The 60,948-nt window shown below is 46.4% G+C and overlaps 5 protein-coding genes across 7 annotated transcripts; all 5 read right to left on the bottom strand.

Annotated features, from left to right (window-relative positions):
- Window positions 1–3,359: 3,359 nt before the first annotated feature.
- LOC117194902 (methyltransferase-like protein 5) lies at window positions 3,360–4,102 on the bottom strand. The gene has a single exon (XM_033399368.1). It carries the CDS (start codon window positions 4,080–4,082, stop codon window positions 3,438–3,440), a length of 645 nt encoding a protein of 214 aa, XP_033255259.1. The 5' UTR covers window positions 4,083–4,102; the 3' UTR covers window positions 3,360–3,437.
- Window positions 4,092–4,504, bottom strand: LOC117194903 (SOSS complex subunit C homolog). Its single transcript, XM_033399369.1, has one exon. The coding sequence runs from the start codon at window positions 4,478–4,480 to the stop codon at window positions 4,103–4,105; it is 378 nt and encodes a 125-aa protein (XP_033255260.1). The 5' UTR covers window positions 4,481–4,504; the 3' UTR covers window positions 4,092–4,102.
- A 25,186-nt stretch (window positions 4,505–29,690) lies between these two features.
- On the bottom strand, window positions 29,691–31,001 carry LOC117194900. The gene is made up of 5 exons (XM_033399364.1): window positions 30,676–31,001; window positions 30,468–30,610; window positions 30,254–30,400; window positions 29,919–30,182; window positions 29,691–29,818 (listed from the first exon to the last, which is right to left on the bottom strand). The coding sequence occupies exons 1-5, from the start codon at window positions 30,781–30,783 to the stop codon at window positions 29,716–29,718; spliced, it is 765 nt and encodes a 254-aa protein (XP_033255255.1). The 5' UTR covers window positions 30,784–31,001; the 3' UTR covers window positions 29,691–29,715.
- A 7,771-nt stretch (window positions 31,002–38,772) lies between these two features.
- LOC117194901 lies at window positions 38,773–40,415 on the bottom strand. 3 transcript variants are annotated; one of them, XM_033399365.1, is made up of 5 exons: window positions 39,857–39,968; window positions 39,600–39,776; window positions 39,386–39,532; window positions 39,051–39,314; window positions 38,773–38,944 (listed from the first exon to the last, which is right to left on the bottom strand). In XM_033399365.1, the coding sequence occupies exons 1-5, from the start codon at window positions 39,898–39,900 to the stop codon at window positions 38,842–38,844; spliced, it is 735 nt and encodes a 244-aa protein (XP_033255256.1). In that variant the 5' UTR covers window positions 39,901–39,968; the 3' UTR covers window positions 38,773–38,841. The 3 variants fall into 3 exon arrangements, with proteins under 3 accessions (XP_033255256.1, XP_033255257.1, XP_033255258.1); XM_033399366.1 differs by lacking the exons at window positions 38,773–38,944; window positions 39,051–39,314; window positions 39,386–39,532 and adding an exon at window positions 40,078–40,415 and having other exon boundaries at window positions 39,681–39,776; window positions 39,857–40,024; XM_033399367.1 differs by lacking the exons at window positions 38,773–38,944; window positions 39,051–39,314; window positions 39,386–39,532 and adding an exon at window positions 40,078–40,415 and having other exon boundaries at window positions 39,681–39,776; window positions 39,857–40,012.
- A 13,128-nt stretch (window positions 40,416–53,543) lies between these two features.
- On the bottom strand, window positions 53,544–56,013 carry LOC117194924. The gene is made up of 7 exons (XM_033399388.1): window positions 55,798–56,013; window positions 54,841–55,218; window positions 54,618–54,787; window positions 54,361–54,537; window positions 54,146–54,292; window positions 53,811–54,074; window positions 53,544–53,715 (listed from the first exon to the last, which is right to left on the bottom strand). The coding sequence occupies exons 1-7, from the start codon at window positions 55,990–55,992 to the stop codon at window positions 53,613–53,615; spliced, it is 1,434 nt and encodes a 477-aa protein (XP_033255279.1). The 5' UTR covers window positions 55,993–56,013; the 3' UTR covers window positions 53,544–53,612.
- Between the last annotated feature and the right edge of the window lie 4,935 nt (window positions 56,014–60,948).

The following is a 60,948-nucleotide window of genomic DNA, read 5'->3' as shown; positions in this document are numbered from 1 at the left end:
CTTGAGAGGTTATTGGAAGGGTTGTGTTGTTGGTTTCAGTTTCTGTTAGTGAGCGATCTAACCTGGATCGTTGAGTTGCTCTCGTATTCATACCCCTTCTAATAAACTTTTGGCCCTTTTTAGGTCGATTAGACGTTCCGTCTATTGTGCTAAAAGATTCGTTAGCACTAGTTGGTCGTGTTCCTTCGGCGTTAAGCTCGGCTAACAACGGGTTGTTAGAGAATGTTAGTGCCAGAGCAGAACAATCTAATGAACAGGTGGGACATTTTGGGTTTGTCCTAATCTGTTCCAAAATACAAAGTTTATGGAATTTGTGTCTACACGGGGTGTTGGCTATAATCTCACTAGTTCCCAATACTTCGTTGCAAATTCCACAAAATGGTTCTGCTTCCTGCAACGCAGTTGTTATGTCATCTGTACTTCGCCTTACAGCCATTGTATATCAGACAATATTTAAGGAATTAAAGAAAAAAAAAAAATAATAAAAAAAATTATATAAGAAGGTATTAATTGTAATAATAATGTCTGTCTTTCCCACATGCCAGGATACTTACGAAATATCTATTTGGTTTCAGTAGGCTTTTCTATTTTCGTTAATATGGACTAATTATCAGTTAATGACCTCGTGCACTGAATCATTGGACAACTATCGCGATTTGGCAATATAAAATTGTAAATCCGAATAACTCAAGATGCCTAAAGTGAAAAAGCAGGTTTGCTTTGGTCGATCAATCCAAAATAAACTGAATTGGAACCGCTAAATCCTAAAACAATTCCTGTTTATTCTGATCACTGTATGATATTGCATAACTGTCTCTGATACTCACAATTCGATACTGTAGGTCTGTTTTGGTCAACCAATCCGAAATAAAATGAATTGCAGTTGCTAAATCCGAAAACCGAGTCAAAGTATAAATTTTGAAATCTTTAACCTTTGTGCAATATTTTGCAAAAGAAAATGTGTCGTTGAAATTTTGATGTATTACCGGTTGAGCTTGGAGAACCAAGGCAAGATTTGCTTGTCTTATTAAAATAAACGGCCTATATAGTAAGACACTATAAATCCAAATTTTAATATCGGCTCTGAATTGGTTTTAGATTCTAAGGCAAGTTGCCTGGCCCCACGTTGGGCGCCATAAATGTGTAGTGTACCAGAGTTTAAATATATATATATGTAAACAGATATATAGGCCCTCGGTATCAGCAGATGACCATGACTGACTTAAGGACGGCGTACAAATAGGGTTGGTCGTGTGCACTCTTGCTAGGCTCGGGTCTAGCTCGCCGGATGGTCGGGGTTCTTCCTCGCCTAATTGTACTATCGTACTCCACTACATTTAATTAGTGCACTTTACGGGAACTATAAGTGATTATATAAAACAAAGGAAACTGAAATACTGATAGCGCCGACACGCCAAAAAAAAAAGCCCTACTGAACCATTTCTATTTAGAGAGAACCTAGGTGTTGATTGTCCCTCTCTTCTGTACCCTCCCTACCATGACATTGCGTTCGAGTTCTTGCATTGTCCCTTGATCAATCCTTTACTAAGGTTTACCACATTTTATAAGATCCTGGCACGGATACTCGACAGGCCATTTTTATGATTTTAAAGATTCATTTCAATCCAAAAAGATTCATATTTTAATATAATGTGAGACTTCAATTTCAATATTCATTACGTTGCAGTTGTAGAAACACAACAATTGACTTAGCTTCTAATTTGTGGGTAATATTTCCTTAATCCTAATTATCATATAAGTTTAGTTATAAATTCATTATTTTAAAGCATGAAAAACATTAGGGTATAGATATATATATATATATAAACGAGAGAATAAGAATCGAAATCGTAAACAAAAGCTAGATCAGACTGGGGTGCATTATACACACTGAGCAGACGGGTTTGAATCATTATACACTGTATGCATATCTACACTTTCAAGTTAATAGGCTCTTTTGACCAAACTACTTTTTGCTGTACATAGTTACTCACTCCGGCGTTATTGTCTTACGCTGATCGTTGGGCCCAATGATGTCGTAGATGTTGACCGCAGCTGTTTAAAATATGGAAATCATAAATATATAATGCATACAATACAATTACGCTACAAACACCGTCGCATAGTCATCAGTCAGTTGTTTTGGTTTTCATAATACAGACAGAAATTTAATTGTTATGCTCTATCGCGAAAATTGAACCAAAAGGTAGCAAACGAAGACAATTTAGTGTGCATATGCACATATGTATGTAGGTATGTACGCGCGTAACATCAAAGAGGGGTGTTAATAAAGTTTCAGTTACATTACGTTAAACTGCTGATGTTTATGCGTTGGAACTTGATAATGAATTAAATGTAAATTGGACAAAACTCGATCCTGTGCTGCTGCTTTGTAGACTGTTGACCGCCTGAAGTTGGTTAGAGGTCAACAGGTGCGATGTATATGGTTCCGGGCCGTACTGACGAATCTTCCGCCAAGCTTGTATTTAGTTATTTATGTCTGAGCAGCACTAAATATTCTTGGCGATTAAGGCTGATCTGTTCCACTTGGATCTTTGGAGATTCCGACTTGGTGGCAATATAAGGTCCAGAAAAGATGAATTATGGATGGGGTTGGAGAAACCTCGACAACTGTTCGCCTAAGCCAGCTCCCAGGGTAGTCTTCTCGAGACTATACCGCGATGGGGCAGCTTAGGTACACCTCCCTGCAACATAGGTTATGTCAGCACGTGCACGGCACTAATATGAAAACATACCTCTTTTCCCAAATATATCTGCACTAAATTCTTGTCATTCACTGACCACTGAACTGTACGGCACTTGTAACTATATGCTTCCAGCATATATTTGTGGAAATATATATATTTTCCGGATAGCACTATATATATGTGTGTGCAATATGTATGTTGCTCGCACTCGGAAATTATCACGTCTTTACAGATCGATCAACTTTCTTATATTGTTCAAAGCAGTAATAGACGATGGACTGAGTAGCCAGTGCAGCAGAGCTTTTGAGCTTTTTACTAACTGTGCAATCGTATGATCCAGAACATTCGCAGCAGCATAAAACGATCGTCTAATGCACAGCATAGCTTAACTGTGCAATCGTACGATTGCCGTCTATGCTTCCCACTGTCCGTCGCTTGTATGTGTTCGTGGGCGTTCGGACTTAAGAGCGGCTAAGGCTTTGATCCAACCTTAAGAGCGGCTAAAGCTTGATCGTTCGAAATATCACTAGGGGGTCTCACGAGACGAAAGAAGATAACCAATTCCCTATATTTTGTGCTGGCTACTACACCTTTTTTTTTTTTTTTTTTTTTTTTTTTTTTTTTTTTTTTTTTTTTTTTTTTGAGTTTGAATTCATTCCTCTATTATTTAAAGTTTTTTAATAATATAAATAAATGTAATGTCCAAAGAAAATGCATACGGTCCGCAGGCTAATCCTTGCCGCTAATGTCAAACCGCCAGAAATCCACCTCGATGTCCTTTGACTGACGTTTGTGGAACTTGTAGCTGGCCTCGATGTTGTACCTTAGTTCGGCCACCACAGAGCCGCTGGCTCCCCACTCCTCGGACTTCTTCTGGATGTAAGCGCGTGTAGAGGTTTTGTGCAATGAATAGACTGCTCCTGTAGCCAATCGCAGACCTACCTCCAGAAATTTCATATCCATGCCGGCATTGTGCTTGGTCCCAAAGGGCGGATTCATAACGATTGTGTCGAAAGTTTTCTCCCACTTGCTCCCCGGCAGCTGCAGGACATCCGCCCGCACACAGTCTACATTGGGCAGCTCCATTTCCTGCACATTGTTCCTGTAGATGTCAACAGCATCTCCGTCCAGCTCAAAGCCAACAGTCAGCTGGGCACCCAGCAGAGTGGCTCCTATGCTCAACATGCCACAGCCGCAGCCCAGGTCTCCGACGAATTTGCCCTCGATATCATCATGCTGGGCCTGCATATGATGTACCATACATGCTGCTATGTGTGGAGGCGTTGGATACTGTTCCAGCATGATCTTCGGCTTCTCGAATCCATCGACACACTGCAAATACTCCTCCAGTTTCTTCAGCTTAAGGCGGGCCATGTTTAATTATAAGAGTTCGGTTATTTGGGTGCGATGTGGCTGGCCGTCGTCGTGGCCGGGGCTGTGGTCGTCGGTAAGGGCTCCAGGCGAGGAAGCACGGGAATGAAGCTGTTTCCAAAATACGAATCTTGGGGGATAAAGAAGCCCAAAGTGGTGGAACTGGTAGGGTTAAATGCGGATCGGGGCGGCGTGGCATTTGTGGGTAAGCCCACGCCCTGCGGTAGGAATTCAGGTGCTGCTGTCGGCTGGCCGAGCAACTGAGGAGAGGGCATCTGATTTGTGTTGCTCAGTCCCAGGTTAATTATCCCGCCAGCAAGCAGCTGCTTTTTGGTTTGGATGTCCTCGAGTATCTTTCGGTTTGTTTCGGCTTGCTGTGCACTTGTTGTCGGAAAAGCCATGAAATAAGTGAAAATTCTCTTGAGAAAATGAAGAAAGAAATGAAAACTATGTTCTTTGAACACCGCAGCCCTTGTGAACTCTATAAATGTGTAGTGTACCAGAGTTTAAATATATATATATGTAAACAGATATATAGGCCCTCGGTATCAGCAGATGACCATGACTGACTTAAGGACGGCGTACAAATAGGGTTGGTCGTGTGCACTCTTGCTAGGCTCGGGTCTAGCTCGCCGGATGGTCGGGGTTCTTCCTCGCCTAATTGTACTATCGTACTCCACTACATTTAATTAGTGCACTTTACGGGAACTATAAGTGATTATATAAAACAAAGGAAACTGAAATACTGATAGCGCCGACACGCCAAAAAAAAAAGCCCTACTGAACCATTTCTATTTAGAGAGAACCTAGGTGTTGATTGTCCCTCTCTTCTGTACCCTCCCTACCATGACATTGCGTTCGAGTTCTTGCATTGTCCCTTGATCAATCCTTTACTAAGGTTTACCACATTTTATAAGATCCTGGCACGGATACTCGACAGGCCATTTTTATGATTTTAAAGATTCATTTCAATCCAAAAAGATTCATATTTTAATATAATGTGAGACTTCAATTTCAATATTCATTACGTTGCAGTTGTAGAAACACAACAATTGACTTAGCTTCTAATTTGTGGGTAATATTTCCTTAATCCTAATTATCATATAAGTTTAGTTATAAATTCATTATTTTAAAGCATGAAAAACATTAGGGTATAGATATATATATATATATAAACGAGAGAATAAGAATCGAAATCGTAAACAAAAGCTAGATCAGACTGGGGTGCATTATACACACTGAGCAGACGGGTTTGAATCATTATACACTGTATGCATATCTACACTTTCAAGTTAATAGGCTCTTTTGACCAAACTACTTTTTGCTGTACATAGTTACTCACTCCGGCGTTATTGTCTTACGCTGATCGTTGGGCCCAATGATGTCGTAGATGTTGACCGCAGCTGTTTAAAATATGGAAATCATAAATATATAATGCATACAATACAATTACGCTACAAACACCGTCGCATAGTCATCAGTCAGTTGTTTTGGTTTTCATAATACAGACAGAAATTTAATTGTTATGCTCTATCGCGAAAATTGAACCAAAAGGTAGCAAACGAAGACAATTTAGTGTGCATATGCACATATGTATGTAGGTATGTACGCGCGTAACATCAAAGAGGGGTGTTAATAAAGTTTCAGTTACATTACGTTAAACTGCTGATGTTTATGCGTTGGAACTTGATAATGAATTAAATGTAAATTGGACAAAACTCGATCCTGTGCTGCTGCTTTGTAGACTGTTGACCGCCTGAAGTTGGTTAGAGGTCAACAGGTGCGATGTATATGGTTCCGGGCCGTACTGACGAATCTTCCGCCAAGCTTGTATTTAGTTATTTATGTCTGAGCAGCACTAAATATTCTTGGCGATTAAGGCTGATCTGTTCCACTTGGATCTTTGGAGATTCCGACTTGGTGGCAATATAAGGTCCAGAAAAGATGAATTATGGATGGGGTTGGAGAAACCTCGACAACTGTTCGCCTAAGCCAGCTCCCAGGGTAGTCTTCTCGAGACTATACCGCGATGGGGCAGCTTAGGTACACCTCCCTGCAACATAGGTTATGTCAGCACGTGCACGGCACTAATATGAAAACATACCTCTTTTCCCAAATATATCTGCACTAAATTCTTGTCATTCACTGACCACTGAACTGTACGGCACTTGTAACTATATGCTTCCAGCATATATTTGTGGAAATATATATATTTTCCGGATAGCACTATATATATGTGTGTGCAATATGTATGTTGCTCGCACTCGGAAATTATCACGTCTTTACAGATCGATCAACTTTCTTATATTGTTCAAAGCAGTAATAGACGATGGACTGAGTAGCCAGTGCAGCAGAGCTTTTGAGCTTTTTACTAACTGTGCAATCGTATGATCCAGAACATTCGCAGCAGCATAAAACGATCGTCTAATGCACAGCATAGCTTAACTGTGCAATCGTACGATTGCCGTCTATGCTTCCCACTGTCCGTCGCTTGTATGTGTTCGTGGGCGTTCGGACTTAAGAGCGGCTAAGGCTTTGATCCAACCTTAAGAGCGGCTAAAGCTTGATCGTTCGAAATATCACTAGGGGGTCTCACGAGACGAAAGAAGATAACCAATTCCCTATATTTTGTGCTGGCTACTACAACAGCCATTGGGACATGATTTTAATTGTGTGTCGGAAATTATGTTTCACTTTCAGCGTCCTCAACCTTTTTTTCCCCCCAGGAGGGCTCCTCAACTGAAGTACGCCCTCATTCTGGACATCCATGCAGACCCAGCCGAAAGCCAAAACTTTACCCCCAACGTTTGGCCTTTGACTTGTTTTCGACTTTCCTGTGTACTTTCGGCTCCCTCCTTGGGGACAAATTTAATGGACATTTGCTGCCAAAAGTTGTCGTTTTACAATCACATGGATTCTCCCAGTAAGGCGTAGGGTCATCCCTGGTCCGGGAATGAAATCTGACCCAATGCTGTGAGAGCAATAAAGACAGCTAGAAAATCTCTGGAATTTCAGAAACAGAAAAGCGTTCTTTTCCCCCTAAAAGTTTATAATATTGGAATACCATTTGGATGATATTTCAATTACCTTTTCCATCTAATCATCTTTCTAACCATCATTTACGTAGTTTTTATTCTTTTCCTCAACTATATTATTAATAAACATTAAATATGGTATATTAAATTTGTAGGAAATAAAAATTTAAATATACAGCCAGGCTCCGTTTTTCACATTCACAAGAGTTTTCCGATTTACCTTTGAATACACATAAATTGGGGATCCCGTTTTCACATTCTGCAAGATTTATTCGTTTTCAAAACGAAAACATTTTCGTTGACGAAATGAAAAGTAAACGGCTTTTTATACAACGAAACGAACCTTAATTGCAAAAGGAAAAAAAATAGATGACTTATTGGTGCATTAACATAACCTTGACACCTACAATATCAGGAAAACTTAACTTTAGCTTTCTTTATAAATAATTTTATTTTGACCCAACCTTAAATTTGGCTCGGACAAAATTGGCCAGGGCAACAACAATTTTCGTTTTAGTGCAAGCAGCAAAAATATGTGAAAGCTGGAGAACCTTAAAACGAAAGCGATACGTTTTGGTTCCGCTAAGTCACCAAGATTAAATACGAATTATAAAGTTTAACCCAAAATCTTTTTTCATTTTTGAAACACATATGTGCCAAAAAAGCTTGGCATCTCAAACATTGGTGACCCCGAAGTGATATAAAACCATTTCTTAATCGCGTTCCGTTAAAACACTTATTAATTATACAATATTGTGTTGTTGGGTAGTTTAACTACCAACAAATACATTTGGGTGCACGTTGAAAAACAGTTTAAAGTGCAAATTCAGTGAGAGTGCGGCTGGAATATTTATAGACAAATTCCAGTACTTTAAGCGTCGAATCTCTCATTCTCTGCGCAGCTGCTGCCGCGGTTCTTGACTTTTCGTGTCTTGCATTCTCGCTCTCGCGTCTATACATCGTCGCTTAAGCGGTATTTCATTTTCCGTTGTTGTGTCGAATTGCACAACGGTTAACATGGACAACGATCCGAATACAGGCGCGGGCGGAAATATTGTGGTGGCTGATTCCAGACTGAGTCTGTATAAGCGTAAAAGTCAGTCATTATATGATCGATTGCACAGGCTTGGCGAATCCTTCGCGGGGAATAAAATCGATAAGCTGACCGCCGCGGAAGTCGAGGTGCGCCTTGATATGTTGGCAGAAATTCGAGAGGAATTTAATAAGGCCCATAATGAATTGGAGGCTCTCGATCAAAACGAGATTGGGAGTGAGCTGCGCGAAATCTTCGATACTCTTTTCATATCGTTGAAAGCTGAGTTGCTGGCTGCTGTTGAAGTAAGCCAGTCACACGCCGCTGCCCATTCTACGACTCTGCCAAGCCATTCCGGACATAGTACCATCATCATGGCTCACAAGCAGCGACTTCCTGAGCTGAAGGTGCCTAAATTTTCTGGTGGATACGTCGAGTTCTCGGATTTTATGGCAATGTTCAAATCGGTGATTGAAGCGGATGCGGATCCCAGTGACATCGAGAAATTCCAGCACCTTCGCTCTTGCCTCGCTGATGCGGCTTTGGATTCGGTTCGATCCTTAGAGCTCTCCAGTGCCAATTATCGTGCGGCTCTGGATATACTTAATAAACGCTTTAATAACAAAAGACTTGTTTTCCAGGCACACATCAAGAAGATTCTTGGGCTAAAGAGGGTAGACTCGCCTTCTGCTAAAAGGCTTCGGGAGTTTTCGGATGTAGTCAATTTACACATGCGAGCGTTGCAGACATTGGGAACTGCTGAGGAGATTTCAGGATTCATGGTCATCAACATGCTGCTGCAGAAGTTGGATTCGAAGACGCAAACCAAATGGGAGGAGCACACATCGTCGGATGATATACCTACCGCAGAGGAATTCTTCGAATTCTTGCAGCAACGCTGCCAGAAAATGGAGCGGTTGGAATATGCTACAGCGACACACGCTAGTAGCGATCAGGTGGGAAAAAACCATTCCTATACGCAGGTTAAGAAAACGTTTGTAGCTTCCAACTCTTCCGCCGACCCGTCTGCATGCGTCTTTTGCCACTCAGCGGGCCATGGAATATACTCGTGCAAGATATTCGGAAATCTCTCACCGTTGCTGCGCCACAAAGACGTGAAGAAGCTTTCCCTATGCTTCAATTGCCTAAAGCCGGGGCACCGGACCCGCGCATGCAATAGTGGAAAATGTCGAGTATGCGGCGGTAGGCATCATAGTTTGTTGCACTTCGATAGTATACAGCCCACAACACAAGGCTGCCCAGGTATTACTCCTCCCGATCTGGCCGTTCAACCGGACACTCTTTCCGTTGCTCAAAATTCTGCTAGCAGCTCGTCTCTATCTTCGTCTACCTCTCTTGCTGCCCAAGGTCTTCACTCTGATGTCGTGCTTCTGGCTACAGCCGTGGTTCTCGTAAAGAATCGGTCTGGCGTTTTAGTTCCTTGTCGTGCCATCTTAGATTCAGGATCGCAGCTGCATCTCGTCACATCCAGGTTCGCCCAGCAGCTTCAGCCTAGGAGAACTCAATCGTCTGCACTTGTGTCTGGGCTGGGCGATACCAGCGTTTCTACTGAGGGATCCACCATAAGCATTTGTATGCATTCTCGCACCTCTGCTTACACAACTACACTTACTTCTCTCATCGCCCCCACGATTACCGATTCTCAACCAAGTATGACAGTAAATGTATCCGATTGGCGTATTCCATCTAACATTCAGCTCGCTGATCCTGCATTTTTCAATCCTCAACGGGTTGATCTTCTCATTGGTGCGAGCGTTTTTTATGATCTCCTCTGCGTAGGGCAAATCAAACTCACCGATGGACTGCATCTTCTGCAGAAGACCCGGCTTGGGTGGATCGTATCTTGCGGTGGACAGAAGGTATCAAGCTCGGCGCTTTTGGCTACGCACAATTGTCCAGATTCGATAGCTGAGACGGAAGCAAGGTTGGAATCAGAGAGTCTCTGCAAATATTTCTTGCCTCATCACTGTGTCCTAAAGGAGGACAGTAAGATGACAAAACTCCGTGTCGTTTTCGATGGATCCGCAGCTACATTAACTGGATATTCTCTAAATGATGTGATGATGACAGGCCCTGTTATTCAGCCTGCATTGTTTAACATATTGATTCGCTTTCGAACATATCCAGTCGCTCTCACTGGGGACATTTGTAAAATGTACCGCTGCGTACTAGTGTCTCCACCCGACAATTTGTATCAGTGCATCCTATGGCGAGATTCCATCGAGTCCGAGGTTCAAGTCTACACATTAGACACCGTCACATACGGGACGAGGGCTGCATCATTTTTAGCGGTCCGCGCAATGCACCAGCTGGCCATCGACGAGGAGGAGTCCTACCCTCTTGGCTCAGCTGCTCTGCGGCAGGAGTTTTACGTGGATGACCTTATTTCGGGCGGTAATTCGGTCGCACAGGTCATGGACAAGATGCACCAAACATCAGCTTTACTGTCCCGTGGTAATTTTAGACTTAGGAAATGGTGCTCCAGTCACCAGGAAGTACTTGAGGGAACCCCTGAAGATGACATAGAGAAGTTCCTAAAGTTTAATGATGGAAGCGACATTGCCAAAACTCTCGGCTTAGCGTGGGACCCTGCTTCGGATCAGCTGCTTTTTGCCTTGTCCGCACTGGACACAAACTCAAAGCCATCAAAGCGATTGCGCGGTTCTACGACCCTCTTGGATTGATAAATCCAGTCATTGTCAGGTGCAAAATCTTCCTTCAGCAGCTTTGGAGAGAAAATTTGGATTGGGATGAAAGCCTACCCTCAGCGTTGCATTCAACTTGGATGGACTTGAGAAATAGTTTGGCAAGCATTTCTCGGATCTCATTTCCTCGCTTGGTTCTTCGTTCTAGTGTGGCTACAGAAGTTCACGGATTCTGTGATGCCAGCTTAGAAGCAAATGGCGCTTGCGTGTATGTCGTGTCCAGGGAAGCCCAGTCTTCGAGCCACGTTTTGTGCTCGAAGTCGCGAGTGGCGCCGCTAAAGACTATATCGATTTCTATGCTGGAATTAAGTGGAGCCCATTTGCTTGCGAAAATCATGCAGAATGTAAAGGACATGGGAATCTTTACAGGTTGGTTCTATTGCTGGTCGGATTCGTCAACAGCATTATCTTGGATTAGGGACGAGCCAGCTAAATTTCAAGTTTTCGCGGCAAATCGAGTGGCATCAATTCAGGAGTTGACGGCAGCCATGGAATGGCGCTATGTTCCCACATTTTTAAATCCTGCTGATATTCTCTCGAGAGGCTCGCTTCCCAACCATCTTATCCAGCCAGAGCTATGGTTACACGGCCCATCCTTTTTGCTAGGCTCCAAGGATAAGTGGCCTGTATCTCCTACTAACAACATAGAAACTTTGGAGCTTCGCAAGAGAGGATTGCTAATCACGTCTCCACATGCCGATCTCACGTCCGGATGCAAATTTGCGAATTCATTCTTTCGCATGCAGCGCACATTCGCCTACATGCATAAATTTATACATCGTCTTAGGCATCCAGGACTCACCGTTTCTGATATTCGGCAAGGAACGCATCTTCTAATTCGACACATTCAGCTGGCAAATTTGTGGATGGACATAAAGGAGATTCGGCGCAATGGTCAAGTCATGAAATCCAGTTCTATTAGTTCGCTCAACCCGTTCATCGATCATTCTGGACTACTTAGAGTTGGAGGTCGTCTTGGCAACTCATCGCTAGGATTTGACGCTCAGCACCCGCTCATTCTGCCAAAGGGACATTCCATTACCTTTGCGCTGATAAGATATTATCATGAAAGAAACCTCCATGCCGGACCTCGCGCCTTGCTATTTAAAATTCGGCTGGAATATTGGCACATTGGAGGTGTTAAGGCAGTGTCAAGGGTCGTCAGCAGATGTGTGAGATGCTTCAGGTCGAACACATCATGGGAGACCTACCTAAGGAACGTTTGGAAGGATCTCGAGCTTTTGAAGTCACTGGAGTAGATTACTGTGGACCTTTTTTATACCGATCAGAAATCCGCACGAGGCCTCCGATCAAGTGCTACATTAGCGTATTCATCTGTTTCACTTCTAAAGCTATACACATGGAGCTCGTAAAGGGCACTAAAGCGTTTTACTTCCACTCGAGGAAGGCCAAGTCAAATTTGGTCGGACAATGCAACAAACTTCGTTGGGGCCAAGAACGAGCTTCTGGAGCTAAAGAAGCTTTGTCAGAGCGAACCGCATATGAAGGAGGTCCACGAATCCTGCTTGGCTGACTCCATCGACTTGCGTTTCATCCCACCTCGCTCTCCGCATTTTTGCGGGTTGTGGGAAGCGGCCGTGAAGACCGCAAAATATCACCTGTACCGCTCAGTTGGACCATCTGTGCTTAGCTTCGACGAGCTGCGCACTCTGATCTGTCAGATCACTGCAATTGTTAACTCTCGCCCCTTGCTCTAGCTTTCAGAAAATCCTGATGATTTAGACGTTTTGACTCCTGCTCATCTGCTTTTAGGCGGCCCCCATGAGCAAATCCTCGAGCCTGACCCAACGAAGCTGAACTACAATCGTCTGGATGGCTGGCAGCGGGTCATCCAACTACAGCAAATATTTTGGAGCCGTTGGCGCGAAGAGTATCTCACTCTTTTGCAAGAGCGCGCGAAGTGGCGTACCCCCGCGCAAAACATCTGCAAGAACGACCTCGTTCTGGTGAAGGACGAAAATCTTCCTCCAATGCGTTGGCCACTGGCTAGAGTGGTCGATGTCGTTTTGGGCAAGGACGGAGTGTGTCGCGTCGCTGACCTGAAGACATCCTCAGGAAACATCAGGAGGGCCGTCACTCGGCTATGTTTGCTGCCCCTTAAGCAATCTGTTGAGAGACTAGCTCCCAACGGGGGGAGTATGTTCGGGCCAGCCGCTGAAGAATAACCGTAACTTTAACATTATTATTGTATGAGCAGAGAGAGCCGCCTATGTTGTAAAACGTTGACGTTCTGCAGAGCTGCTGCGCTCTCCCGCTAAAGGGGCTCTCTGCCGCCGCCACTTCGGCAACTACTTTGATCTGCTGCCGCCACTTCGGCAATCACTTTGATCTAACGCCGTCGTCTATAGTTTAGTTCTATGCTAACCCCTCTGCGCATTGGTTGCATATCGATCTCGCATAAAGTTTATCTGGCAATAGCAAGCAATCGGCTTCCGCTAAGCCACCAGATTAAATACGAATTATAAATTTTAACCCAAAATCTCTTTTCATTTTTGAAACACATAGGTGCCAAAAAAGCTTGGCATCTGAAACAAATATATTATATATAATATTTAACTGTTAAATGTATTTAATTTAACTATGAAATATATTTATTTAAAATATGAAATGCACTTCTTTTATTTTATTTTAATTTCTCTGACATTTCTCTGGACGTTAATAAATAAAGCTTGAAGAAACCCACTGTTCCGATCAGCACAATTTAGAATTTGGCACAATCTTCGATTAATTTGCATTCTTTTCTTGCAGCCACTCTCCGACCTGCTTATTTTTCCGGAGAAAACTGTCGGGCTCTGTCTGCAGCTACTACCTTCCAGTACAGTCGCTTCTGGAACATTTTAATTCGCTTAAAAGTGCCATAAGGTCTAGGCGCACACTCACACACAGGCCTTACGTGCTGAGACGAGACACAAAAGTTGGAATTAGTTTTCTGAATTGGCCCAGACCGCTGCACTTGTGGCTGGGGTTTCCAGAGATGAGTCCAAAACTTTGAGGCTAGCCGTAACCATTTTCTACATTTGCACGAACGAGTCGAGTTCCATCCAAGAGGCAAACACACCTGAGAGTCAAACGTGGCAGGGCAGCTGAAGTGAGGCCGAGGCGGAGGCTGGGAGAGTGCTGTGCGGATGCATTTCATTTGGAAGGGGCCCCGACAAAGACAATACGGAGGGTTTAAGGAGTGCCTTGGCCCGTTTACGCAACAGAACGGGCCCCTCACTTCCACAACAACCCACACCGCCAACCTCTCCCCTGCCTACCTCCAACTCCAGATACACCAATCGCTACCAGCATCCAGCCGCCAATTCCTTGTCATCGCCCACATCTGCTGCTGTCTTGCCGCATTCTAACGCGGTCTTATATTATTATCTTATCAGCAGCGTCAGCGGCAACGGCCACTGGACGGGGAAGGGGACGAGAAAGGGCTGCTGCTGGTGCTGAAACTGAAACCGCTGGAAGCGCAGGAACTAGAACAGGGGCAGCTCGCATCACAGGAGCTAGGACAGGAGCTGCTGATGCAGATGGGAACCGCATCAATGGCCTCGTCCAGAACGTGAGTATCATAAAATCATCATACAGCAGTACCACAAGAGCCCGCTTCCCCGCATACTATATGGCTATATGTTAAGTGTATTCGTAGCATATATGTACCTGTATATTCTTGGACGTTGACATGCAATGACTGCATCTTTCAAGAGGCGATGCAGTTACTGCACAGTCAAGTGGCCCGTGTGAAACCAGCAGAAGGCTGTTACGCGCGGATCCTAAGCAAAACGCAGCCCTCCTCCCGGCCAACCGACCGAGGGGCGCTGCCGCATGACGAACGGTGCGTAGTCGAACCGAACGCGAACATGCAAGAAAGATAGCTATTAGACTAACATTCGAGGAAAATTAGCACTAAACTTACTAAGAAACTAAGCATGCAATCAAAATACAAATACCACTACAATTACTAATTACTAGAAAGGTGTGTAAGGATTAGTAATATAATAAGAAGAAGAGAATTAGTGGTGGATATAATATGGTAGAGGGAATTATAATCCGAGCATAAGACCCTAAACGGTTCATGCAAGGAATAATTCGATCTACAAAGTGGAAGGAACAACGGTATAAAATTTCTAGTCAGTCTAATAGGAATCGTGAAGTTTATGCGGCTAAACAGATCAGGGCTGTCTATGTCACCCCTAATCAAGTTGTGCATAAATATCACACCAAGCATTTTTCTACGGTTAACTAAGGATGGGAGGTTTACTAATAGTAGTCTACTAGAGTATGATGGGAGTCTTACACCCGCATCCCAGTTAAGGCCCCGCAGAGCAAAGAGCAAAAAGTTTTCCTGTACTGATTCTATACGGTCCTGGTGTACTTTGTACTGAGGGCAGCATACACAGGAGCCGTATTCTAAGATCGGACGAACAAGCGAGGTATAGAGAGTCTTTGTTATATAGGGGTCGTCAAATTCCTTTGACCACCTCTTTATAAACCCAATCTCGCCCATGGCCTTATTTACCATGGTAGAAATGTGTTCGGAAAACTTTAACTTGGGGTCCAACATAACACCCAGATCATCCACCAGGGTAATTCTCTCAAGAGAACCACCAAATAGGGTATAGGGAGCCAACAAAGGGCTAGAACGATGAAATGTCATAACTTTGCATTTCGAGGCATTAAGGTGTAACAAGTTTGCACAACACCATGACTGAAAGTTATTGAGATCGGATTGCAAGCGAGAATGAAATGAGATGTCCTTGTACTGGACACAGAGTTTAACATCATCCGCATACATAAGTACTCGAGAGTATGTTAATACTGAAGGCAAGTCATTAATAAAGAGTGTGAAGAGTAAGGGGCCTAGATGGCTGCAATGTGGTACTCCCGAAGAAACCTTTACTGGTAAAGAGAGGGAGTTTTTGAAGAGGACTCTTTGAGACCTGGAACAAAGATAGCTAGAAATCCCTCTCAGGAGGTTGGGCGGAAACCCTAAAAGGTCAAGTTTTTGCGCTAAAAGGGAATGGTTTACAGAGTCGAATGCTTTACTAAAGTCGGTGTAAATAACAACCGTCTGTAAGTTACCTTGAAAGCCTTTAATAATGAAAGAGGTAAACTCTAACAAGTTCGTGGTGGTAGATCGCCGCCTTATAAATCCATGCTGAGTTGGAGATATAAGTGACTTGCAGAGATGTTGCAAGTGCGGAGTTAAAACCTTCTCAAACATTTTAGGAATAGCGGATAACTTTGCTATACCTCTATAATTTTTTGCATCAGACTTGCTACCTTTTTTATGGAGAGGGAGGAAGCAAGAAGAATCAATGGACAGGGTGAATAGTTTAAGCAAAGGTCCACACAGAGCCTCGGCGCAGTACCTGAGTACACAACCTGGAACCCCGTCTGGACCCGGTGAAAACACCGGCTTAACTAGTCAAAGATCATGAAGTAGGGAACATTCATTTAACAAGGGACTAAAAATGCCGTTCGACCTCGGTAAACCGTATGGGTACGGATGACCAGAGTAGCTTTCCTCAGAATAGGTGGTTTGGAAAAATTGGGCAAAAAGATCGGCAATTGCCTGATCATTATTTGCCGACGTATTACAAAATGATAGCGAGGATGGGTGTGCGGACGTTCTACGCTTACTGTTTACGAATCAGTAAAACTGTTTAGGGTCCTGAGAAAAACGTATCCTGCATCGAGATAGGTAGTTCTTATAGCATTGAGCATTAAGAACTGAAAAGTTTGTCCGAGCTATTACATAGCGAGAGTGAGAAGTATGAACTCTTGATTTTAAGTTTTTTAGACTGGATAACTCTTTGGTAAACCAAGTGGGTTTCTAGTCGGACAAGAAAGCGGGACACAAGAATCGAAAAATGTGCCAAGAGCATTGTAAAAAATGTTTGTGCCTTTTATGACATCAGTGCACAAGTACAAAGCGGACCAATCAAAATCCCTAATGAAGTTATTAAGCTTCGCAAACTCGGCTTTACGAAAGCAGCGGACACGTTCGGATAGCCTACTCGACCGATCCAATACAGTTGGTCCTATATCTAGCGACACCTTGAAAGTAGGGTGGTAGGCGTCTTCAGGTATAGTGAGCGGAAGGGCTCGGGTTAACAACACTATGGTCGGATCCGATACAAAGCACAGATCAAGCAATCGACCCAAGGAATTTTTCACATGGTTGACTTGAGACAGGGACAGGTCAAGCAAGCCGTCAGCAAAGTCATGTCGTGACATGGGAACTAGGATACTAGACTCGTTTACCGAAGACCAAACAGTTCCTGTCAAGTTGAAGTCACCAAGCGGAAGTTGAGGAAGAGGAAGTTGAGGTTGAGGGTGGCACACTGGAAAGATTTGTAAGGGATATGGGGGGCCTATTCTTCTTATTAGCCTTAAACTCCTTCACCACCAAATGCTGCGGCCAAAATTAGGCGGAGCAAATGGTGTCAAATTGAGTTGGGGAGATGCTTATCTTAAACGAGGCTATCTCCCTGGCATAAGAGAAGTTGAATTTCTCCACCTTTAAACCCACGGCTTTTATTTTGCTTTCAATGAAAGCAATTACATCATTAGATGTGAGGTCAGGGGCCAGCCGTGAGAGAAAAACTTGTCGTTTTGGTGGGACTCCCACCAGTGGCTTGGGCACCACAGGCCTAGTACCTGTGGTGGCAATATCCGGAGGTCCGGAAGGTCTATTTACTGGTGGGATCGGGATGGACGGGACAACTAGCGAACTTGCGGACACCACGGACACGGACGCTGCAGACGTACTTGGCTGCACATTCTCCGAAGCGATGAATTCGGCTACCGAATCTGCATCGCCAGCAGCTGTCGTTGCCCTTGGAGTGGCAAACGAGATCAACTGCTGCACCCTTGGAGTGGTCGGAGTCAGTTTTTCGGCGGCGCACGGCTGAGTGACGGTTGGCACTTGCAGATCCCGCGGAGTGACCTTTTTACGCCACGGCGACTCATTCAGCAGTTGCAGACTGCCATATTGAGACTCCAAGGCTAGGAGCCGATCGTATTGCTTTTTAAAGCCAACGGTCAGCTCCTTAAAGCCCTTCCGCGTCTGCCTCATGAAAGCCACCATGTCTTTCTCCACCGCACGGCATGCCTCGCAACTGTAGTGCAAACCATTACGTTTTGAAATGGCATCACTCACAAGGCCAGAAAATCCAGCGCATTTTTCGTGCACTACGCTGTCGCAGAGCCAGCAGGGGATAATCGGCTGATCGTGGGTGATCTGCTTATTGCATGATTTTTTGGCACATACAACAGAAAACTCCATAATAAGAAATTTGAACAAAATTAGAATCAAATAATATTTTAAAACAAATGGCTATCAAACCTGTGTGCCAGACAAACGCTAATAGGAGGAGAGGAGAACAGTTGCAGCAGCAGCTACTGAGAGAGAGAGAGCTACTGAACAGAAAGTTACGAGAGCGAGAGAGAAAGAACAGTTATTTAAGTTAAGGTGATAGGGAGAGAGTGATAACACAACAAAAGCTACCAGACGAGAGCGGACTGCAATGCAATGTAATGCGTACTCACTCACTGCAACAACACACACACGACAAGCCGACGCCGAAAAATAAAAAGTTAAATAATGTTTTAACACAAAGCAAAAGGCATGCACTCGCGGGATAGAATAGGTTTCCAGATTGTTGGCTGGTTAGGAAGTTAATTAAAGTTTATTTAGGAAAACACCGGCTGTTTATTCAAAACAAAAGGAAACGAGGGGGAACGTTGTGAGCTGCAGCGGACACCGCAACTCTACAGTTACACCCGATACTAAGTCAGTATGGCTCTCCTCCGGCAGACGCCACTAATATGAAACGACACGACAAAGAGTGCGTGCGAGAGAGACAGAAAATCAGTCTGAGCGTGACGTCGGGGGCTGCGTAGCCGGTGCAAATTGATTTGTTCCTTTTGGCTATAAAAATTATCTGATCTGATCCAGATTCAGCAATCTGATAGATATGATCATTATCTATGATTCTGCGTTTTAAGTTTTCTCGTATCCTCAGTATTGTGGATGCAACAGATTTTCGTTCTTTGTGGGGGCGGAAGGGGGTGGGGCGAAATTTTGAGATATACGTTTTAAAGTGAGATCTAACAGGAGGGCGGATACCAAATTTGGTTACTCTAGCCTTAATAGTCTGTGAGATTGGTGAATATCCCCAGATTTTCATCCTTTGCGGGGGCGGAAAAGGGTGTGGCGAAATTTTGAAACAAACTCGTCTCGGTCCGATATATTAGGAGTGTGGATACCAAATTTGGTTGCTCTAGCTTTTATAGTCTCTAAGATCTAGGCGCTAATGTTTTACTCTAAGCAAAGCCGGCTATGCTACGTGTGTGTTAGAGAGAGACAGGGCGAGAAAAAGTGAAATTGTTTTCTTGATGCTGGCTATAATAATAATACGATCTTATTCAAATTCTGCAGTCTAAAAGATATGGTCATTTTCTACGATTCTGCGCTTTTGGTTTTCTCGTATCTTTAATATTGTGGATGCCATAGAATTTTGTCTTTTGTGGGGGCGGAAGTGGGCGGGGCGAAGTTTTGAAATATTTTTGTAGCAGTGACATATCACAGAAGTCTGGATCCAAGACATCGTTGCTCTAGCTCTTATAGTCTTTGAGCACTAGGCGCTAATAGGGACGGACAGACGGACGGACGGACAGACGGTCAGACGGACAGACAGACATGGCTCAATCGACTCGGCTATTGATGCTGATCAAGAATATATATACTTTATGGGATCGGAAACGATTCCTTCTGGACGTTACACACATCCACTTTTACCACAAATCTAACATACCCCAATACTCATTTTGAGTATCGGGTATAAAAATGCGGAGCGCAAAACAAAAACGCGTCTGATCACTACGAAAGAGAACGAACGAACGTATACCTGTATATGAATCTGTATCTGCTTAAGTCAACACAAAGCCGCTAAAGTGGATAGCTAGCTGGTATGCCACACAACACCACACTTTAATTGCAGTACACCGAAAGCTTGAAATTGAGCCACATTCCAGATTCCAGCACTGCTTGAGTTGGCCAACAAGGTTGCCAAGGATGATTATACCAATTATACAATAGAACGAGGGGGAACGTTGTGAGTTGCTGCGGAGACCGCAACTCTACATTTATACCCGATACTTAGTCAGTAATGCTCTCCTCCGGCAGACGCCGCTAATATTGGACGACACGACAAAGAGTGCGTGCGAGAGAGACAGAAAATCAGTCTGAGCGTGACGTCGGGCGCTGCGTAGCCAGTGCAAATCGATTTGTTCCTTTTGGCTATAAAAATTATCTGATCTGATCCAGATTCAGCAACCTGATAGATATGATCATTATCTATGATTCTGCGTTTTTAGTTTTCTCGTATCTCCAAAATTGTGGATGCCACAGATTTTCGTCTTTTGGGTGGCGGAAGGGGGTGGGGCGAGATTAAGAGATATACGTTTTATAGTGAAATCTAACAGGAGTGCGGATACCAAATTTGGTTACTCTAGCGTTAATAGTCTCTGAGATTTGTGAATATCCCCAGATTTTCGTCCTTTGCGGTGGCGGAAGGGGGTGTGGCGAAATTTTGAAACAAACTCGTCTCGGTCCGATATCTTAGGAGTGTGGATACCAAATTTGGTTGCTCTAGCTTTTATAGTCTCTGAGATCTAGGCGCTAATGTTTTACTCTAAGCAAAGCCGCCTCAATCCCATCCCTGCAGTTTCTGTGGCCGTCACTTCTGACGCGGTGAGTGCTCCTAGTGCGGGTGTGCTGGTTGCTGACGACGTCTTGCCAATTCCTGCTCCAATTCCTGCTCCAATTCCTACTCCAATTCCTGCTACAGCCATTGCTGCCAATTCCTCTGCCCTTGTACCGAGATCTCTTTTAGGAGTGGCTCCACCATCTCGTTCTCGCTCGGGACTTCAACTTAGAGCAGTGGTCCCTCGGAAAGCAATATTTGTTTCTCGTCTTATTCCTGAGGCTACAACGGAGGATGTTAAACAACATCTTGCCGCTAAACTTAACACTTCGCCTGTTGATATAGTTGTGACTAAATTTACATTTAAACATAAGCGCAACATATCATCCTTTAAAATTCTTCTCCCTGATTCTTTACTATCCTGTTCTCTAGAACCGTCAATATGGCTTTACTTACACCACCTCTCAGCAATTAATAATGTTGTTTCTGCATTAGGGTGCAATGATCGAATTATTGTCATGGGGGACTTTAACCTCCCATTTCTTTCTTGGCTGCCTTGTAATGACGCTAGCCTGTTGTTTCCCAATTGCCATAATGACTTTATCAATGGGCTAAGGGATATTTCCCTTGTCCAAATTAATGCCGTTAAAAAACAATAGGGACAGACTTCTTGACCTCGTTTTTGTTAACGATGGTTCTCTTGCTACGGTATCTAGAGCAAGCCCAATATCTCTCCCTGAAGATCCTTACCATCCAACTCTGTTGATATCACTGGAGTGTACACAATCTGGAGGTGCTGACAGTTCCATGGCTCCTTGTCACATAAAGTGTTTTCGCAAAACAAACTTTATCGATTTAGATCTACATCTCTCGCGTGTTGATTGGTCGTTTCTTTATTCATTACCGAACATAGATGCAACTGTTAACTAGTTTTATAGTTCTATTTACTCCGCCCTTAATACGTTTGTTCCAGATATCACTGTACCTGTATCGTCCAAGCCTCCCTGGTTCTCCAAGTATTTGTCATACTTAAAAAATAATAAATCCCGGCTCTATAAAAAGTACCAGAAGTCGGGCTCCACGTTGACCTTAGCTCTATACTCCTCCGCTCGCTCTCTGTTCCTTGCCGTCAATAGTCAGTGTTATAATCATTACCTTTCACAATGTAGTACTAACTTTCGTAGTGATCCTAAAAAATTCTATTCGTTCGTTAACTCTAAGCGCAAGTCAAACGTTTTTCCTCAGTCCCTTCACGTACTCGTCTCATATTTACAACGCATCCACTCCGTACCAGCTACCTCAAGCTAACAGCATTTTCCTGCCCTTTTTCGAGGAAAGCGTTGTTCTGGAAGGTTTGTCATCTATGGACATATCGTTTTCTGCGGGTCCAGATAAGGTACCAAGTTGCATCTTAAAACACTGTGCCCAGTCCCTTTGCAAAACCTTGACCTTTCTCTTCAACCTCTCCTTGGAACAGTCTTGTCTCCGAGTAATTTGGAATGAGTCCTACATCATTCCGCTTCACAAAAAAGGTTCAAGATCAAACATTGAAAACTATCGTGGTATCGCAAAGCTTTCCGCCATCCCGAAGCTTCTTGAGTTCCTGGTCACCCGGCAACTGCAACATCTTTGTTGCAGCTTGATATCTCCGTCGCAACACGGTTTTTTCAGACATCGTTCAACATCGACTAACCTTCTTGAGTTTTCTAACCTAATCCACCGTGGTTTTCAAATTGGTTTGCAGACGGATGTAGTTTTTACGGACTTCAGCAAGGCATTCGATTCTGTGAACCATGCTCTGCTTATTCAAAAGCTCTCTTTATTAGGGTTCCCAACGAATCTTCTTGATTGGATTTTGTCCTATCTCTCTAACCGTACTCAACGTGTTTTGTTTTCTAACGTGTTGTCAAATACTGTTAATGTTACTTCAGGTGTGCCACAGGGAAGTCATCTGGGCCCGCTTCTGTTTATTTTATTTGTGAACGACCTTCCTCAAGTTATAACATACTCTACTACACTAATGTATGCTGATGATGTCAAAATCTGTCTTTCTTACTCTGCTTGGTATTTGCACACACGCCTTCAACTTGATCTAAGTGAACTACTATTGTGGTGTTCAACTAATCTTCTTTTTCTGAACCTTTCCAAATGCAAACTTATGACATTTTACCGTCGCGCTCCTCATTTTGTCTCATATGTTCTAGGAAATCATGTCCTTGAGCGAATTTCGAGTTCAAATGACCTCGGAGTCCTTTTTGATCATAAGATGTGTTTCAACACCCATATAGCTGCAACTGTAAATAAAGCTAAGGGTGTTTTAGCGTTCATCAAGCGTTGGTCCAAGGAGTTTGACGACCCGTACGTTACGAAACAACTGTACATCTCGTTAGTACGTCCTATATTGGAGTATTGTTCTTGTGTATGGAGCCCGCAGTATAAAGAGCAGCAGGCTGTTATTGAATCCGTGCAAAAGCAATTTTTAATTTTTGCCCTTCGGAACTTTAACTGGGACTCGGGTAGAATATTGCCACCCTACCGGTCTAGGCTAAATTTTATTGACCTGCCGTCGTTGCACCATCGCAGAATATGCAATGGCGTAATGTTCGTGCACAAGCTCCTTCTTGGGACTGTTGACTCCCAAGCTCTCTTGGGTCAGATTGACTTGGCCGTTCCATCTAGACCTACCCGTACTTTTAGGCCTATCTGTCTACCTATATGTAGGTCTAATTATGCTGATCATGAACCTTTTAGGGTTTTATGCCATAATTATAACTCCCTCTGTCAAACCCTATCCCCTGAACTGTCTCTTAAACTAATTGCATGCAATATTTATAATCATTTAAATTTAGCTATCTTTTAACTTATCTTTTTCCGCCTTTAGTAACTAAGTACCATTATTAACAGATAATTTGTTAATTTAATAAATAAAAAAATAAAAATAAAAAAAATAAAAAATGGTACGTGTGTGTTAGAGAGAGACAGGGCGAGAAAAAATGAAATTGTTTTCTTGATGCTGGCTATAATAATAATACGATCCAATTCAGATACTGCAGTCTAAAAGATATAGTCATTCTCTACGATTCTGCGTTTTTGGTTTTCTCATATCTTTAAAATTGTGGATGGCACAGATTTTCGTCCTTTGTGAAATATTTTTGTAGCAGTGACATATCACAGAAGTCTGGATCCAAAACATCGTTGCTCTAGCTCTTATAGTCTTTGAGCACTAGGCGCTAATAGGGACGGACAGACGGACAGACGGACGGACGGACGGACGGACGGACGGACGGACAGACGGACAGACAGAAAGGGCTCAATCGACTCGGCTATTGATGCTGATCAAGAATATATATACTTTATGGGTCGGAAACGATTCCTTCTGGACGTTACACACATCCATTTTCACCACAAATCCAATATACCCCAATACTCATTTTGAGTATCGGGTATAAAAAGCTATAGAGAGAGTTTTCTAAGAATCCGTCGCTAGGTGATAGGTTTCTTAAAGCATTCTTTAGGAGGTCTCGCGAAACATAACTACATTTTAGAAGCAATACATTTCCACAGCCGAGAACAGCGGATGTGGGTGATGAATTTTTCCTGACTTCTTGCTCAATGAATTTATATCTGACGTTGCAGGTCAGGAAATGAAAAAAAATCCCTGCGCAAACTGCATTTTATGGCACATGACGCAGTTGCAAAACGCATCCGGCGACCTTTTTCCTTTTTCTAAATCAAATTTCCAACGACTGGCTAGTGATTGCCACATCCTGCTTTCAGCATTAGCGGGAGTCCCCGGAATCGAAAAGGAGATAATAATTGGATTGGAGCTAGTCTACATCTAGTCTTTAATCTCCTACGCGTTGCATAAAGTTATTCAAAACCAAATCCTGATTGCTACAGTAACTGAACGAAGAGGAGATACAAATTGGATTGGTCAGCTTTTTATCATACAAAACCTGTGGCATTGGACTTCCACGTATACATATGTATATACTAATTTATACTAATTTATATATACTAATTTTTTCGCTCCACAATAGGGTACACAACACGTATGCAGCGCTTTTTGGCCTTCGCCTCGTTTGAAATTTGATTAACATACACCTCTGGCCAGGAAAATGGCCTTACCAAGGTTGGGGGAGCGCGAAAAATACGGAAAATTAAGAGCTACATAAGCATGATAATTGCTTGACAACATTTTACCATTAGACTTAATTAAATTGTCAATTGAAATGAAATCGTTAACTAAAAAATGGGGACTGGGCGACGGTGGCTGCTGGAAGTTGCAGGAGAACGAGAACCCACTTCAATTGAAGGCTGCAGATAACGTGGTAATGACTTTAAATAGGAAATAATGAGACTTTCAGCTTAAGCGCAGCGCATCGAAGAGATTTCGTACAACACGGTGGCATCAACTTAATTAAGTCGGGAATAGCATCCTTTAAAAACCTGTACCGACACCAACTGGCATCAATGACAGACAATGGCCAGACCCAGACCCAGACCAAGACCCAGACCACACAGGGTGTGGGTGTAGCTGTGGGTGTGAGGAGCATGTGACATTTTCAGAGCTGGGCCAACAAATGGGTTCAGCCTGGGCCTGGGCCTACAGCAAAACATTTTGGCCTTCGCCATCTATAAATTTCCAGATCGCAACTTTGCTCTTCGGATTGCTTCGAGTTTATTGTACGTACTTTGGCCCCAGCAAATACGAGTATTTGAAGCCTTTGGCACGTACCTCTTTTATCCGAAAGTTGAAGAGTTGTAGAGGCCTGGACTGGCACCAGCTGTTCATTTCTGTTAGGCCGTTGCCAAGTGGATTAGCGCAAATATTTTAAATTTCTGTTGGTCGGTCCACAGACAAGAGTGCTGAGAGGCTTTACTTTGCGGCTTAATTAAACTCAATTATAATCGTGTTGACACTTTTGTTATTCTGTATTCTGTAGTTGTTTTTGTTGGGGCGAAAGCAAATTAAAACTTCAAACATGATAAATGCCGAGTGCGAACAAAACTTCTGCTCCATTATGGATTGTTTTACCTGAAGATTAGTTGGGAATCTCGATTGCAATTACTCCAACGAATCTCATTGCCGGAGAGTGGTCCAACCACAGGAAATTTAATTGCTTTCGAGTGGGTTTCAATTACGCAAATTGCATTAGACATCACCACGCACGGATTCCCAATGAATCCAAGCATATAGTACTCTTAGCTGAATATTATTTATGAATCGGATCAAGCTATCGGCCTTGCCAGCTGTACCTAGCCCAAGTTTTGCCCCAATCGGTGTAGGAATTCCCTCTTGCTGCATCGCAAAACATCACCAAATGTCAGAAAAGGGGTCCATTCTTTATCCTCCAAGGCTGCCGCACTTTGACCTGCCTGCTCTACTCAGGTGGAGGCTGGTGTGATTGATTTGATTGCTGTCACCGACTGGGATGACAATCCATCCAATTCAATGAGCTACTCATTTTCGCCTCGAGTTTGTCCTGGGTCTTCCAGCTGTCCTTTGAAGTCCTCGTCAGAGGTATCGCTCCCGGGCGAAATGAAAGTCGTTTACATTCTTTATCAACTTTAAGTGGAAGATTATGGAGGGCATTTCGTGCTGGTTTTCGTACAACTTACCCCTGGGAACGTTTTCATAATTTTCTACCTCCAACATTGCCATTCATTTCCCATTAAATGTGCCGTGCCCCAGGACGGCTCCCAGGACCCCCAGGGCGGCGGAAGATGTGCATTTATCCATTACCGTTGACGTTGCTGTCGACTCTCCTCTCCGCTCGAATCACCCGGTTAAAATGTAATTATCCTGCCTGGACTCGGCACTCCATGGCGTTGCATTCCACGTCTGAAATTCAGCCATGTCTTAATAGCCGGAAATCGAGTTGACTTGCCCTATGCCCTGGCCAAATGCATGTGGAATGAACTCGTTCGGAGAGTTATGGCTGTGAATTCAAGTTAATTGAATATCTATAGACGTGCATGGTGCCGAAGCAGAGGGGCCTCGCATAATTGTCGGCTCATTAAACGATAATGCAGGAAAATTGATGCCCGGCCTTTTTACATTCCATTCCCCATTTTTGGGCGAAATTGAATTTCATAAACTTTCCGATGAAAAACAGGGTTGCGGGGGAGCCTCCCCAGGGAAGTTCCCAGCAGCAATTAGTGCGCTCTGTCTCGGGAGTGCCCGGCTTCGGAAGTGGCAGGAGCCCGAGAAGCAGCAGGAACGTGGCCGAAGTCACCGACGTGCCGTGCCTTGCCGTGCCGTGCGTCAGCTGGGGAAAATCGAAACCAAAAAGTTTGCTTATGCTTAGAATGCCAGCGGATTTGCTGGCAGGAGGTGGAGTGGGAGCTGGGAGCTGGGAGGCTTGGGGGCTTGGATGCTGGCAGGATGCGGCTCTCTCTGATGCCATTGACATCAGCAACACGGCCACGGCTGTTGTCATTCAAGTGTTCTAATCAATTCTGATTTAATTTTACGCCCAATTAAGTGTGAAAAGCTTTTGATGTTGGGCACACGTGTGCGAGCGGCAAATGGATGCAGACAAGGACTCGCAGGGGCGCAGTCACACAAGCGTGAGCATTGAATATGCCACAGATACATATGTGGGGTCGGTCCTTTGCTCGCACGAGTCCCAGTTAGGCTCTCACACTTGAATAAAGCCATTCCAGACATCAATATTTTGATCCTTCCCTGGTTGGGCTATTTGTACTTACCGCTGCTTCTGTATCCACGCTGTGGCTTCCGCACCCGCTCTCACTGCTCCACGCTTTCACACACTTTCCGTATGCATCTCTCTTTCTCTCTCTTTGTGTATCTCTAACCATGGAACAACTTTCTTCGTATGACAGAGACAGACGTGGCAGATAGTTTCGCCAGGATATTATCCAATAATCTTTATCAACAGCCACAGCCAGCGCTGTAGCATCCGCGCCGCGTGCCTGCCTCCACCTCCAGCTCCAGGTTAAGTTTGTTGGAAACTTTAGTCTGCATGACAGTCGATCCGATATCCCTGTGCATTTTGATTTGTTTGCAGGTAACGACAAGGCTTAAGACATTTTACTAATTAAATATCAATGTACTTTTCCCTCCATTTGCCTAATTTACCGCTGTCAACAGCAAGACAAACAATATTGTAGTCCAAAAGAGTGTACACACTGGCCGGCTAGGGTTGTCACGCTACGATAAAATAAAAACAGCTGTGTCGTAAATGTACGATTAAAAATTCAACGAAATATTTGTATCCCCGCGAAGCTTGGTTTTTGGAGATCAAAAAGGTCTTCCATATCCCGATGTCTCCGAAGATAGGGCTTATCCGAAGTCCCTTCAAAATGGAAGAGCGTAATCCGCTTTTACATTAAATCGGATTTAAATATAAACTCTATAGCGGCAGATATTCAAATTTATTTTCTTGGAAATCCTCACAGAAATTTAAATGATTAAATTCCAAGTGCTCTTAAAGATGGGAAACCGAACAAAACTGTCGTCTAGGGCCTGAAATTGTCCACTCCTGATGGCACTTCAGGTGACGGCGTAAACGCCAAGCTCCGCCTGAGGGGGGCCAGGAGGGCCCATGGAGTGGGGCCATAAAACAATTTTGTTGTAAATTTACGATACCCCCGGCCATGTTTGACAGAAGGTACATAAATACTCGAACACATAAAGGCACGGGGCAGGAGGCAGTCGACATTTTCTTTCCACCAAGAAATTAGCAAAGGATGGAGGGTAGGAAACGAAACGAGCTCCATTGCTGCAGCATTCTTTTGGAGGAATAAATTAATTTATTGAATGAACAGATTGCATTTTAAATTTATTATACTTCCATAGTATTGATTTTGGGGCACATGAATTTCTCTTTACATGATAGAAAATTTAAGTGTTTGAGATTGACGTAAGGCTAATCCCGGTTTTTCACACTGGGCTTAACTTTGTATTATAATTGGACATCCCATCGTATTTATGTATATATTAAGCCTATGTTTTGTGTTTGTATGGGGGTTTCTTTCATTGTCCTCCTCACAGGACAAGTGTCTTTTAATCAAATTACAATTGGGGTTAATTTAATAAACTCTCACTTTCTACCTTTCACAGTATCTGTTCTATCTTTCATGTGTGTCCTGTGGCTGTTTTAAATGTGGCTGGCGCTGTGCCTCTTGCAAATAATTCACTTTCTTTTGCCTCTTGTAAAGAGTGTGCGGTGTGTGTGATTATGGGTTACGTGTTCGAGTGTCTGTATGCTACGGGTGTGGATGAACATTATTGGATTGCATTGAAAGAACTGGTAGCTTAGAAATAATGTATCGGCACTGGCGTTACGTTGCCTAAACGTAACGCCCAAGAGAACTAGTCCTCTGATCTACTATAATTGTTGAATACACGTTGCTTAATCAGACGCACCAACTGTGTACAATTTTGTAAATTTTTTTTTGGGAGATATTTCTTAAAACTTTTTTTTCTTGAGTTTTGTCATTTTTAAAGTCTATCAAACAAAATTTAGAACTGAACTGCGTAAAAGAAACAATTTAGAAGAACTGAAAAAGCCGAAATGGAAACGAGTAGAAAAACGATGCTTTTTTTTTTGACCACCAAACGCTGGCACGGCCCTGTTCGATGCGATTCGGCTCTGATTGGTTCCGCTTCAGCTTGAGATCGGTCTGATTTGGCCAACTGATTTAGGGAAGCAGGAAAGCGCTCCCGATTTGCAATAACAACTAGTAATACACGCATATATACGGCATGATATATATGTAGGCAATGGTAAACGAAAGACAACTAGTATTCCCTGGGGGTTGGTGGTGTGGTTGTGTTGCGCCCATGTCGAGCAATCGGAACCCAGATAGGACTGGGCTGAGTTCCTTCGCTGAGGTGTGTGTGTGTGGTGTGGTGTGGTGCTGGTTTTTGTACGAACATATTTGCTTTCTAACTTATTTCCCAAATTGATTTTGATATTCCTAAATTCCGGGATCCTAACTGAATCCCTCTCTCCACGTCAAGGTCCCTCAAGTGTGCTGCTGTAGGTGTCTATGTATGTGTTCCAGGTGAAATGTGTTGACATGTGTGAGTGTGTGCGTGTGGGATGGGCTACCACTGCGCCGTTTCTATCTCCGGACTACGAACGCCGCTCAGTAGACAATGAGCAGGTTGTTCTCATTGAAGCCGGCGGAGTGTCCGGCGTTGCGTACAATGAAACAGGATCCATCGAAGTGCATGCGCTTCTCATTGCGACTACAAAGGACAGAACAGAACGGAAGTTAGCAGAGCAGGATGACGGGCGAGGGCGAGGGGGAGGGGGAGGGGAGGTTGAGAGCATCGGTTTGACACTCACCGAACAAACAGATGCGAGGTCTTGCCCAGAGAGGCAGTGCAATGGATGCCAGGTGTGGTCAAAGTGGCCGATCCATTGCCGGGACTGGTGCGAATCAAGCACTTGTTGTCCACACGAGTGACCTTCACCAGGCCATCGGCTGCCTGGGTGATGCGAAATCCGTTTATGTCATAGATCTCAGTGCCATCCTCGGTACAGGTGTAAGCTGAATTGGCAATCACGTCATGGGCTTCAGCCATATAAGAGGGACCATGCCGCGAGTCGCTGCGAGAAGTTCGGGAATTAAATCGAAATTAGCCAAATAAGAAGCGATGCAATTGGCCGGGGGGACTCACTCATAGAACACTGCCAGGGTGTAGTCCTTGGTCAGATCGGTGAAAGTGTCGGTTGTGGTGCGCGTCACGGCTGTGTCCACCAGGTAGATGAGAGCGCACGCCTCGCTGGTGAAGCTCACACCCTTGTACCACATCTTGGCATAGCGACTGTAATGGGAAGATAATTCAAAGGATTCAAATATTCCACGTTGGGGTAAGGGCCATTCCCACTCACACAAAGTTATTGCCCTTCATTGCCGTCATGGCAATGGGTCCAGAGCCGGGACATGCCGGCGGTGTGTGGTTCTCGAGCTCGAAGTTGCGTGTGCTGCTCACGCGTGCCAAGGCGAATGGTGGAGGGGGCATTGGAGACGGCAACTGTTGGGAATTCTGAGATTGAGCATAGAATCGGCTAGATTTACAGATATGCAGGAGCCCCTTACCAGGCAGTAGTTCTGCTCGTTGTCGAAGCCATAGGTGGGCGTGGCATTGTAGCGCCCTGTGAGTGCCTTGCCGTTGTGCGCCATTTTGCCAGCGTCTATTTCCTGCATATTCCCTGGCCCGTACTGGGGAGGGTTGGAAATGTGTATGCCCGGCAGTTGGACGTATGGACGGGCCGACTGACTGCCGACGGGGTAATTGGCGCACTCCTTGGAAATGCCGCTGGTGATGGTGTTGGTGCCAACGGTGGCACTGCTAGCGAGACTGGAGCTGCTGCCGCGAAATAATTGAATACCGGCAGGAGAGAAAACGACAGATACGAGAGAAAGTGTCAGCAGCGCAGAAATCGAATGACTTTGCAACTGTTGCTAACATTCTGTCGACATTCTGTTAACGCATGCCATACATACATACATATATGTATTTACATACGTGTGTGCGTTTTTCCCAATTTGCATTTGATTTTTATAGAAATTAACCAAACTATTTTGAATCGTATTAGAAGAGAAGAGAAGAGGGGGGAATAGAGAAGGAAAATTCGAATATTAAAGTCGGAAAGTAAGAGAGCAATGGTGGAAAAGAGCGAGACGGAAAATAAGAAGGTCTGAAATAACAGGAGAGGGCAATGAGGTGATGTGGCAATGCTTCTGTTGCCGAGCTGTTAAGACTGCGGCGGCTGTTAACTCGCTGTTGATACCCTGCTAGCGCGATGATGCGGCAGTTTTGTAAAACAAAATGTCTGAAAATTGAAGAAACTTTCACGTTATTGCTTGGAATTTCACTTACCGGCGATGGGTTGTTGGTGTAGACGGAGCGCTGGCGCACCCCGTTGGGCGGCTTGGTGGGCGAGCGCAAGATGTTGTTGATTTTGTCGTTCATCTGAGCACGCGACAAGAAGTCCTCGGCATTGAAGATCCCCACACGGGCGCCCTTCGGGCTGCTTACTTGCGAGACCGGCTCCTGCTGGGAAGTGTCGCAGTCCGATGACTGGCACTGCGCCTCCTTGGTGCTGACCTTGGGCTCAACGGACTTCGGCTCGGTGACCATTTTGATTTGGCAACTTTTTTCTTCTCGCTTTCTTTTCGTCAAGTGAGTTCACAAAACCGGCGCTTGTGTGTGCGTGCGTGTGTTCGTGTGTGCGGCAAATGCGAAATTTTTCACTTTAAATATGTGTGAACTTACTTGAGAACACGCGCGTGCTAAAAACAGTTTTAGAAGATTTTTTCGACACTTCTCACTACGACTCTGAGAGGAATTTTAATTTTTATATTTAATTTTCCACTTTACATGAGCTCCGCTCGCTGGCACAATTTTCGAAAGGATGACTGTTCGGATTTTCACACTGAAAGTCGTCGCCTGCTCAAACCGGAATTCAAAGTGAAAAGCAGAGCTGTCTCCCGATTATAATCGGAGCGATATTCAGGGCTGCATTTCAATGTTGTATGGATGTAGATCAGATACTAATTACTGTACATTTTCGTATTATTAATGGTACTCCGTGGCTTGAGTCTTGAGCTTCACAAAAAAATGGTTTACCAAATTACCAAATGGTTAAATGGTAAAATGTTTAATTCGTACACTGCTCATTTTCACCTTGTTCGATCCTTTCGGATTCCTGTAAAGAAAATTTACCAAATACAATTCGTTCACAGACTTGCATTAAGGCGCCGCACTGACGCTGATCTATCCACAAGCCTGGAAAAAAGTATTGACCCGTCATCGTTTTGGCCCAAAGTAACTTCATTCTGGTCATGGCTATTTGTGGAATACTTCTGGCAGTCTTAATTTAATTTGGATCTCTTCCATAAGCTGCGTGCACTGCAACTCTCTCCTCCCTAACTCCTCTCAAATCTGATTTCCTATAGATTATTAATTGGTACTTTGTATCGTTGCCCAACTAGAAATGGATTTAAGTCAGCTTGAATGCATTTCCGTCGGCCTAATCCTATTTCACGCTTTTAGAGTCGGACAAATGAAGTTTGCCTGCATCAAAGTCAAGCAAAATCGGTTTAAGCAATAGGCGCCGCTCCCAACAGCATCAAGCAGAAGCTTTAAAGCATATTAGAAAATTGAAAAGTCAGCCAAAAGAGTTGCACTTGGCCATGTAAAAGTACTGTGCTGTGTGCTCGATGGTGGCATAAAACTGAAAGTTTCAATTTTCTGAAGTGCTCGCCTTGGCTCGAGAAGGTTGCGAAATGCCAAGTGTCAGTGCCAAAGGAGGCGGCTAAGCACGGAGGAGCCTCATCTTGGTGGGTTTCTGCTGATGCAGTGTATCGCATATCTGCTTCGTCAGTTGGAATTTCTGGCATCATCTTTACGTGAGGGTACACACTTGTGTCCTGGAATTTGCATGCAAAATATAAAAGTGCTAGGTGCCCATTTATGTATGTACAAGCTAAGCTCTCTATAGCGGACACATGGTTCCAGTAATTCAATCCGTACTATCCATATAGTGTAAGTAGCGAATGTGTACAGCTTTTGTTAGATGTTTGGTTCTACCCAAATTGTCGGATTTGTGCGGATAATGCTGGGGGGCTGTTGACAAATTAGCCAAAATTTAGAATTTGGCAGGCCCTGAAGGACGCCCGTCCGCGCTTGTGGCAATGAAAATTAGCTGAGACATCGCACGTCTGGTGTGTGGGGGAGTGTTATTGTTTTGCCACCTTGTAGTCTGGATCGTAGAGAACTATTGTCGAACGGTTCAGTTCAGTAGGCAACCCTGAACTTCTTGCGAATCGATTGACAACTATATCCCCTCGCCTGCTCACATGATTGATGCTGGCTTTCACTTTTTCGGCTAGAGCGCATTGACTTCACCTGCATTTGGCCATCGCTGCCCACGCAGCATGGCACAGCGTATATTCGCCTAAAAATTCTATCTCATTTTGCTTGTGACATATTTGAAATTTATTTTCGGTGCTGATGCTGCCACCCCGATTCTGTTGCTGTTGCTGTTGCAGCTGCATCTGCACCTCCGCCCACGCACTGAATTGACTCAGTTTGAGAGTGAAAATAAAAAAGAACAGTTGGCAAATACTGTATTTATAGAAAATGCAATATGCATGGAATCCGAATGAAATACGGAAACTCATTTGTAAAAAGCTACAATGCCTTGACCGGCTCCACCACCTCTTTTGTTGTCACTTACAGCAGCCGCAAGCGAACAAATTGGTTAACCTCCTTTTATTTTTTTCCTTTCCTTTTTTTGGTAGTACGAGTCCATATTTATGGTTCGTAAATATGAATGTGGGATTTTTGTCGAGCCATTACCAATTGGACGGCCATTTACGGCAGGCAAAGGCAGAGAGGAAGCAGAATTGTGGTCTTTTTCTAGTTTGAATTGCTTGTTGATTATTTGCTTGCCACATTTTAATTAACTGGATTTCGTTTCGCAGAACGAATGTGTAACAGTAAGCTTTTGGCAGCGAGCACTGTTCTGAAATATTCTATCTATGCTCCAAGGGGATTTCATTTCCACTCGGTCGAATGCGAAATGTGGAAAAACTATTTTCGTCGACCCAAGAAAACTCATGAAAGTGTCAGTGAACTTTGGCGCAGACAAATCCGGCCGAGACGGACCCAGACGGCCAAGACCCAGACCACACAGGGTGTGGGTGTAGCTGTGGGTGTGAGGAGCATGTGACATTTTCAGAGCTGGGCCAACAAATGGGTTCAGCCTGGGTTTTGGGCAGCTAAACATTTTGGCCTTCGCCATCCATAAATTTCCAGATCGCAACTTTGCTCTTCGGATTGCTTCGAGTTTATTGTACGTACTTTGGCCCCAGCAAATACGAGTATTTGAAGCCTTTGGCACGTACCTCTTTTATCCGAAAGTTGGCCCATTGAAGAGGCCTGGACTGGCACCAGCTGTTCATTTCTGTTAGGCCGTTGCCAAGTGGATTAGCGCAAATATTTTAAATTTCTGTTGGTCGGTCCACAGACAAGAGTGCTGAGAGGCTTTAATTTGCGGCTTAATTAAACTCAATTATAATCGTGTTGACACTTTTGTTATTCTGTATTCTGTAGTTGTTTTTGTTGGGGCGAAAGCAAATTAAAACTCCAAACATGATAAATGCCGAGTGCGAACAAAACTTCTGCTCCATTATGGATTGTTTTACCTGAAGATTAGTTGGGAATCTCGATTGCAATTACTCCAACGAATCTCATTGCCGGAGAGTGGTCCAACCACAGGAAATTTAATTGCTTTCGAGTGGGTTTCAATTACGCAAATTGCATTAGACATCACCACGCACGGATTCCCAATGAATCCAAACATATAGTACTCTTAGCTGTATATTATTTATGAATCGGATCAAGCTATCGGCCTAGCCAGCTGTACCTAGCCCAAGTTTTGCCCCAATCGGTGTAGGAATTCCCTCTTGCTGCATCGCAAAACATCACCAAATGTCAGAAAAGGGGTCCATTCTTTATCCTCCAAGGCTGCCGCACTTTGACCTGCCTGCTCTACTCAGGTGGAGGCTGGTGTGATTGATTTGATTGCTGTCACCGACTGGGATGACAATCCATCCAATTCAATGAGCTACTCACTTTCGCCTCGAGTTTGTCCTGGGTCTTCCAGCTGTCCTTTGAAGTCCTCGTCAGAGGTATCGCTCCCGGGCGAAATGAAAGTCGTTTACATTTATTATCAACTTTAAGTGGAAGATTATGGAGGGCACTTCGTGCTGGTTTTCGTACAACTTACCCCTGGGAACGTTTTCATAATTTTCTACCTCCAACATTGCCATTCATTTTCCATTAAATGTGCCGTGCCCCAGGACGGCTCCCAGGACCCCCAGGGCGGCGGAAGATGTGCATTTATCCATTACCGTTGACGTTGCTGTCGACTCTCCTCTCCGCTCGAATCACCCGGTTAAAATGTAATTATCCTGCCTGGACTCGGCACTCCATGGCGTTGCATTCCACGTCTGAAATTCAGCCATGTCTTAATAGCCGGAAATCGAGTTGACTTGCCCTATGCCCTGGCCAAATGCATGTGGAATGAACTCGTTCGGAGAGTTATGGCTGTGAATTCAAGTTAATTGAATAACTATAGTCGTGCATGGTGCCGAAGCAGAGGGGACTCGCATAATTGTCGGCTCATTAAACGATAATGCAGGAAAATTGATGCCCGGCCTTTTTCCATTCCATTCCCCATTTTTGGGGGAAATTGAATTTCATAAACTTTCCGATGAAAAACAGGGTTGCGGGGGAGCCTCCCCAGGGAAGTTCCCAGCAGCAATTAGTGCGCTCTGTCTCGGGAGTGCCCGGCTTCGGAAGTGGCAGGAGCCCCGAGAAGCGGCAGGAACGTGGCCGAAGTCACCGACGTGCCGTGCCTTGCCGTGCCGTGCGTCAGCTGGGGAAAATCGAAACCAAAAAGTTTGTTTATGCTTAGAATGCCAGCGGAATTGCTGGCAGGAGGTGAAGTGGGAGCTGGGAGGCTTGGGGGCTTGGATGCTGGCAGGATGCGGCTCTCTCTGATTCCAATGACATCAGCAACACGGCCACGGCTGTTGTCATTCAAGTGTTCTAATCAATTCTGATTTAATTTTACGCCCAATTAAGTGTGAAAAGCTTTTGATGTTGAGCACACGTGTGCGAGCGGCAAATGGATGCAGACAAGGACTCGCAGGGGCGCAGTCACACAAGCGTGAGCATTGAATATGCCACAGATACATATGTGGGGTCGGTCCTTTGCTCGCACGAGTCCCAGTTAGGCTCTCACACTTGAATAAAGCCATTCCAGACATCAATATTTTGATCCTTCCCTGGTTGGGCTATTTGTACTTACCGCTGCTTCTGTATCCACGCTGTGGCTTCCGCACCCGCTCTCACTGCTCCACGCTTTCACACACTTTCCGTATGCATCTCTCTTTCTCTCTCTTTGTGTATCTCTAACCATGGAACAACTTTCTTCTTATGACAGAGACAGACGTGGCAGATAGTTCCGCCAAGACATTATCCAATAATCTTTATCAACAGCCACAGCCAGCGCTGTAGCATCCGCGCCGCGTGCCTACCTCCACCTCCAGCTCCAGGTTAAGTTTGTTGGAAACTTTAGTCTGCATGACAGTCGATCCGATATCCCTATGCATTTTGATTTGTTTGCAGGTAACGACAAGGCTCAAGACATTTTACTAATTAAATATCAATGTACTTTTCCTTCCATTTGCCTAATTTACCGCTGTCAACAGCAAGAAAAACAATATTGTAGTCCAAAAGAGTGTACACACTGGCCGCCCAGGGTTGTCACGCTACGATAAAATAAAAACAGCTGTGTCGTAAATGTGCGATTAAAGATTCAACGAAATATTTGTATCCCCGCGAAGCTTGGTTTTTGGAGATCAAAAAGGTCTTCCATATCCCGATGTCTCCGAAGATAGGGCTTATCCGAAGTCCCTTCAAAATGGAAGAGCGTAATCCGCTTTTACATTAAATCGGATTTATATATAAACTCTATAGCGGCAGATATTCAAATTTATTTTCTTGGAAATCCTCACAGAAATTTAAATGATTAAATTCCAAGTGCTCTTAAAGATGGGAAACCGAACCAAACTGTCGTCTAGGGCCTGAAATTGTCCAACTCCTGATGGCACTTCAGGTGACGGCGTAAGCACCAAGCTCCACCTGAGGGGGGCCAGGAGGGCCCATGGAGTGGGGCCATAAAACAATTTTGTTGTAAATTTACGATACCCCCGGCCATGTTTGACAGAAGGTACATAAATACTCGAACACATAAAGGCACGGGGCAGGAGGCAGTCGACATTTTATTTCCACCAAGAAATTAGCAAAGGATGGAGGGTAGGAAACGAAACGAGCTCCATTGCTCCACCATTCTTTTGGAGGAATAAATTAATTTATTGAATGAACAGATTGCATTTTAAATTTATTATACTTCCATAGTATTGATTTTGGGGCACATGAATTTCTCTTTACATGATAGAAAATTTAAGTGTTGGAGATTGACGTAAGGCTAATCCCGGTTTTTCACACTGGGCTTAACTTTGTATTATAATTGGACATCCCATCGTATTTATGTATATATTAAGCCTATGTTTTGTGTTTGTATGGGGGTTTCTTTCATTGTCCTCCTCACAGGACAAGTGTCTTTTAATCAAATTACAATTGGGGTTAATTTAATAAACTCTCACTTTCTACCTTTCACAGGATCTGTTCTATCTTTCATGTGTGTCCTGTGGCTGTTTTAAATGTGGCTGGCGCTGTGCCTCTTGCAAATAATTCACTTTCTTTTGCCTCTTGTAAAGAGTGTGCGGTGTGTGTGATTATGGGTTACGTGTTCGAGTGTCTGTATGCAACGGGTGTGGATGAACATTATTGGATTGCATTGAAAGAACTGGTAGCTTAGAAATAATGTATCGGCACTGGCGTTACGTTGCCAAAACGTAACGCCCAAGAGAACTAGTCCTCTGATCTACTATAATTGTTGAATACACGTTGCTTAATCAGACGCACCAACTGTGCATAATTTTGTAAATTTTTTTTGGGAGATATTTCTTTAAACTTTTTTTTCTTGAGTTTTGCCATTTTTAAAGTCTATCAAACAAAATTTAGAACTGAACTGCGAAAAAGAAACAATTTAGAAGAACTGAAAAAGCCGAAATGAAAACGAGTAGAAAAACGATGTTTCTTTTTTTGACCACCAAACGCTGGCACGGCCCTGTTCGATGCGATTCGGCTCTGATTGGTTCCGCTTCAGCTTGAGATCGGTCTGATTTGGCCAACTGATTTGGGGAAGCAGGAAAGCGCTCCCGATTTGCAATAACAACTAGTAATACACGCATATATACGGCATGATATATATGTAGGCAATGGTAAACGAAAGACAACTAGTATTCCCTGGGGGTTGGTGGTGTGGTTGTATTGCGCCCATGTCGAGCAATTGGAACCCAGATAGGACTGGGCTGAGTTCCTTCGCTGAGGTGTGTGTGTGAGGTGTGGTGTGGTGCTGGTTTTTGTACGAACATATTTGCTTTCTAACTTATTTCCCAAATTGATTTTGATATTCCTAAATTCCGGGATCCTAACTGAATCCCTCTCTCCACGAATCAAGGTCCCTCAAGTGTGCTGCTGTAGGTGTCTATGTATGTGTTCCAGGTGAAATGTGTTGACATGTGTGAGTGTGTGCGTGTGAGATGGGCTACGAACGCCGCTCAGTAGACAATGAGCAGGTTGTTCTCATTGAAGCCGGCGGAGTGTCCGGCGTTGCGTACAATGAAACAGGATCCATCGAAGTGCATGCGCCTCTCATTGCGACTACAAAGGACAGAACAGAACGGAAGTTAGCAGAGCAGGATGACGGGCGAGGGGGAGGGGGAGGGGAGGGGGAGGGGGAGGTTGAGAGCATCGGTTTGACACTCACCGAACAAACAGATGCGAGGTCTTGCCCAGAGAGGCAGTGAAATGGATGCCAGGTGTGGTCAAAGTGGCCGATCCATTGCCGGGACTGGTGCGAATCAAGCACTTGTTGTCCACACGAGTGACCTTCACCAGGCCATCGGCTGCCTGGGTGATGCGAAATCCGTTTATGTCATAGATCTCAGTGCCATCCTCGGTACAGGTGTAAGCTGAATTGGCAATCACGTCATGGGCTTCAGCCATATAAGAGGGACCATGCCGCGAGTCGCTGCGAGAAGTTCGGGAATTAAATCGAAATTAGCCAAATAAGAAGCGATGCAATTGGCCGGGGGGACTCACTCATAGAACACTGCCAGGGTGTAGTCCTTGGTCAGATCGGGGAAAGTGTCGGTTGTGGTGCGCGTCCCGGCTGTGTCCACCAGGTAGATGAGAGCGCACGCCTCGCTGGTGAAGCTCACACCCTTGTACCACATCTTGGCATAGCGACTGTAATGGGAAGATAATTCAAAGGATTCAAATATGCCACGTTGGGGTAAGGGCCATTCCCACTCACACAAAGTTATTGCCCTTCATGCCGTCGTAGGTGACTATTTCGACTTTAGCGCCGCTCTGCAGGATGCGTCCATTGGGGTGGATCAAAGCCGAGTTGCTGCAGTTGCGTGATAGAGCAACTGCCACCATGCTGCGCTGATTGAGCACGCGCACCGCCTTGTCCAGAGTCATGTCAATGCTGCCCCATGCAAAGAAAGGTATTAACATAAGGGGTCGGTCTTAAAGAAGAGCCAAGGGGCTGGGGGCGTCCACACTCACCGCACGCCATCGCGGAGGCGCAACTGGATGGTGCCGTTCGTCATGGCAATGGGTCCAGAGCCGGGACATGCCGGCGGTGTGGTTCTCGAGCTCGAAGTTGCGTTTGCTGCTCACGCGTGCCAAGGCGTATGGTGGAGGGGGCATTGGAGACGGCAACTGTTGGGAATTCTGAGATTGAGCATAGAATCGGCTAGATTTACAGATATGCAGGAGCCCCTTACCAGGAAGTAGTTCTGCTCGTTGTCGAAGCCATAGGTGGGCGTGGCATTGTAGCGCCCTGTGAGTGCCTTGACGTTGTGCGCCATTTTGCCAGCGTCTATTTCCTGCATATTCCCTGGCCCGTACTGGGGTGGGTTGGAAATGTGTATGCCCGGCAGTTGGACGTATGGACGGGCCGACTGACTGCCGACGGGGTAATTGGCGCACTCCTTGGAAATGCCGCTGGTGATGGTGTTGGTGCCAACGGTGGCGCTGCTAGCGAGACTGGAGCTGCTGCCGCGATCCATGTGGCCCACGGAGTCCGTGCCGGAGGACAGCGAGATGTTGCTCATGCGTTGGGACAGCTGCCCCCAGTCATGCCGACACGCAAGCTTGCTTGCTAAGGGAGGGGGGATGAGAAGGCGAGAGGTAGTAGCGGAAGTTAGATCCGGAAGGAAATGAAGAGGTGAGGAAGTGAAAGTGCCAGAAAATAATTGAAAACCGGCAGGAGAGAAAACGACAGATACGAGAGAAAGTGTCAGCAGCGCAGAAATCGAATGACTTTGCAACTGTTGCTAACATTCTGTCGACATTCTGTTAACGCATGCATATACATACATACATACATATATGTATTTACATACGTGTGTGCGTTTTTCCCAATTTGCATTTGATTTTTATAGAAATTAACCAAACTATTTTGAATCGTATTAGAAGAGAAGAGAAGAGGGGGGAATAGAGAAGGAAAATTCGAATATTAAAGTCGGAAAGTAAGAGAGCAATGGTGGAAAAGAGCGAGACGGAAAATAAGAAGGTCTGAAATAACAGGAGAGGGCAATGAGGTGATGTGGCAATGCTGCTGTTGCCGAGCTGTTACGACTGCGGCGGCTGTTAACTCGCTGTTGATACCCTGCTAGCGCGATGATGCGGCAGTTTTGTAAAACAAAATGTCTGAAAATTGAAGAAACTTTCACGTTATTGCTTGGAATTTCACTTACCGGCGATTGGTTGTTGGTGTAGACGGAGCGCTGGCGCACCCCGTTGGGCGGCTTGGTGGGCGAGCGCAAGATGTTGATTTTGTCGTTTATCTGAGCACGCGACAAGAAGTCCTCGGCATTGAAGATCCCCACACGGGCGCCCTTCGCGCTGCTTACTTGCGAGACCGGCTCCTGCTGGGAAGTCTCGCAGTCCGATGACTGGCACTGCGCCTCCTTGGTGCTGACCTTGGGCTCAACGGACTTCGGCTCGGTGACCATTTTGATTTGGCAACTTTTTTCTTCTCGCTTTCTTTTCGTCAAGTGAGTTCACAAAACCGGCGTTTGTGTGTGCGTGCGTGTGTTCGTGTGTGCGGCAAATGCGAAATTTTTCACTTTAAATATGTGTGAACTTACTTGAGAACACGGATTTTCACACTGAAAGTCGTCGCCTGCTCAAACCGGAATTCAAAGTGAAAAGCAGAGCTGTCTCCCGATTATAATCGGAGCGATATTCAGGGCTGCATTTCAATGTTGTATGGATGTAGATCAGATACTAATTACTGTACATTTTCGTATTATTAATGGTACTCCGTGGCTTGAGTCTTGAGCTTCACAAAAAAATGGTTTACCAAATTACCAAATGGTTAAATGGTAAAATGTTTAATTCGTACACTGCTCATTTTCACCTTGTTCGATCCTTTCGGATTCCTGTAAAGAAAATTTACCAAATACAATTCGTTCACAGACTTGCATTAAGGCGCCGCACTGACGCTGATCTATCCACAAGCCTGGAAAAAAGTATTGACCCGTCATCGTTTTGGCCCAAAGTAACTTCATTCTGGTCATGGCTATTTGTGGAATACTTCTGGCAGTCTTAATTTAATTTGGATCTCTTCCATAAGCTGCGTGCACTGCAACTCTCTCTTCCCTAACTCCTCTCAAATCTGATTTGCTATAGATTATTAATTGGTACTTTGTATCGTTGCCCAACTAGAAATGGATTTAAGTCAGCTTGAATGCATTTCCGTCGGCCTAATCCTATTTCACGCTTTTAGAGTCGGACAAATGAAGTTTGCCAGCATCAAAGTCAAGCAAAATCGAATTAAGCAATAGGCGCCGCTCCCAACAACATCAAGCAGAAGCTTTAAAGCATATTAGAAAATTGAAAAGTCAGCCAAAAGAGTTGCACTTGGCCATGTAAAAGTACTGTGCTGTGTGCTCGATGGTGGCATAAAACTGAAAGTTTCAATTTTCTGAAGTGCTCGCCTTGGCTCGAGAAGGTTGCGAAATGCCAAGTGTCAGTGCCAAAGGAGGCGGCTAAGCACGGAGGAGCCTCATCTTGGTGGGTTTCTGCTGATGCAGTGTATCGCATATCTGCTTCGTCAGTTGGAATTTCTGGCATCATCTTTACGTGAGGGTACACACTTGTGTCCTGGAATTTGCATGCACATATGTACAAGCTAAGCTCTCTATAGTGGACACATGGTTCCAGTAATTCAATCCGTACTATCCATATAGTGTAAGTAGCGAATGTGTACAGCTTTTGTTAGATGTTTGGTTCTACCCAAATTGTCGGATTTGTGCGGATAATGCTGGGGGGCTGTTGACAAATTAGCCAAAATTTAGAATTTGGCAGGCCCTGAAGGACGCCCGTCCGCGCTTGTGGCAATGAAAATTAGCTGAGACATCGCACGTCTGGTGTGTGGGGGAGTGTTATTGTTTTGCCACCTTGTAGTCTGGATCGTAGAGAACTATTGTCGAACGGTTCAGTTCAGTAGGCAACCCTGAACTTCTTACGAATCGATTGACAACTATATCCCCTCGCCTGCTCACATGATTGATGCTGGCTTTCACTTTTTCGGCTAGAGCGCATTGACTTCACCTGCATTTGGCCATCGCTGCCCACGCAGCATGGCACAGCGAATATTCGCCTAAAAATTCTATCTCATTTTGCTTGTGACATATTTGAAATTTATTTTCGGTGCTGATGCTGCCACTCCGATGCTGTTGCTGTTGCTGTTGCAGCTGCATCTGCACCTCCACCCACGCACTGCATTGACTCAGTTTGAGAGTGAAAATAAAAAAGAACAGTTGGCAAATACTGTATTTATACATGTTTTTTTGCATGGAATCCGAATGAAATACGGAAACTCATTTGTAAAAAGCTACAATGCCTTGACCGGCTCCACCACCTCTTTTGTTGTCACTTACAGCAGCCGCAAGCGAACAAATTGGTTAACCTCCTTTTATTTTTTTCCTTTCCTTTTTTTGGTAGTACGAGTCCATATTTATGGTTCGTAAATATGAATGTGGGATTTTTGTCGAGCCATTACCAATTGGACGGCCATTTACGGCAGGCAAAGGCAGAGAGGAAGCAGAATTGTGGTCTTTTTCTAGTTTGAATTGCTTGTTGATTATTTGCTTGCCACATTTTAATTAACTGGATTTCGTTTCGCAGAACGAATGTGTAACAGTAAGCTTTTGGCAGCGAGCACTGCTCTGAAATATTCTATCTATGCTCCAAGGGGATTTCATTTCCACTCGGTCGAATGCGAAATGTGGAAAAACTATTTTCGTCGACCCAAGAAAACTCATGAAAGTGTCAGTGAACTTTGGCGCAGACAAATCCGGCCGAGACGGACCCAGACGGCCAAGACCCAGACCACACAGGGTGTGGGTGTAGCTGTGGGTGTGAGGAGCATGTGACATTTTCAGAGCTGGGCCAACAAATGGGTTCAGCCTGGGTTTTGGGCAGCTAAACATTTTGGCCTTCGCCATCCATAAATTTCCAGATCGCAACTTTGCTCTTCGGATTGCTTCGAGTTTATTGTACGTACTTTGGCCCCAGCAAATACGAGTATTTGAAGCCTTTGGCACGTACCTCTTTTATCCGAAAGTTGGCCCATTGAAGAGGCCTGGACTGGCACCAAATGTTCATTTCTGTTAGGCCGTTGCCAAGTGGATTAGCGCAAATATTTTAAATTTCTGTTGGTCGGTCCACAGACAAGAGTGCTGAGAGGCTTTAATATGCGGCTTAATTAAACTCAATTATAATCGTGTTGACACTTTTGTTATTCTGTATTCTGTAGTTGTTTTTGTTGGGGCGAAAGCAAATTAAAACTCCAAACATGATAAATGCCGAGTGCGAACAAAACTTCTGCTCCATTATGGATTGTTTTACCTGAAGATTAGTTGGGAATCTCGATTGCAATTACTCCAACGAATCTCATTGCCGGAGAGTGGTCCAACCACAGGAAATTTAATTGCTGTCGAGTGGGTTTCAATTACGCGAATTGCATTAGACATCACCACGCACGGATTCCCAATGAATCCAAACATATAGTACTCTTAGCTGTATATTATTTATGAATCGGATCAAGCTATCGGCCTTGCCAGCTGTACCTAGCCCAAGTTTTGCCCCAATCGGTGTAGGAATTCCCTCTTGCTGCATCGCAAAACATCACCAAATGTCAGAAAAGGGGTCCATTCTTTATCCTCCAAGGCTGCCGCACTTTGACCTGCCTGGTCTACTCAGGTGGAGGCTGGTGTGATTGATTTGATTGCTGTCACCGACTGGGATGACAATCCATCCAATTCAATGAGCTACTCACTTTCGCCTCGAGTTTGTCCTGGGTCTTCCAGCTGTCCTTTGAAGTCCTCGTCAGAGGTATCGCTCCCTTCCAACTTTAAGTGGAAGATTATGGAGGGCACTTCGTGCTGGTTTTCGTACAACTTACCCCTGGGAAGGCCGTCAGCCATCGGGTGCTACAGGGGGACAAACGGATGACGGGCGGCTCGCACAACTGTGAACTCGGAACTGAGGCGCAGCCGCTCCGGTTAGTAATACCCGGTGCGGTCTGCGTCTCACACCCCCCCCCTAGGACACAGAGGGTTGCGAGCGAACCGTCACCCGCCGTAACTGTACACACCGGTGGAAGTGCGACTATACTCTCCCCGTGAGGGCGGCTGGAAACAGGTCCTAGCACGGTCATGTCTCTGCTAGGATGCTGGCGAATGGTAGTCGGGCGGAGAGAAGAAAAATCTCAGTAAAATTACCCCAATCCAAGGTGACACTGTTATATGCCGAGGGATGCATGGCCGGGGGGGTGCCCGGTCGCTAATATGCGGACTCTGGATACCTGCCGACCTCCAGTTTAAATCAGGCTTCCCGGGGCAAGCGGGCTATGCCTCGGGTGACCATCCCCTTCTCGCCTACTCGTGGGAACTACTATGCCAAATAATAAACATATAAAAACCAACAAAGCCGCAAAGGAGCTCGGTACTCCTCTTAAAGTACCGGAGGGACAAGCCAATCCCTCTGCACCAGCGCCTGGGAAACCGGGTCCAAAGAAGACGGGGAAGGAGACTGAGTCGGTCCACCGTCTTCAGGCAGCAGCCGCAGCGAGGGGGGGCCCGAAAAGCCAATCGGGTCCTTCCAAGTCGGGTGGCTCCAAGGGCGGAGCGGATACCGGGGTGGCTGCCAAGCAGAGCGTAATCGCGGCTGGTAAGCGCACCGGGACCGAAGAACCCATGGGAGCCCCGGCGGGCAGCGTCTCTGCACCACGGGGTGGAAAGCCGTCGTACCAGGACAGGAGACGAGCGGCTTTCATCCTGTCCAACGAAGACCCGAACTTCAAGGCGTCAGCCGAAGGAAAGGAGCAGAGGCTGTGGGCCTGCTCAATCCTTCCACTGTTCCAGCCAGCCAAAGCCGGAAAGGGCGCAGCCAAGGCCGCCAACAAGCGGCAACGCTCAGCGGAGGACCCCACAAATCAGCCAGGCCAAGCCCAGCAAGCCAAGCGGGTGAAGACCCACCTCACGAACCGGTCGTTCGCTGAGGTGGCGAGGGGCAGGACCCTGATCGGTGTCCTGGACAGGAGCGCCGAGGACGGCCATGTCCCTCGCGATAAGTGGCACCTGGTGGAGAACGAGCTCCAGGACCGGTTCCTACTGGAACTGGAGGAGAACGGCGGACCACCGCCAAAGTGTGAGGACGCAGGGTGGCATCAAGGCAAGGTGAAAGCCATCGCCTGCCAAGACGCTCGCTCTGCGGCCCTCTACATGAAGGCGGTGGCGGCCCTAAAAGAGGTCTATCCAGGGGCGAAACTGGAGGCCGTGAAGTGGGAAGATGTCCCTAGTGGCCCGAGAGCCAGAGCGTGGGTCTCGGCTAAGCCTGCAGAGCCTGAGAAGATCCTCAGGTTACTGCAGGTCTGCAACCCCCACCTTCCTACAGCCGATTGGAAGGTGGCAAAGGTGGAGGATATCCAAGGGCAGAGGCGCCAGATTATCCTCGTCCTAAATGAGGAATCCATTGATCTCCTCGCAAAGTCGGACGGTGTAGTGGATTATGGCTACAAGAAGGGCACCATATCCACCTACAAGTCCGATCGCAAGGGCAGGCAAGCGGAGGTCGAGCCAGACCCGGAGCTGCCGGAGATCCCGAAAGAGGGGGCCTCGTGCGAGGAAGACAACCCGGCGTCGGATGCGGCGTCCATGATGTCGGACGATATCTTGGACGACTACGCGTTCGACGAGAGCGACCTAGCCAGAGGTTTCAGCCACATCGTTGTCGGGGAGGAGCCGGAGTCCCCTGACAGCGATCTAGAAGCAACAATGGTGGAGGCGAGCCTCAGGAATGTCGTTGACGCTCCTGCAGATAAACCTCCACCATTGTAAGGCAGCATGCGCTGCTCTACTGCTCCACCTGGCCAAGGGTGGAGCCGACATAGTCCTCATTCAGGAGCCCTGGATCCTCGGAAACAGGGTCTCCGGTCTGAGGACTTCTGACTACAAGCTATATGTAGCTGAAACCGCAGGTAAAATTCGTACCTGCATTCTTGCAAAAAGAGAGTTGCACCTATTTTTGCTCCCAAATTTCAGCAATGAAGACCACACCGCAGTGAGCCTCGAAGGCCAGGAGCGCTCACTGAGGATCTGCGCCGCATACATGGGGCATGAACAACCAGACCCCCCTCCACACTCGCCTCTCCGGGCTCTAATCGCAGACTGCTCGGCCAAGGACATCGGCCTAATTGTGGGGTGCGATGCCAATGCACATCACTGTCAGTGGGGAAGCACTGACACAAACGAAAGGGGTGAGTACCTTTTCAGTTACTTACTGACCACTCAGATGGTCTTACTAAACCGGGGTAGTGATCCCACCTTTATCATTAAAAACCGCAAGGAGGTCCTGGACCTCACGCTTGCCTCTCATGAGATACAGCGTAACATTGTATCCTGGAGGGTCCTGGAAGAGCACTCCTTCTCGGACCACAGGTACGTGGAAACTGTCTTCTCCTTCTCAGTACCGAAGCCAGTCCGATTCCGAAACATCAGGCGGACAAACTGGACTCGGTACTCTGATTACCTCTGTCGTGTTCTCCCTGAGCCCCCATCTGAGGAGGAGTTCTCCACGGAGGCCACGACTCGTCTTCTTAAGATCTTTACCGACGCCTGCAATAAGGCGCTCGACAAAGCATGCCCCTCTGGCAAGAACAGAGGCCGGAAGAAACCTGAATGGTGGAATCCGAAACTGGGTGAACTCCGGAAAGCCTCCCGGAGACTCTTCAATAAAGCTAAGGCTGAAAACGTTGAGCAAAACTGGGCCGAATACAAGGCCAGTCTGTCAACCTACAACAAAGAACTTAGAAAAGCCAAACGCGCCTCCTGGCGTAAGTTCTGCAGCGAAATCGAGAGTAACTCAGAAGCCTCACGCTTGCGCAGAGTTCTCTCGAAGACAACACCCACCCTGGGCTACTTGAAGAACACCGACCAGTCGTGGACTACGTCCAGCGAAGAGTCGCTAAATCTTCTCCTAAATACCCACTTACCTGGCTGCGATGAAAACAGACCCAACTACCTCGCGCCTCCTTCTGTCGCCTCAAATGCCATCTTGGGACTGCTAAGCCAGGAGAACATTTCCTGGGCGATCAGAAGCTTTAAACCCAACAAGTCCGCGGGGCCAGACGGCATTTTCCCTGCCCAACTGATTCACGCGGGACATAAAGCCATTAACTGGCTCAAAATAATTTACGAGGGAATCTTCTCCCACGGGTGCATTCCTGACACCTGGCTTCAGACCAAAGTCGTATTCATACCCAAGGCAGGCAAGCCCTCGCACACTGCCCCAAAAGATTTCAGACCCATAAGTCTATCGTCTTTTTTTCTAAAGGCGATGGAGCGGCTCCTGGGGCTGCATCTAACGGCGTGCATTCCGTCCAGTCTGATCTCAGACTCCCAGCATGCCTATCGGAAGGGAAGATCCACCGAAACGGCCCTACACTCGATCACATCGATCATCGAAGTATCCCTTAATTTTAAGGAGTACACCCTAGTAGCCTTCCTCGACATAGAAGGCGCCTTTAACAACATCCTTCCGACCGCCATCACGGGTGCACTGACGGATCTGGGCGTTGACTCCAGGACGGTGAGCCTGATCGATCAGATGCTACAATGCAGGACGGTTGAGGCATCACTGGGGACGTCCACGTGTACCAGATTTGTCAGCAGAGGCACACCGCAGGGCGGAGTCCTCTCGCCCCTCCTATGGAACGTGGCAGTGAACTCACTGCTGCGGGAGATAGAGGGGGTGGCTGCCGTGTGGTGGCGTACGCGGACGATGTTACCATAGCATTCTCCGGAAAATTTCCGCAGACATTGTGAGAGTGCATGACAAGTACTCTCACGAAAATGTCGAAATGGGCAGACAAATGCGGGTTAGGCGTCAACCCGTCTAAAACGGAACTGGTGCTTTTCACTAGGAAGTACAAAGTTCCGGTACTGATTCCCCCAAGACTTTGTGGGGAAACGCTAGTCTTCAGCAACAACGCCAAGTATCTTGGCCTAATCCTCGATAGAAAGCTCGATTGGAAATTGAGCATAGAGGATAGAGTAAAGAAGGCCACAGTGGCCCTCTATACTTGCAGGAAAGCCATCGGACTAAAATGGGGAATGACCCCCTATATAGTTCGGTGGCTCTACACCGCCATCATACGACCAATCATGCTCTATGGAGTGGTGGTATGGTGGCCAGCCTTGGACAGAGGGACATGCCTCAATAAACTCAGCAGAGTTCAACGCATGGCAGAGCTATGCATAACTGGCGGGCTACGCACTACTCCAGGGGAAGCCCTGGATACTGTGCTGGACCTCCTCCCTGTGGATCTCATGGGAAAGAAGGTGGCAACACTTTCCGCCCTCAAAATGAGAGAAGCCAGACTGTGGAAAGCATCCGCGGTTGGGCACTCGGGAATCCTGATGAGACTCCCGCAATTACCAGAAAGGACAGATTACTGTATCCCCAGTGATCACCTCTCGACGCCCTTCCAGGTATCAATCCCATCTAGGGAGGACTGGGAGATGGGCGAACCAGGACCTGCAAATGCGGTCCACTTCTACACTGATGGCTCAAAGCTAGACGGCCGCGTGGGAGGCGGAGTCTACTGCAGCGAGCTGAACATCAGTCATTGCTTCAGGCTCCCGGATCACTGTAGTGTGTTCCAAGCGGAGGTTGAAGCCATCAAGGAGGCCATTTCGATCGTCTCCAAATTACTTCTAGATACGCACTTAGTGTGCGTCTTCTCGGACAGCCAAGCAGCTATCAAAGCTTTAGGCTCAATATCGTCGAACTCAGCGACTGTAAATGACTGCCGCAGGTCTCTGCACGAGATCGCAGAGCAGTTAGATCTCTTCCTTATATGGGTCACCGGCCACAGGGACATCGAGGGGAATGACGCCGCCGACGAGCTAGCCAGGCAGGGTACTACGATTCCTCTCCTACCGGAGAGGGAGCAAGTAGCGATGCCCTTGGCTACGTGCAGGCTCCTAACGCACGAATTGTTCGGTCCCCCACTTCTTCTGCCACTGCCCAGCCCTTGGAAATCGTCGTCTTCGTATTCTCGGGGCCGCTTTCCTCACGGACATTTCGGACCTGTCCGTAATCAAACCAGGGACCTTGTCCAAATACATCCAAGCCACCGGATGGGACTGCCCTTAACCTGCAGTAGTATGCTCTCCCGGTTCGGGCAACGCGAAGGGGCACATGCCCATGCGGCAACACAACGGACCTTTTATAGGTCCAAGTGAGCTTGGGGGCGGGAGGCTCTTATCCCCCCCCCCCCCCCCTCCCGGCTACCGCCTTAACCTAACCTAACCTACCCCTGGGAACGTTTTCATAATTTTCTACCTCCAACATTGCCATTCATTTCCCATTAAATGTGCCGTGCCCCAGGACGGCTCCCAGGACCCCCAGGGCGGCGGAAGATGTGCATTTATCCATTACCGTTGACGTTGCTGTCGACTCTCCTCTCCGCTCGAATCACCCGGTTAAAATGTAATTATCCTGCCTGGACTCGGCACTCCATGGCGTTGCATTCCACGTCTGAAATTCAGCCATGTCTTAATAGCCGGAAATCGAGTTGACTTGCCCTATGCCCTGGCCAAATGCATGTGGAATGAACTCGTTCGGAGAGTTATAATAATAACTGTAATTGTCGGCTCATTAAACGATAATGCAGGAAAATTGATGCCCGGCCTTTTTCCATTCCATTCCCCATTTTTGGGGGAAATTGAATTTCATAAACTTTCCGATGAAAAACAGGGTTGCGGGGGAGCCTCCCAGGGAAGTTCCCAGCAGCAAATAGTGCGCTCTGTCTCGGGAGTGCCCGGCTTCGGAAGTGGCAGGAGCCCCGAGAAGCGGCAGGAACGTGGCCGAAGTCACCGACGTGCCGTGCCTTACCGTGCCGTGCGTCAGCTGGGGAAAATCGAAACCAAAAAGTTTGTTTATGCTTAGAATGCCAGCGGAATTGCTGGCAGGAGGTGAAGTGGGAGCTGGGAGGCTTGGGGGCTTGGATGCTGGCAGGATGCGGCTCTCTCTGATGCCATTGACATCAGCAACACGGCCACGGCTGTTGTCATTCAAGTGTTCTAATCAATTCTGATTTAATTTTACGCCCAATTAAGTGTGAAAAGCTTTTGATGTTGGGCACACGGGTGCGAGCGGCAAATGGATGCAGACAAGGACTCGCAGGGGCGCAGTCACACAAGCGTGAGCATTGAATATGCCACAGATACATATGTGGGGTCGGTCCTTTGCTCGCACGAGTCCCAGTTAGGCTCTCACACTTGAATAAAGCCATTCCAGACATCAATATTTTGATCCTTCCCTGGTTGGGCTATTTGTACTTACCGCTGCTTCTGTATCCACGCTGTGGCTTCCGCACCCGCTCTCACTGCTCCACGCTTTCACACACTTTCCGTATGCATATTTCTTTCTCTCTCTTTGTGTATCTCTAACCATGGAACAACTTTCTTCTTATGACAGAGACAGACGTGGCAGATAGTTCCGCCAGGACATTATCCAATAATCTTTATCAACAGCCACAGCCAGCGCTGTAGCATCCGCGCCGCGTGCCTACCTCCACCTCCAGCTCCAGGTTAAGTTTGTTGGAAACTTTAGTCTGCATGACAGTCGATCCGATATCCCTGTGCATTTTGATTTGTTTGCAGGTAACGACAAGGCTCAAGACATTTTACTAATTAAATATAAATGTACTTTTCCTTCCATTTGCCTAATTTACCGCTGTCAACAGCAAGACAAACAATATTGTAGTCCAAAAGAGTGTACACACTGGCCGCCCAGGGCTGTCACGCTACGATAAAATAAAAACAGCTGTGTCGTTAATGTGCGATTAAAAATTCAACGAAATATTTGTATCCCCGCGAAGCTTAGTTTTTGGAGATCAAAAAGGTCTTCCATATCCCGATGTCTCCGAAGATAGGGCTTATCCGAAGTCCCTTCAAAATGGAAGAGCGTAATCCGCTTTTACATTAAATCGGATTTAAATATAAACTCTATAGCGGCAGATATTCAAATTTATTTTCTTGGAAATCCTCACAGAAATTTAAATGATTAAATTCCAAGTGCTCTTAAAGATGGGAAACCGAACCAAACTGTCGTCTAGGGCCTGAAATTATCCAACTCCTGATGGCACTTCAGGTGACGGCGTAAACGCCAAGCTCCGCCTGAGGGGGGCCAGGAGGGCCCATGGAGTGGGGCCATAAAACAATTTTGTTGTAAATTTACGATACCCCCGGCCATGTATGACAGAAGGTACATAAATACTCGAACACATAAAGGCACGGGGCAGGAGGCAGTCGACATTTTCTTTCCACCAAGAAATTAGGAAAGGATGGAGGGTAGGAAACGAAACGAGCTCCATTGCTCCACCATTCTTTTGGAGGAATAAATTAATTTATTGAATGAAAAGATTGCATTTTAAATTTATTATACTTCCATAGTATTGATTTTGGGGCACATGAATTTCTCTTTACATGATAGAAAATTTAGGTGTTGGAGATTGACGTAAGGCTAATCCCGGTTTTTCACACTGGGCTTAACTTTGTATTATAATTGGACATCCCATCGTATTTATGTATATATTAAGCCTATGTTTTGTGTTTGTATGGGGGTTTCTTTCATTGTCCTCCTCACAGGACAAGTGTCTTTTAATCAAATTACAATTGGGGTTAATTTAATAAACTTTCACTTTCTACCTTTCACAGGATCTGTTCTATCTTTCATGTGTCCTGTGGCTGTTTTAACTGTGGCTGGCGCTGTGCCACTTGCAAATAATTCACTTTCTTTTGCCTCTTGTAAAGAGTGTGCGGTGTGTGTGATTATGGGTTACGTGTTCGAGTGTCTGTATGCTACGGGTGTGGATGAACATTATTGGATTGCATTGAAAGAACTGGTAGCTTAGAAATAATGTATCGGCACTGGCGTTACGTTGCCTAAACGTAACGCCCAAGAGAACTAGTCCTCTGATCTACTATAATAATACACGTTGCTTAATCAGACGCACCAACTGTGCATAATTTTGTAAATTTTTTTTGGGAGATATTTCTTTAACTTTTTTTTCTTGAGTTTTGCCATTTTTAAAGTCTATCAAACAAAATTTAGAACTGAACTGCGTAAAATAAACAGTTTAGAAGAACTGAAAAAGCCGAAATGGAAACGAGTAGAAAAAGGATGTTTCTTTTTTTGAACACCAAAAGCTGGCACGGCCCTGTTCGATGCGATTCGGCTCTGATTGGTTCCGCTTCAGCTTGAGATCGGTCTGATTTGGCCAACTGATTTGGGGAAGCAGGAAAGCGCTCCCGATTTGCAATAACAACTAGTAATACACCCATATATACGGCATGATATATATGAAGGCAATGGTAAACGAAAGACAACTAGTATTCCCTGGGGGTTAGTGGTGTGGTTGTGTTGCGCCCATGTCGAGCAATCGGAACCCAGATAGGACTGGGCTGAGTTCCTTCGCTGAGGTGTGTGTGTGTGGTGTGGTGTGGTGCTGGTTTTTGTACGAACATATTTGCTTTCTAACTTATTTCCCAAATTGATTTTGATATTCCTAAATTCCGGGATCCTAACTGAATCCCTCTCTCCACGTCAAGGTCCCTCAAGTGTGCTGCTGTAGGTTTCTATGTATGTGTTCCAGGTGAAATGTGTTGACATGTGTGAGTGTGTGCGTGTGGGATGGGCTACCACTGCGCCGTTTCTATCTCCGGACTACGAACGCCGCTCAGTAGACAATGAGCAGGTTGTTCTTATTGAAGCCGGCGGAGTGTCCGGCGTTGCGTACAATGAAACAGGATCCATCAAAGTGCATGCGCTTCTCATTGCGACTACAAAGGACAGAACAGAACGGAAGTTAGCAGAGCTGGATGACGGGCGAGGGGGAGGAGGAGGGGGAGGTTGAGAGCATCGGTTTGACACTCACCGAACAAACAGATGCGAGGTCTTGCCCAGAGAGGCAGTGCAATGGATGCCAGGTGTGGTCAAAGTGGCCGATCCATTGCCGGGACTGGTGCGAATCAAGCACTTGTTGTCCACACGAGTGACCTTTACCAGGCCATCGGCTGCCTGGGTGATGCGAAATCCGTTTATGTCATAGATCTCAGTGCCATCCTCGGTACAGGTGTAAGCTGAATTGGCAATCACGTCATGGGCTTCAGCCATATAAAAGGGACCATGGCGCGAGTCGCTGCGAGAAGTTCGGGAATTAAATCGAAATTATCCAAATAAGAAGCGATGCAATTGGCCGGGGGGACTCACTCATAGAACACTGCCAGGGTGTAGTCCTTGGTCAGATCGGTGAAAGTGTCGGTTGTGGTGCGCGTCCCGGCTGTGTCCACCAGGTAGATGAGAGCGCACGCCTCGCTGGTGAAGCTCACACCCTTGTACCACATCTTGGCATAGCGACTGTAATGGGAAGATAATTCAAAGGATTCAAAAGATGCCACGTTGGGGTAAGGGCCATTCCTACTCACACAAAGTTATTGCCCTTCATGCCGTCGTAGGTGACTAATTCGACTTTAGCGCCGCTCTGCAAGATGCGTCCATTGGGGTGGATCAAAGCCGAGTTGCTGCAGTTGCGTGATAGAGCAACTGCCACCATGCTGCGCTGATTGAGCACGCGCACCGCCTTGTCCAGAGTCATGTCAATGCTGCCCCATGCAAAGAAAGGTATTAACATTAGGGGTCGGTCTTAAAGAAGAGCCAAGGGGCTGGGGGCGTCCACACTCACCGCACGCCATCGCGGAGGCGCAACTGGATGGTGCCGTTCGTCATGGCAATGGGTCCAGAGCCGGGACATGCCGGCGGTGTGTGGTTCTCGTGCTCGAAGTTGCGTGTGCTGCTCACGCGTGCCAAGGCGTATGGTGGAGGGGGCATTGGAGACGGCAACTGTTGGGAATTCTGAGATTGAGCATAGAATCGGCTAGATTTACAGATATGCAGGAGCCCCTTACCAGGCAGTAGTTCTGCTCGTTGTCGAAGCCATAGGTGGGCGTGGCATTGTAGCGCCCTGTGAGTACCTTGCCGTTGTGCGCCATTTTGCCAGCGTCTATTTCCTGCATATTTCCTGGCCCGTACTGGGGAGGGTTGGAAATGTGTATGCCCGGCAGTTGGACGTATGGACGGGCCGACTGACTGCCGACGGGGTAATTGGCGCACTCCTTGGAAATGCCGCTGGTGATGGTGTTGGTGCCAACGGTGGCGCTGCTAGCGAGACTGGAGCTGCTGCCGCGATCCATGTGGCCCACGGAGTCCGTGCCGGAGGACAGCGAGATGTTGCTCATGCGTTGGGTCAGCTGCCCCCCAGTCATGCCGACACGCAAGCTTGCTTGCTAAGGGAGGGGGATGAGAAGGCGAGAGGTAATAGCGGAAGTTAGATCCGGAAGGAAATGAAGAGGTAAGGAAGTGAAAGTGCCAGAAAATAATTGAATACCGGCAGGAGAGAAAACGACAGATACGAGAGAAAGTGTCAGCAGCGCAGAAATCGAATGTCTTTGCAACTGTTGCTAACATTCTGTCGACATTCTGTTAACGCATGCATATACATACATACATACATATATGTATTTACATACGTGTGTGCGTTTTTCCCAATTTGCATTTGATTTTTATAGAAATTAACCAAACTATTTTGAATAGTATTAGAAGAGAAGAGAAGAGGGGGGGAATAGAGAAGGAAAATTCGAATATTAAAGTCGGAAAGTAAGAGAGCAATGGTGGAAAAGAGTGAGACGGAAAATAAGAAGGTCTGAAATAACAGGAGAGGGCAATGAGGTGATGTGGCAATGCTGCTGTTGCCGAGCTGTTAAGACTGCGGCGGCTGTTAACTCGCTGTTGATACCCTGCTAGCGCGATGATGCGGCAGTTTTGTAAAACAAAATGTCTGAAAATTGAAGAAACTTTCACGAGCGCAAGATGTTGTTGATTTTGTCGTTCATCTGAGCACGCGACAAGAAGTCCTCGGCATTGAAGATCCCCACACGGGCGGCCTTCGGGCTGCTTACTTGCGAGACCGGCTCCTGCTGGGAAGTCTCGCAGTCCGATGACTGGCACTGCGCCTCCTTGGTGCTGACCTTGGGCTCAACGGACTTCGGCTCGGTAACCATTTTGATTTGGCAACTTTTTTCTTCTCGCTCTTTCTTTTCGTCAAGTGAGTTCACAAAACCGGCGTATGTGTGTGCGTGCGTGTGTTCGTGTGTGCGGCAAATGCGAAATTTTTCACTTTAAATATGTGTGAACTTACTTGAGAGCACGCGCGTGCTAAATACAGTTTTAGAATACTTTGTTCGACACTTCTCACTACGACTCTGAGAGGAATTTTAATTTTTATATTTAATTTTCCACTTTACATGAGCTCCGCTCGCTGGCACAATTTTCGAAAGGATGACTGTTCGGATTTTCACACTGAAAGTCGTCGCCTGCTCAAACCGGAATTCAAAGTGAAAAGCAGAGCTGTCTCCCGATTATAATCGGAGCGATATTCAGGGCTGCATTTCAATGTTGTATGGATGTAGATCAGATACTAATTACTGTACATTTTCGTATTATTAAGGGTACTCCGTGGCTTGAGTCTTGAGCTTCACAAAAAAATGGTTTACCAAATTACCAAACGGTTAAATGGTAAAATGTTTAATTCGTACACTGCTCATTTTCACCTTGTTCGATCCTTTCGGATTCCTGTAAAGAAAATTTACCAAATACAATTCGTTCACAGACTTGCATTAAGGCGCCGCACTGACGCTGATCTATCCACAAGCCTGGAAAAAAGTATTGACCCGTCATCGTTTTGGCCCAAAGTAACTTCATTCTGGTCGTGGCTATTTGTGGAATACTTCTGGCAGTCTTAATTTAATTTGGATCTCTTCCATAAACTGCGTGCACTGCAACTCTCTCTTCCCTTACTCCTCTCAAATCTGATTTCCTATAGATTATTAATTGGTACTTTGTATCGTTGCCCAACTAGATATGGATTGAAGTCTGCTTGAATGCATTTCCGTCGGCCTAATCCTATTTCCCGCTTTTAGAGTCGGACAAATGAAGTTTGCCAGCATCAAAGTCAAGCAAAATCGAATTAAGCAATAGGCGCCGCTCCCAACAGCATCAAGCAGAAGCTTTAAAGCATATTAGAAAATTGAAAAGTCAGCCAAAAGAGTTGCACTTGGCCATGTAAAAGTACTGTGCTGTGTGCTCGATGGTGGCATAAAACTGAAAGTTTCAATTTTCTGAAGTGCTCGCCTTGGCTCGAGAAGGTTGCGAAATGCCAAGTGTCAGTGCCAAAGGAGGCGGCTAAGCCCGGAGGAGCCTCATCAGTGTATCGCATATCTGCTTCGTCAGTTGGAATTTCTGGCATCATCTTTACGTGAGGGTACACACTTGTGTCCTGGAATTTGCATGCAAAATATAATAGTGCTAAGCTCTCTATAGCGGTGCCCCAATCGGTGTAGGAATTCCCTCTTGCTGCATCGCAAAACATCACCAAATGTCAGAAAAGGGGTCCATTCTTTATCCTCCAAGGCTGCCGCACTTTGACCTGCCTGGTCTACTCAGGTGGAGGCTGGTGTGATTGATTTGATTGCTGTCACCGACTGGGATGACAATCCATCCAATTCAATGAGCTACTCACTTTCGCCTCGAGTTTGTCCTGGGTCTTCCAGCTGTCCTTTGAAGTCCTCGTCAGAGGTATCGCTCCCGGGCGAAATGAAAGTCATTTACATTTTTTATCAACTTTAAGTGGAAGATTATGGAGGGCACTTCGTGCTGGTTTTCGTACAACTTACCCCTGGGAAGGCCGTCAGCCATCGGGTGCTACAGGGGGACAAACGGATGACGGGTCGGCTCGCACAACTGTGAACTCGGAACTGAGGCGCAGCCGCTCCGGTTAGTAATACCCGGTGCGGTCTGCGTCTCACACCCCCCCCTAGGACACAGAGGGTTGCGAGCGAACCGTCACCCGCCGTAACTGTGCACACCGGTGGAAGTGCGACTATACTCTCCCCGTGAGGGCGGCTGGAAACAGGTCCTAGCACGGTCATGTCTCTGCTAGGATGCTGGCGAATGGTAGTCGGGCGGAGAGAAGAAAACCCTCAGTAAAATTACCCCAATCCAAGGTGACACTGTTATATGCCGAGGGATGCATGGCCGGGGGGGTGCCCGGTCGCTAATATGCGGACTCTGGATACCTGCCGACCTCCAGTTTAAATCAGGCTTCCCGGGGCAAGCGGGCTATGCCTCGGGTGACCATCCCCTTCTCGCCTACTCGTGGGAACTACTATGCCAAATAATAAACATATAAAAACCAACAAAGCCGCAAAGGAGCTCGGTCCTCCTCTTAAAGTACCGGAGGGACAAGCCAATCCCTCTGCACCAGCGCCTGGGAAACCGGGTCCAAAGAAGACGGGGAAGGAGACTGAGTCGGTCCACCGTCTTCAGGCAGCAGCCGCAGCGAGGGGGGGCCCGAAAAGCCAATCGGGTCCTTCCAAGTCGGGTGGCTCCAAGGGCGGAGCGGATACCGGGGTGGCTGCCAAGCAGAGCGTAATCGCGGCTGGTAAGCGCACCGGGACCGAAGAACCCATGGGAGCCCCGGCGGGCAGCGTCTCTGCACCACGGGGTGGAAAGCCGTCGTACCAGGACAGGAGACGAGCGGCTTTCATCCTGTCCAACGAAGACCCGAACTTCAAGGCGTCAGCCGAAGGAAAGGAGCAGAGGCTGTGGGCCTGCTCAATCCTTCCACTGTTCCAGCCAGCCAAAGCCGGAAAGGGCGCAGCCAAGGCCGCCAACAAGCGGCAACGCTCAGCGGAGGACCCCGCAAATCAGCCAGGCCAAGCCCAGCAAGCCAAGCGGGTGAAGACCCACCTCACGAACCGGTCGTTCGCTGAGGTGGCGAGGGGCAGGACCCTGATCGGTGTCCTGGACAGGGGCGCCGAGGACGGCCATGTCCCTCGCGATAAGTGGCACCTGGTGGAGAACGAGCTCCAGGACCGGTTCCTACTGGAACTGGAGGAGAACGGCGGACCACCGCCAAAGTGTGAGGACGCAGGGTGGCATCAAGGCAAGGTGAAAGCCATCGCCTGCCAAGACGCTCGCTCTGCGGCCCTCTACATGAAGGCGGTGGCGGCCCTAAAAGAGGTCTATCCAGGGGCGAAACTGGAGGCCGTGAAGTGGGAAGATGTCCCTAGTGGCCCGAGAGCCAGAGCGTGGGTCTCGGCTAAGCCTGCAGAGCCTGAGAAGATCCTCAGGTTACTGCAGGTCTGCAACCCCCACCTTCCTACAGCCGATTGGAAGGTGGCAAAGGTGGAGGATATCCAAGGGCAGAGGCGCCAGATTATCCTCGTCCTAAATGAGGAATCCATTGATCTCCTCGCAAAGTCGGACGGTGTAGTGGATTATGGCTACAAGAAGGTCACCATATCCACCTACAAGTCCGATCGCAAGGGCAGGCAAGCGGAGGTCGAGCCAGACCCGGAGCTGCCGGAGATCCCGAAAGAGGGGGCCTCGTGCGAGGAAGACAACCCGGCGTCGGATGCGGCGTCCATGATGTCGGACGATATCTTGGACGACTACGCGTTCGACGAGAGCGACCTAGCCAGAGGTTTCAGCCACATCGTTGTCGGGGAGGAGCCGGAGTCCCCTGACAGCGATCTAGAAGCAACAATGGTGGAGGCGAGCCTCAGGAATGTCGTTGACGCTCCTGCAGATAAACCTCCACCATTGTAAGGCAGCATGCGCTGCTCTACTGCTCCACCTGGCCAAGGGTGGAGCCGACATAGTCCTCATTCAGGAGCCCTGGATCCTCGGAAACAGGGTCTCCGGTCTGAGGACTTCTGACTACAAGCTATATGTAGCTGAAACCGCAGGTAAAATTCGTACCTGCATTCTTGCAAAAAGAGAGTTGCACCTATTTTTGCTCCCAAATTTCAGCAATGAAGACCACACCGCAGTGAGCCTCGAAGGCCAGGAGCGCTCACTGAGGATCTGCTCCGCATACATGGGGCATGAACAACCAGACCCCCCTCCACACGCGCCTCTCCGGGCTCTAATCGCAGACTGCTCGGCCAAGGACATCGGCCTAATTGTGGGGTGCGATGCCAATGCACATCACTGTCAGTGGGGAAGCACTGACACAAACGAAAGGGGTGAGTACCTTTTCAGTTACTTACTGACCACTCAGATGGTCTTACTAAACCGGGGTAGTGATCCCACCTTTATCATTAAAAACCGCAAGGAGGTCCTGGACCTCACGCTTGCCTCTCATGAGATACAGCGTAACATTGTATCCTGGACCACAGGTACGTGGAAACTGTCTTCTCCTTCTCAGTACCGAAGCCAGTCCGATTCCGAAACATCAGGCGGACAAACTGGACTCGGTACGCTGATTACCTCTGTCGTGTTCTCCCTGAGCCCCCATCTGAGGAGGAGTTCTCCACGGAGGCCACGACTCGTCTTCTTAAGATCTTTACCGACGCCTGCAATAAGGCGCTCGACAAAGCATGCCCCTCTGGCAAGAACAGAGGCCGGAACAAACCTGAATGGTGGAATCCGAGACTGGGTGAACTCCGGAAAGCCTCCCGGAGACTCTTCAATAAAGCTAAGGCTGAAAACGTTGAGCAAAACTGGGCCGAATACAAGGCCAGTCTGTCAACCTACAACAAAGAACTTAGAAAAGCCAAACGCGCCTCCTGGCGTAAGTTCTGCAGCGAAATCGAGAGTAACTCAGAAGCCTCACGCTTGCGCAGAGTTCTCTCGAAGACAACACCCACTCTGGGCTACTTGAAGAACACCGACCAGTCGTGGACTACGTCCAGCGAGGAGTCGCTAAATCTTCTCCTAAATACCCACTTCCCTGGCTGCGATGAAAACAGACCCAACTACCTCGCGCCTCCTTCTGTCGCCTCAAATGCCATCTTGGGACTGCTAAGCCAGGAGAACATTTCCTGGGCGATCAGAAGCTTTAAACCCAACAAGTCCGCGGGGCCAGACGGCATTTTCCCTGCCCAACTGATTCACGCGGGACATAAAGCCATTAACTGGCTCAAAATAATTTACGAGGGAATCTTCTCCCACGG

Source organism: Drosophila miranda (genome assembly GCF_003369915.1).
Source record: "Drosophila miranda strain MSH22 chromosome Y unlocalized genomic scaffold, D.miranda_PacBio2.1 Contig_Y4_pilon, whole genome shotgun sequence".
Taxonomy (NCBI): Eukaryota; Metazoa; Arthropoda; class Insecta; order Diptera; family Drosophilidae; genus Drosophila; species Drosophila miranda.
The sequence above is the reverse complement of the archived record's forward strand: the minus strand, read 5'-3'. Positions and strand labels throughout refer to the sequence as shown.

Bases quoted from the DNA above. Each gene is read 5' to 3' on its own strand.
- LOC117194901 (XM_033399365.1), bottom strand. From the start codon at position 39,900: ATGACGAACGGCACCATCCAGTTGCGCCTCCGCGATGGCGTGCG. The intron at 39,533-39,599 runs GTGAGTGGGAAT...TTCCCATTACAG, and splicing joins ATGAAGGGCAATAACTTTGT to TCGCTATGCCAAGATGTGGT. The intron at 39,315-39,385 runs GTGAGTCCCCCC...AACTTCTCGCAG, and splicing joins ACCCTGGCAGTGTTCTATGA to CGACTCGCGGCATGGTCCCT.
- LOC117194902 (XM_033399368.1), bottom strand. From the start codon at position 4,082: ATGGCCCGCCTTAAGCTGAAGAAACTGGAGGAGTATTTGCAGTGTGTC.
- LOC117194903 (XM_033399369.1), bottom strand. From the start codon at position 4,480: ATGGCTTTTCCGACAACAAGTGCACAGCAAGCCGAAACAAACCGAAAG.
- LOC117194924 (XM_033399388.1), bottom strand. From the start codon at position 55,992: ATGGTTACCGAGCCGAAGTCCGTTGAGCCCAAGGTCAGCACCAAGGAG. The intron at 54,788-54,840 runs GTAAGGGGCTCC...GCTCAATCTCAG, and splicing joins ACGAGCAGAACTACTGCCTG to AATTCCCAACAGTTGCCGTC. The intron at 54,075-54,145 runs GTGAGTCCCCCC...AACTTCTCGCAG, and splicing joins ACCCTGGCAGTGTTCTATGA to CGACTCGCGCCATGGTCCCT.
- LOC117194900 (XM_033399364.1), bottom strand. From the start codon at position 30,783: ATGCAGGAAATAGACGCTGGCAAAATGGCGCACAACGGCAAGGCACTC. The intron at 30,401-30,467 runs GTGAGTGGGAAT...TTCCCATTACAG, and splicing joins ATGAAGGGCAATAACTTTGT to TCGCTATGCCAAGATGTGGT. The intron at 29,819-29,918 runs GTGAGTGTCAAA...TGTCCTTTGTAG, and splicing joins ACCTCGCATCTGTTTGTTCG to TCGCAATGAGAAGCGCATGC.